This window comes from Oryctolagus cuniculus, chromosome 13, assembly GCF_051225735.1.
Source record: "Oryctolagus cuniculus isolate XC-2025 breed Fujian yellow rabbit chromosome 13, ASM5122573v1, whole genome shotgun sequence".
Lineage (NCBI taxonomy): Eukaryota > Metazoa > Chordata > Mammalia > Lagomorpha > Leporidae > Oryctolagus > Oryctolagus cuniculus.
In genome coordinates, this window is record NC_142879.1 from 86355982 (window position 1) to 86428070 (window position 72089).

The 72089-nt window shown below is 38.5% G+C and overlaps 1 long non-coding RNA gene across 2 annotated transcripts; it reads right to left on the bottom strand.

Moving 5' to 3' along the window:
• Positions 1 to 29199: 29199 nt before the first annotated feature.
• On the bottom strand, positions 29200 to 60202 carry LOC149122715 (uncharacterized). 2 transcript variants are annotated; one of them, XR_016219372.1, is made up of 4 exons: positions 59851 to 60202; positions 42852 to 42909; positions 30056 to 30087; positions 29200 to 29407 (listed from the first exon to the last, which is right to left on the bottom strand). It is a non-coding gene; the product is annotated as an uncharacterized LOC149122715 (long non-coding RNA). The 2 variants fall into 2 exon arrangements; XR_016219373.1 differs by lacking the exon at positions 30056 to 30087.
• Positions 60203 to 72089: the final 11887 nt, after the last annotated feature.

Here is a 72089-nt window from a genome sequence, read left to right on the forward strand (position 1 = left end):
AATGGTATTGGGCTTGATTTAGTCGCAAGGAGACCGCCTGTTCCCAGATTCATCCACCCCTCCAGCTGACTGCCTGTGGAATTCTGACTGAATTAACCTGAAAATCGCAGTGAAACTCAGTTTGGAGGCAATTAATATCTGTCACCTCAGCCAAAGTGTTCCATTTGATTTTCCAAAACACAAAAACTCACCTTGGTCGTGTTATCTGTAGATTTCTAAGCTTCAAATGCCCATTTGCTGTGTTTTTTATTTCATAATGGCTACTCTGTCCAAACTGTTGTTTGTATTGCCTCAGAATACAAAATTTGGGAAGGAAGAAGGCAAAACCAACTCAGACCCAGAAAACATTTAGGAAATTGCCTCTCAACAAACCACAAATCGGCTGAGGCACCCAAAATAATGACAGCACACCTGAATTGGAGCAAGCCAACAGCTGTGCCCTGATTGAAAAAGACCCTTCCTCTTGTTCCCTGAACTCCATATGCCAGCCACAAAACCAAAGCTCACATCAGAAAATTCATTACAAACCATGATAAATAAAAAAAATAAGAAAAAATCCAATGAAATGCAAGAATCCATAATGATATTGGGCTTGATTTACTTGCAAGGAAACCGGCTGCTCAAGAAACCTCAAATTGGCATTCAAATCCTCCACACATTAGTGTTTTCTAGGCAGAAGTCTTCAGAAACCCGTTAAACATGCTATTTGTGTTTGTAAACATGACATGGGATGCATTTGCCGAACAGAAAGATTGTGCTTTTCTCCAAAACCACTTTGACCATGATTTTTTGTTAAATATAGCCCGAAAACCACAACAAATTTTGAGGATTTCCCGGGGTGAAAGCAGAAATATCTGGTGTGTTGTGGCTATCTCATTCCAAGATCTTGCTACAGCTTCTCTGTTTGTTTGTGTTTTCTGGACATTCTCTATGGACTTTACACTGTTGAATGCATTTTAGCATGACACTTTTTGTTTTCTTCTGGCAAACGCTAATTAGTTCCCCTTGGTGTCAAATCCTCCACACAATCGAGGTTTCTAGGCAGAAAGCTTCAGTATCCTGAGGAAACATGATATTTGTTTTTGTAAACATGACATGGGATGCATTTGCTCAACAGAATGATTGTGCTTTTCTCCAAAACCAGTTTCACGGTTATTTTTTGGTTAAATTTCACGCAAAACCCACAACAATTTGTCCAGATACTCCTGGATGAAAACAAAAATATCTGGTGTGTTGTGGCTATCTCTATCCCAGATTGTGCTACAGCCTCTCTGTTTGTTTGTGTTTTCTGGACATTCCTTACAGACTTTGGTTTTGAATGCATTTTAGCATGTAATTTTTTGTTTTCTGCCGGCAAACGCTAATTGCTACCACATGGAGTCAAATCTTAAACACATTCGAGTTTTCTAGGCAGAAAGCGTCAGAAACCCGATTAAACATGATATTTGTGTATGTAAACACGACGTTGGATGCATTTGCCAAACAGAAAGATTGTGCTTTTCTCCAAAACCAGTTTCACGGTTATTTTTTGGTTAAATTTCACCCGAAAAGCACGACAATTTGTCCAGGTACTCCTGCATGAAAACAAAATTTCTGGTGTGTTGTGGCTATCTCAATCCCAGATCGTGCTACAGCCTCTCTGTTTGCTTGTGTTTTCTGGACATTTTCTCGGGACTTTACAGTTTTGAATGCATTTTAACATGTAAGTTTTTGTTTCCTGCCGGCAAAGGATAATTGCTTCCACATGGGGTCAAATCCCACACACATTCGAGTTTTCTAGGCAGAAAGCTTCAGAAACCCAATTAAACATGATATTTGTGTTTGTAAACATGACATGGGATGCATCTGCCGAACAGGAAGATTGTGCTTTTCTCCAAAAGCACTTTGACTGTGATTTTTTGGTTAAATTTCACCCGAAAACCACAACAATATTTCCGCATACTCCTGGATGAAAACAAAAATATCTGGTGTGTTGTGGCTATCTCAATCCCAGATCTTGCTACAGTCTCTGTTTGTTTGTGTTTTCTGGACATTCTCTATGGACTTTACAGTTTTGAATGCATTTTAGCATGACACTTTTTGTTTTCTCCCGGCAAACGATAATTGGTTCCCCTTGGTGTCAAAACCTCCAGACATTCGAATTCTCTAGGCGGAAAGCTTCAGAAACCTGAGAATACATATTTGTGTTTGTGAACATGACATCCAATGCATTAGCCGAACAGGAAGTTTGTGCTTTTCTCCAAAACCACTTTCTTGGTGGTTTTTTGGTTAAATTTCACCCGAAAACCACAACAATTTGTCCAGATACTCCTGGATGAAAACAAAAATATCTGGTGTGTTGTGGCTATCTCAATCCCAGGTCTTGCTACAGCCTCTATGTTTGTTTGTGTTTTCTAGACATTCTCTATGGACTTTACAGTTTTGAATGCATTTTAGCATGTAAGTTTTTGTTTTCTACCGGCAAACGATAATTGGTTCCACCTGGGGTCAAATCCTCCACACATTTGAGTTTTCTAGGTGGAAGGCATCAGAAACAGGATTAAACATGATATTTGCATTTGTAAACATGACATGGGATGCATTTGCCAAACAGGAAGATTGTGTTTTTCTCCAAAACCACTTTCTTGGTGGTTTTTGGTTACATTTCACCCAAATTCCACAACAATTTGTCCAGATACTCCTGGATGAAAACAAAAATATCTGGTGTGTTGTGGCTATCTCAATCCCAGATCTTGCTACAGCCTCTGTCTTTGTTTGTGTTTTCTGGACATTCTCTACGGACTTTACTGTTTTGAATGCATTTTACCATGACACTTTTTGTTTTCTGCTCACAGACAGTAATTGGTTCCACCTGGAGTCAAATCCTCCACACATTTGCATTTTCTTGGTGGAAGGCTTCAGAAACCGGATTAAACATGATATTTGCATTTGTAAACATGACATGGGATGCATTTGCCAAACAGGAAGATTGTGTTTTTCTCCAAAACCACTTTCATGGTGGTTTTTGGTTACATTTCACCCAAATTCCACAACAATTTGTCCAGATACTCCTGGATGAAAACAAAAATATCTGGTGTGTTGTGGCTATCTCAATCCCAGATCTTGCTGCAGCCTCTGTCTTTGTTTGTGTTTTCTGAACATTCTCTACGGACTTTACTGTTTTGAATGCATTTTACCATGACACTTTTTGTTTTCTGCTCACAGACAGTAATTGGTTCCACCTGGAGTCAAATCCTCCACACATTTGCATTTTCTTGGTGGAAGGCTTCAGAAACCCGATTAAACATGATATTTGTGTTTGTAAACATGACATGGGATGCATTTGCGAAAAAGAAAGATTGTGCTTTTCTCCAAAACCACTTTCAATGTGGTTTTTTGGTTAAATTTCACCCAAATTCCACAACAGTTTTTCCGGATATGCTGGGATGAACGCAGAAATATCTGGTGTGTTATCGCTAACTCAATCCCAGGTCTTGTACAGCCTCTGTGTGTGTTTGTGTTTTCTGGACATTCTCTACAGACTTTAAGGTTTTGAGTGCATTTTAGCATGGAAGTTTTTGTTTTCTGCCGGCAAACGATAATTGGTTCCACATGGAGTCAAATCCCACACACATTCTTGTTTTCTAGGCAGAAGAAACCTGAGAAAACATGATATTTGCATTTGTAAACATGACATGGGATGCATTTGCGAAACAGAAAGATTGTGCTTTTCTCCAAAAGCACTTTCACGGTGGCTTTTGGTTACATTTCACCCAAATTCCACAACAATTTGTCCAGATACTCCTGGATGAAAACAAAAATATCTGGTGAGTTCTGACTATCTCAATCACAGATCTTGCTACAGCTTCTGTGTTTGTTTGTGTTTTCTGGAAATTCTCTATGGACTTTACTGTTTTGATTGCATTTTACCATGACACTTTTGTTTTCTGCTCACAGACAGTAATTGGTTCCATCTGGAGTCAAATCCTTCACACATTCGAGTATTCTAGGCAGAAAGCATCAGAAACATGAGAAAACATGATATTTCTGTTTGCAAACATGACTTGGGATGCATTTGCTGAACAGAAAGATTGTGCTTTTCTCCAAAACCACTTTCAATGTGGTTTTTTGGTTAAATTTCACCCGAAAACCACAACAATATTTCCGGATACTCCTGGATGAAAACAAAAATATCTGGTGTGTTGTGGCTATCTCAATCCCAGATCTTGCTACAGCCTCTGTGTTTGTGTTTTTTTGGACATTCTCTAAGGACTTTAAGGTTTTCAATGCATTTTAGCATGCAAGTTTTTGGTTTCTGCTGGCAAACGCTAATTGGTACCCCTTGGTGTCAAATCCTGCACACATTCAAGGTTTCTAGGCAGAAAACATCAGAAACTTGAGAAAAAATGCTATTTGTTTTTGTAAACATGACATCTGATGCATTACCCGAACAGGAAGATTGTGCTTTTCTCCAAAACCACTTTCTTGGTGGTTTTTTGGTTAAATTTCACCTGAAAAGCACAACAATTTGTCCAGATACTCCTGGATGAAAACAAAAATATCTGGTGTGTTGTGGCTATCTCAATCCCAGATCTTGCTACAGCCTCTATGTTTGTTTGTGTTTTCTGGACATTTTCTAGGGACTTTACAGTTTTGAATGCATTTTAGCATGTAAGTTTTTGTTTTCTGCTGGCAAACGATAATTGGTTCCACATGGGGTCAAATCCCCCACACATTCGGTGTTCTAGGCAGAAAGCTTCAGAAACCCGATTAAACATGATATTTGTGTTTGTAAACATGACATGGGATGCATTTGCTCAACAGAAAGATTGTACTTTTCTCCAAAACCACTTTCAATGTGGTTTTTTGGTTAGATTTCACCCGAATTCCACAACAATTTGTCTGGATATACTGGGATGACCGCAGTAATATCTGGTGTGTTGTGGTTATGTCAGTCCCAGATCTTGCTGCAGCCTCTGTATTTGGATAAATTTCACCTGAAAACCACAACAAATCAGGATTTCCTGGGATGAAAGCAGAAATATATAGTGTGTTGTGACTATCTCAATCCCAGATCTTGGAACAGCCTCTGGGTTTGTTTGTGTTTTCTGGACAGTATCTAATGACTTTATGCTTTTGAATGCATTTTAGGAAGTAATGTTTTGTTTTCTGCTGGGAAACGCTAATTGGTTCCACATGGAGTCAAATCCTCCACACATCCGAGTTTTCCTGCAGAAAACTTCAGAAACCAGAGAAAACATGATATTTGTGTTTGTAAACATGACGTTGGATGCATTTGCCAAACAGAATGATTGTGCTTTTCTCCAAAACCACTTTGACGGTTATTTTTTTGGTTAAATTTCAACCGAATTCCACACCAATTTGTCTGGATATGCCTGGAGGAAAGTAGAAATATCTGGTGTGTTGTGGCTATCTCAATCCCAGTTCTTGCTACAGCCTCTAGGTTTGTTTTTTTGATTTTTCTGGACATTATGTAAGGCATTTATGGTTTTGAATGCATTTTGACATGTAACTTATTGTTTTCTGCTGGCAAGCACAAATTGTTTTCACATGGAGTCAAATCCTCCACACATTCAAGTTTTCTAGGCAGAAAACTTCAGAAACCCAAGCAAACATGATAGTTGTGTTTGGAAACATGACATTAGAACCGCTTGTCAAAGAGAAAGATTGTGCTTTTCTCCAAAACCACTTTGACTGTTTTTTTTTTTTTGGATAAATTTCACCCAAATTCCACACTGCTTTGTCCGAATATGCCTGGATGTAAGCAGAAATATCTGGTGTGTTGTGGCTATCGCAATCTCCGGTCTTGCTACACCCTCTGTATTTTAGTTTCCTGGACATTATCTCCTGACTTTGCGGTTTATAGTGAACTTGAGGATGTAACATTTTGTTACATTTAACTGCTGGCAAGCGCTAATTGGTTCCACATGGAGTCAAATCCTCCACACATTCGAGTTTTCCTGGCAGAAAGCTTCAGAAACCCGAGAAAACATGATATTTGTGCTTGTAAACATGACATTGGATCCACTTGCTAAAGGAAAGATAGTGCTTTTCTCCAAAAACACTTTGATGGTGATTTTTTGGTTAAATTCACCTGAATTCCACACCACTTTGTCCGGATATGCCTGGAGAAAAATCAAATATCAGGTGTGTTGTGCTTATCTCAATCCCAGATCTTGCTACAGCCTCTGGTTTTATTTGGGTTTTCTGGACATTATCTACGGGATTCACCGTTTTAATTGAATTTGAGCATGTAGCTTTTTGTTTACACCTGGCAAACGCTAATTGGTTCCACATGGAGTCAAATCCTCGACACATTCAAATTTTCCTGGCAGAAAGCTTCAGAAACCTGAGAAAACATGATATTTTTTCTTGCAAATATCATATTGGATACACTTGCCGAAGAGTAAGATTGTGCATTTCTCCAGAACCACGTTGAAGGTGATTTTTTGGTTAATTTCACCTGAATTCCACACCACTTTTTCTGGATTTGCCTGGAGGAAAGCAGAAATATCTGGTGTGTTGTGGCTATCTCAATCCCAGATCTTGCTACAGCCTATGTTTTTGTTTCTGTTTTCTGGACATTATCTCCTGACTTTGCGGTTTGGAGTGAATTTGAGCATGTAACTTTCTTGCCGAAGAGAAAGATTGTTGTTTTCTCCAAAACTACCTTGAGGGTGATTTTTGGGTTAAATTTCACACATATGACTTTACAATAGATCAATTCTGACATTATATAGAGTTAGTAGCCATAATGGATTAAGATTTTGCGTAAACACATCCCAGGCATAATCCAATGCAAAACATGTATTTGATTTTTGGCTCCAGTCAAAATTATTAAGTCACCCAGAGGTCCCCTCTAAGTTATCTTATTTGCATGAGTTAGCTATGGCCTGAAATTTCTGTATTAGACAGAATCATAGCCACTCATATTGCCCATGGAATATTGAGTGTTAAAATCCAAGGTATAGGAATTGAGGAGAAAAGAATTTTTTTCTTCTACCAGTCACAAATGAACTCTCAAATTTATAAACCATTTTATAGCCAGCAGAATCTGATCTTCTGAGATATTCTCAAATGCTACAAGTTATCATTTGACTAAACCAAATTTCAATGCATAATGCAACTACTGTGTGTTCAACAGTTTATTTGATTCTCAGTTCTCACACCAGTTAGCTTGGGGTTGGGGAGTGAAGAATGATTAGCCTTTACGAAGATTTTACTCTCCACACAAGGGTGTGAAGGCATTTAATCCCAATTAGGAGAGATTAATCATTGGGAACAGGTGGGACCCTAATGAAGTGATTAGGCTAAATCAATTCATGTGATTATTGAGTGACTGCTTATTCCCAGGTGTGTGCTATAGAAACTACTTCATATTTGAACCTCCTGCAATTTCATTATTTGGTCATTTGGTCTCTGTGCCACCCAAACCTCTGCCAACAAGATGACCCTCAACAGATACTGCCCTCCGACCTTTGGCCCAAACCAAGAGACAAATACCATTTCTTTCTAAATGACTGAGTCTGTACCATTCTGTTATTAGCATCAAACAAAACCTGACTCAGAACCTAGGAAGAGCTGTGCTGACAGCACTGAATTGTAAACTAGTGACCTCGTTTCTCAACCAAAGGATATCAGATCCCATGTGGAAGTTCATTTCCCCATGTGGATTCTGTAATCACCATCAATTTGGAAAGCTGTGAGGCCCCAGGGTTCACACAAACCCTTTTCCTTTAGACACAGGACAGGACACCAGGGTCCTGGCTACTGGCCCAGCTCCCCTCCTGTGCCCATAGAATACTGGTCTCTGACACTCACCACTTTCCAGCTTCCAATGAGTCCCAGCATCCTCCTGAGGGCTCCTGAGTGTGGTGAGGGAAGTTCACAGAGCAGCGATGGGTGAAACACCTGAGCCTAACATTGGGATGCCAGAAAAGAAGACGCTGTGTGGTTCAGCAGTGTTGCCTTTGAACACCTGATTTTAAAGTCTGCCCTAACAATGAGCATGCATAACATCAGAGAACACACAGCCCATCCAAATGCTCCTAGCATGAGGGCCATAGCTTGGGGTTGTGGCAGGTGGGGGCAGAGAGGAACTCTGCTTGGTCTCAGGTCTGAAACTGCCTCATCTTTGCAGCTTGATCCTCCCAACAGCAGGGGCCACTCTCACCTCCCTGATGATCATGACATCAGAGCACTGTCCCTCCCTCCTTTTTCCAGGACCCTATTAAAATCTTGTGACCCTTGGACTTTCAATAATGGTCTCGCGTGTAACAGAATGCTGAATCTTTCCGGTATTCTGGGTCTTTATATTATTTATATTCTTGGCTCCTTTTTAAGGTCATTTGACTTTTTTTTAAAAAAATTGACTCCAGGACTATTTTAAGATACTAAAACATACATTACATAGATTGACCTCGCTTTCTCTTGTATCTATTACAGATATTCACTTGTAGTTCTGTATTCTGTAATTTAATATTGTTGCCTGTTTCATTCTTACTGGCACGCATTGGGTTTATATATTGATCTTATACACAGTAATCCTGCATAATTCTCTGGTCAGTTTTTATTTGTTTTGAATTTTATGGGAGTATCTCCGTATATAATAGTTTAATTAACATTTATTGATGGTTTTGCTGCTTAGAAGCATATCCTTATACATAAAATTTTCTGTTTTTTAAATTTCCTAACTGCACATCTGGACATTGTTGAAGACAGAAAATAAAAGGAGAGCGGCTTATACAGCTGTGTTCCAAGGGAAATAGCTTTCAGTGTTCTATGACAATTATGCTTTATATTATAGGTGCATTGCAGCCCATCTTAGTTATAATAAGTAATAACTATTTTTACTGCTTTACTTACAGTTTATGTTTGTGATTAGATGCTTAATTTTATTCAAAATGTTTCATCTTTTAATTGCAATTACCCTGTGATTTTTTTGTGTTTCTCTTCCACATGAATTATTTACATGATTTATTTTGAAATGTTAAACACCTTGGCATCTTTGACTCTATCTTGCTTTTTAATTGATCTCTTGTGATTTCATAGTTTGCTCTATATTAACATGTTGCTTAAAATATTTGTACCTCATTTTATAAAGATATGTTCTTTAAGTTCCTTTTTAGTTCATGTCTTGATCTGACAGTGGCATCAATGTAATACTGCATTCAGAAAAGAAATTAAATCATATTCCATATTTATTACCACTTTTTATGAATCTGGGAAATTGAGGAGTGTTTTACTGCCTTGAATATGAGGGAAATTCTACAAATCTAGGCCAGAAATTTTGCTTTTGAATTTGTTCATCGGTTATTTTGATTTTTCAAACAGAGTCAACTTATTTTGTTTATATAGCAGATTCCTATGTTATTGAAGATTTTTGATAAATTTATTTCATAACGTGGTGGCTCTGGGTTTAAGGTTTTTTTTAAAAAAAACTTATTTCTATGCATTTCAGAATATTCTTTAACTGTGTTGCTAAACTTTATTAATTTGGTCAAGAACAATGCTGTTTGAATTTCTGTCACTGGTTATCTGTGTTGCATATTTTTACTTTATCTTAAGATTATACTAGTCTTTATTAATTCTACTCATTTTATAAAAATATTAATTTATTTGAAAGGAAGTGTTACAGAGAAGCAGAGGCAGAGAGTTAGAGAGATGTATTCCATCAAAGATTTACTCCCCAAATGCCTGAAATGACCAGAGCTGGGCAAACCTAAAACCAGGAGTCAGGAGACTCTTCTGGCACTGACATGTGGGTGCAGGGGCCCAAGGATGTGGGCCATCTTCTACTGCTTTTCCAGGCCATAGAAGAGAGCTGTATTGGAAGTGGAGCAGTTGGGACTTGAACTGGCATGCATATTGGATGCCAACACTGCAGATGGCAGTTTAACCTAATACGCCACAGTTCCAACCATCTGCTCATATGTTTTAAAAACACTTTTCCTTTGTAATTCATTTCTGTTGTACAGTCTTTCTAAACACATTATATTGATGATATTCTTCATTTTCACTATCCTATATTGCTGTATAGTTCATCTTAGATCTTAAGAAGGATGTCACAATGATTAGGTCTCTGTCTTCTCACATAATATCTTGAGCCTATAAATTTATCTGTGCACTGATTTATATGACATCTCCTCTATTTCTTTCTGTGTTTTCCAATCCTCCATCACTCTGCCAACTATTTGCCTCGTGATGTCTCAAGCCCTGTGTGCCTTCCAGGTATGCCAGACTTTATGTATCTCTGATCTTGCTCCTGAAACCATATATTATCAGCAATTTTACCATTTTATTTGGCTGGGTCTGATGTTCATCCTTGTAATCTTGCATTTAAAAATCTTTGACATCCAAGCCTGCTCTTAGTAGCCTATCCTTGTGCCTGCAGCAAGGGCTGGCTTCAGAGTCTCCATCCCTTCTATTTACACCACGTCTTTCCTCAAGTGGCTCCTACTGTGCTTGTATCTCATGCCAATCCTCATGAGTCTCCAGCTCCTCTACATGTAGCCATTATCTTCCCCTCACATGCTGACCTCTCTGATTCATACAGCCCATGTCAGGATACCTGTGTCTCCATTCCTTTATACACAATGACTTCAGTCCTAATTCCTGGTTATTGCTGCATTCCTCTAAAGAAGGCTAAAATTCCCAATTGGTTTGCAATATTTGTCTCACTGTTGCAAATATATTGAGAATTACTGCCTGGCCTGAAAGTTGGTTGGTGGACAATCAGTTGAGAAATCACACAGATATTTGCTATCAGTACAGCTGCAGTGTCCTTTCCGATTTTTCAAAACAAAATGCTAATGTTACACACAAATGGCATAACCATGAACAATGCCTGCCCTGCAACAAGGAACCAGAAACCACTTATTATTGAATGAGACAACTGTGCAGAATAGATATTCAAAATATAACCTATTGAAATACTGGATTTTGAATATAAGTATATATTTGACCCTCAGGTCAAACCAAATCTCCTGGCTCTGATGTCTAATAGCCCCTGAAATTAGGCTCTCACTATCAAACTGCCCTGGAAAATCCCCAAGCACAAGCATCCAAGAAGCGTTCACAGCAGCAGCTTCCTGCCACACTACTGAGTGTACCACCATGTGATGTTCTCCCTGACTTCCCTTTATTCATTATCCACCGGCTGGTACCCAATCTGGCCATCCACAACAAAAGCAGAATACTCTCTACTTGATGCTGTCCTGAAGGGGCTCCTAAGTTGATGGATTTCAGGGAAATCTCATGGGTTCCTCTGGACCTTCCTTGACATTGATGAGGCTCATCCACCCATATAGTACACAAAAAAAGATAGTCACCAGTGATAGGCCCACTGGCATACTGGGTCTGAAACCCCACAGGCACTCCTCTGGATGACAGTCACCTTTTACTGGCTCATGACATAGATAATTGTGGCCTGATTGGAGACTGAATTACAGGGCATGCTCTCTTCAATTTATTATTGCAGTGCATCAGCCCTGCTGGGTCACTGACAGACTTAGGATAATTTCATGGTTAACATTATTAATGCAGGACACATGTTTTCTCATGAAATCTGGCATTGTTCCTCCCCACCTCTCATTTACCATTTCTGATCCTTGGCATGCCTTGAATTTGTGATAGTCTAATATCAACCTCCAGTATCTGTCTGATTTTAACTATCTAAACTGTTGAATTAAATCTGGATATGTTGGTGTTCACAATCTCTGATTCTTGCCTTATTTATTTTTAAGGAAAGAACTTAAACAGATAATGCTCTTTAACACGTAAATCCAGTATCAGTATACCAACTTTCAAAATTGATAATTTAATATTATCTAATATCCATTGTTTCTGAAATGTAACATAGATTCTGACTTAGGTATAGTTGGAAGGATGGTTAGAGGGTATCATTTGTATCTGCTCTTGCATTGTAGGTCACGGAACCAATGTTGTGTCCTTCCCATTACCAAGTATTTTCCCCCCATTTTACAATTTGAGAGCAGAGAGGTTAACCATGTTGGGCTAGAGGAAACAATAGACTCTTTGAAAACTTACCTTGGACTAGAGCACTGTTTTCTACCATAGTCACTATTATTTTGGAATCTTAACATTCAAGTTGCTATCTGAGTTCCCAGTGATTATGACATTCCCTACCATGAGGAATGACCCACAGAAAAGATCCACCTCTGTGGTTCTCAGCAGTAACAGTGCCCTTCGCACCAACACCAATTTTATTGCTTTTGTAAATGGAATGTCTTTGGGCCTCTTGTAGAACATAGTCATTTTATAACTTTTTCAGCTGTATCATTTTAGTAACTGTAGCATAATTCCTGTGAGATTTTGATTGTTTCTTTCTCTATCACAGAAATTCAGCTATTTCTACCTCCCTTAGCATGGACTGTTTTTGGTTTAAGTTTTCAAATGTCATCATAGTATTACCATCATCCTTTGGGATCTTTGACAATGGGTTAAAACCTTTGTTGTTGATGAGTGTTCTCACATTGAGAAACCCTCCCTTTTCTAAATTTTTCCTCCACCCTCAGGACTCAGTCTCATGCACACTCTGCCACTCCTGATAATACATATTGGCTAGGCCTTGCAACTGTTTCTTTTTAGACACAGCAATTTTTCTCACTTAAAAGATTATACTTCTGTAGCTAGGGCCATTAGCATGAAAAGGTTATTTAGCCTTGAAAGCTACTGTTAGGAAGAGTAGATGCAGTGAAATCCCAAAGTGAAATCTATTTCTGGGTGGCAAACTCCTTTCTTTCTCTAAGGCATATGTGATATAATAATATTAAATTGACATAAGTTGATGAAGTCAGAGTGGCCACAATTTGAGTGATTTTAGAAAGTCCATTGTCTGGGGACTAGTTTGGCAAGAGAGTATAGATAAATCTACTAGCCAAAGATCATTTTTCTCAAGAGAAAGGGACATAGCAGATTATACTATCATCAAAATTATGTAAGTATATTATAAGGCTTCATTGGAGTACTATCATAATTTAGACTTTTTTTATAGCCTTTCTTGTTTTACCCCCATAACCACCTGTTCGGTTAATATTATCAGCATTAAAATGATAGGTATGTTAAAATGCTTTATAGCCACAGTTATTAATTTTAGATTAATCAGAGATGGAAACTAATTTTCATGGGTGTAAATTATCATAATTGTAGCTAGTTGAATCACTTGGAAGCTTTCTGCACTTTTAGAACAAATTTTTAAAACCAAAAATTAAAGTTTAATATACAGTTTTGTCTTTATTGCATATAGCAATGTGTATCAAGTGTTTTATGTCCTAGAATCGGGATGATCATAAAAATGTGCTCTCTCTCTCTCTCTCTCTATATATATATATATATATATATATAAATTATAGCTGAAAGTGCTTAACATATACCTTAAACTATAAGTCAGTATTCATTGGTGTAGATGTCTATCTGAATTTCAAGATTCTGGGTTATGCTATATAATTCTAGCAATTCATCTCATTCAGAAGAGAACAAGTCCTAGGCTGCTTACATACTCTGCTGGACTTGTGCTAACAGTGTTAAACTTCCTAAGAAACCTCCACTCTAAACTTATTACTTTTTCCCCCAAATACACTATTTTTAATTGATAGCTGGTGGCAAAGTGCTTCTGCTTAAAACAGAAATAATCTTAAGATGATAAAACAAGCTGTAATTAACATGTTCCAATCATAAACATCACTAGAATGGAGAACTCAATGCTCTGTTAAAGAGTAATGAAGCATCAAGCTATGGATGTATCTCAGTGGATCCCTGGTGGTGGAACATGTTGTGGACAATAAGAGCATTGATAGATGTGCAAGTCTTCAATTAATGACATAAAGTGTTTAATAATTCAACTCAATAGACAATATAGCCAGTTCAAAAACTTCTAATCAAAGTGGGAAAAAAAATTCCTCTTACATTAGTAAGCACCAAATCACAAGGGTACTTCTATCATGCAGGATGCATTTATGAGTAGTAAGCCACTTTTATAATTTAAATCTTACTTTACTAGAAATTATGAACTTTGCATTTGGTTAAACTTAGTTTTTTTAAAAAGATTTATTCATTTATATGGAAGTCAGAGTTACACAGAGAGAGAAGCAGAGGCAGAGGTGGGGGATCTTCCATCTGCTGGTTCACTTCCCAATTGGCTGCAACAGCTGGAGCTGTGCTTATCCAAGGCCAGGAGCCAGGAGCTTCTTCCAGGTCTCCCACATAGATACAGGGGCCCAAGAATTTGGGCTATCCTCTACTGATTTTCCAGGCTATAGCTGTGAACTGGATTGTAAGTGGAGCAGCTAGGACTCAAACTGGTGCCCATATGGGATGCCAGCACTGCAGGCAAAAGCTTTACCTGCTACACCACAGTGCCACCCCATGTTTAAACTTATAATGAACAATTTAGAGATGAAATATAAAACATATAAAGAGTGGGGGCTGACATTTTGGTGTAGCGGGTAAAGACATCTCCTGTATTGCTGACATTTCATATGGGTGCCCCATTTGAGTCCCAGTTATTCCATTTCTGATTTGTCCCCCTGCTAATGTGCCTGGGAAAGTTGCAGAGCATTGCCCAAGTGCTTGGGTCACTGCACCCACATGGGATACCTGGAAGCATCTCTTGGCTTTTGACCAGAAACAGCATCATTTTACCTAGCAGTAGTGCTCAAATAGAATGAAGCACAAGCTATGTATGGATTTCAACATTTTTGCATGAAAATAAGTCCATCTAGTTTTTTCTATGAACTTTTTGAAGCCTCAGTGTAGTATATGGACCAAAAATGGCTTTTCCTTTGCTTACATTCATTATTTTAAAGAAAGTTCTAGGGATAGTGCTGTGGTGTAGTAGTTAATGCCAATGCCTGCAGTGCTGGTATACATTATGAGTGCCCATTTGAGACCCAGGTGCTCTACTTCTGACCCAGCTATTTCTATGGCCTGGGAAAGCAGTAGAAGATGGCCCAAGTGCTTGCAAACATGTACCCATGTGGGAGATCAGCCCAGCTTGAGCTGTTGTGGCCATTTGGGGAGTGAACCAATGGATGGAAGTTCTCTTCCTCTGCCTCTGCCTTTTGAAACTCTGCCTTTCAAATAAACAAACCTTTTAAAAAAAGAAAGTTCTGTAGCTGAATAGTGTAGAAAATTCTAGTGCCCCCTCTCTGTCATTCCAATTGGCTCAGGGATAGAAATTCCTTGCATGACACAAAGATCTTGGTGCAGGTTGCCAAATGTGACATTTGGAGTTCTAATCATCTCTAGTGCTGGGTGGCAATTCTGTCCTTATTCCCTTAGTTGAACTTCAGGAGGGCCAATGTATTCTGTGAGTAAGATGGTTTAAAATTCTGTCTCTTGTCATAATGTCCCAGGCTTCCAGCAGAAGTTCTCCCTTGACAGTAAAGAGATTGTGGCTATGTTCTTCCTGGTGCCAGCAGATGATAAGTTTGGGAAACAATAAAACAATGTGGGCTCATGTTTTATCAAAAAAGAAAAGAATTTCATTACTTGAGCTCTTATTTGGAAGTGGAAATTATCCTAATTTAGTGCTGCCTTTCTCATATAGGATTCATGGAACATGAAAGAGAGACAGACTATCAAACAATAGTGTATATGAGCTGGGAGAAACTATGGCAATTAACGAACCTCTTCCTTTTTTACATGGGAACATGGGACAAGGACTAGAAAATTTTCTTCTGTTCCAAGTGTAGGACTCTGCTTGTGGGTTTCTCATTCCCAGGGCATATTGTTTTCTTATTCCACCAGAATGGAAGCCATTTGCTGAGGGGACAGATATTAATTGCCTCCAAATCGAGTGTGAGTGCGGTTTTCAGGTTAATTCAATCAGAATTCCACAGCCAGTCATCTGGGAGGGGTGGATAAATCAGGAACAGCCAGTTTTCTTGTGACTAAATCAAGCCCAATATCACTGAGGACTCATGGATATCTAGGGCATTTTTCATATTTTTCTTATTTATCATGATTTGTTATGAATTTTCTAATGAGCTTTGAATTTGAGACTGGAAAATGGAGTTCAGGGCACGGGAGAAATGGCCATTTTCAATCAGAACACAACTGTTGGCTTCCTCAAATTCTGGATTTCTGTCATGGTTTTGGGTGCCTCAGCCGATTTTTGGTTTCTTGAGCGGCAATTTCCTAAATGTATTCTGGGTCTGAGTTTGTTTTGCCTTCTTCCTTCCCAAATTTTGTATTCTGATGCAATACAAACAAGAGTTTAGACAGAGTATCCATTTTGAAATAAAACCACAACAAATTGGCATTTAATGATTAGAAATGTATAAGCAGCATGACTTAGAGGAGTTTTGGTGTTGTGGAAAATGAAATGGAACCCTGTTGCTGAGGGGACAGATAGTAATTCCCACCAAATCAAGTTTGAATTAAGTTTTCATGTTAATTGATCAGAATTCCACAGCCAGTCAGCTGGCAGGGGTGATTGAATACAGAAGCAGTCGGTTTACTTGTGACTAAATCAAACCCAATATCACTAAGGACTCTTGGATTTCCTTGTTTTTTTTTTTTTTTTTCAAATTTTTCTTCTTTCTCATTGTTTGCAATGAACCTTCTCACGTGAGCTTTGGTTTTGAGGCCGGAATATGGATTTCAATGTAAGGAGGAATGGTCTTTTTCAATCAGGGCACAGCTGTTTGCTTCCTCCAATTCTGGCTTGCTGTCATTGTTTTGGGTGCCTCAGCCAATTTTTGGTTTCTTGAGCAGCAATTTCCTAAATTTTTTGGGGGTCTGAGTTTGTTTTGCCATCTTCCCTCCCAAATTTTGTGTTCTGACGCAATACAAACAGGAGTTTAGACAGAGTACCTATTAGGAAATTAATAAACACAACAAATTGGCATTTCATGCTTTGAAATCTAGAGGCAACACGACCCAGAGCAGTTTTCGTGTTTTGGAAAATAAATGGAACCCTTTTACTGAGGGGACATATATTAATTCCCTCCAAATAGAGTGTGAGTGCAGTTTTCAGGTAAATTCAATCAAAATTCCACAGTCAGTCAGGTGGGAGGGGTGGATGAATCTGGAAACAGCCGGTTTCCTTGTTACTAAATCAAGCTCAAGATCACTAAGGACTCTTGCGTTTCTTTGGCTGTTTTCACATTTTTCTTATTTATCATGGTTAGTAATTAATTTTCTGATGTGAGCTTTGGTTTTGAGGCTGGCATATTGAGTTCAGGGCATGGGAGGAATGGTCTTTTTCAATCAGGGCACTACTGTTGGCTTGCTCCAATTCTGGCTTTCTGTCGTGGTTTTGGGTACCTCAGCTGATTTTTCGTTTCTTGAGCGGCTATTTCCTAAAGGTATTCTGGGTCTGAGTTGGTTTTGCCTTTTTCCTTCCCAACTTTTGTATTCTGATGCAATATAAACAAGAGTTTAGACAGAGTATCCATGAGGAAAGAGAAAACACAACCAATTCGCATTTCATGCTTAGAAATCTACAGGCAGCACGACCATGAGGAGTTTTTGTGTTTTGGAAAATGAAATGGAACCCTTAGGCTGAGGGGACATGTATCAATTCCCTCCAAATTGAGTGTGAATTCGATTTTCAGGTTAATTTTATCAGAATTTCACAGCCAGTCACCTGGGAGGGGTGAATGAATGCAGGAATAGCCTGTTTCCTTGTGACTAAATGAAGCCCAATATCACTAAGGCTCTTGGATTTCTTTTTGTTTTGTTTTGTTTTGTTTTTCACATTTATCTCATTTCCCATAGTTTGTAATGAACTTTCTGATGTGAGCTTTGGTTTTGAGGCTGGAGTATGGAGTTCAGGGCACAGGAGGTATGGTCTTTTTCAATCAGGGCACAGCTCTTGGCTTCTTCCAATTCTGGTTTTCTCTCATGGTTTTGGGTGCCTCAGCCGATTTTTGGTTTCTTGAGTGGAAATTTCCTAAATGTATTCTCAGTCTGAGTTTCTTTTAAATTCTTGCTTTCCAAATTTTTATTCTGATGCAACACAACAAGAGTTTAGACGGAGTATCCATTATGAAATAAAAACAAAACAAGTTGGCATTTCATGCTTAGAAATCTACAGGCAACAAACCAAGAGGAGTTTTTGTGTTTTGAAAAAAGAAATGGAACCCTTTTGCTGAGGGGACAGATATTAATTCCCCCAAATCGAGTGTGTATGTGATTTTCAAGTAAATTCAATCAGAAATCCACAGCCAGTCAGCTGGGAAAGGTGGATGAATCCGGAAGCAGCCGGTTTCCTTGTGACTAAATCAAGCCCAATATCACAAAGGACTCTTGGATTTCTTTGGCTTTTTTCATGTTTTTCTTATTTCTCATAGTTAGTAATGAATTTTCTGATGTGAGCTTTGATTTTGAGGCTGGAATATGGAGTTCAGGTCAAGGGAGGAATGGTCTTTCTCAAATAGGGCACAACTGTTGGCTTGCTTCAATTCTGGATTTATGTCATAGTTTTGGTAACCTCAGCCAATTTTTGGTTTCTTCAGTGGCAATTTCATAAATTGTTTCTGGGTCTGAGTTTGCTTTGCCTTCTTCCTTCCCAAATTTGGTATTCTGATGCAATACAAACAAGAGTTTATACTGAGTATCCATTATGAGAAAAAAAAAAAAACACAACAAGTTGGCATTTCAAATCTACAGGCAACATGACCAAGAGGAGTTTTTGTGATATGGAAAATGAAATGGAACCCTTTGGCTGAGGGGACTGCTATTAATTCCCTCCAAATCGAGTGTGAGTGCAGTTTTCAGGTTAATTCAATCAGAATTCCACAGCCAGTCAGCTGGGAGGGGTGGATGAATCCAGAAACAGCCAGTTTCCTTGTGACTAAATCAAGCCCAGTATCACTGAGGACTCTTGGATTTCTTTGGCTTTTTTCACATTTTTCTTATTTCTCAGGGTTTGTAATGAACTTTCTGATGTAAGCTTTGGTTTTGAGGCTGGAATATGGAGTTCAGGGCATGGGAGGAATGGTCATTTCCAACCAGGGAACAGCTGTTGGCTTGCTCCAATTCTGGCTTTCTGTCATTGTTGTGGGTGCCTCAGCTGGTTTTTGGTTTCTTGAGCAGCGATTTCCTAAATTTTCTGGATCTGAGTTTGTTTTGCCTTCTTCCTTCCCAAATTTTGTATTCTGATACAATACAAACAAGAGTTAAGACAGAGTATCCATTTGGTAATAAAAAGAAAAACACCAAATTGGTGTCTCATGCCTAATAATCTACAGACAACAAGACCAACATGAGTTTTGTGTTTTGGAAAATGAAATGCAACACTTTTGCTGGGGGGACACATATTAATTCCCTCCAAATCGAGTATGAGTGCAATATTCAGGTTTATTCAATCAGAATTCCACAGCAGGTCAGCTGGGAGGTGTGGCTGAATCTGGCACCTGCCGGTTTCATTGTAACTAAATCAAGCCCAATATGACTAAGGACTCTGGGATTTCTTTGGCTTTTTTTGCATTTTACTTATTTATTATGGTTTGTAATGTATTTTCTGATGTGAGCTTTGGATTTGAGGCTGGAATATGGAATTCAGGGCATGGCAAGAATGGTCTATTTCAGTCAGGGCACAACTCTTGGCTTCCTCCAATTCTGACTTTCTGTCATGGTTTTGGTTGCCTCAGCCAATTTTTGGTTTCTTGAGCGACAATTTCCTCAACTGTTTCTGGGTCTGAGTTTGTTTTGCCTTCTTCCTTCCCATAATTTGTATTCTGAAGCAATACAAACAAGAGTTTAGACAGACTAGCCAATACAAAATAAAAAGCACCTCAAATTGGCGTTTCATGCTTAGAAAATTACAGGCAACACGACCAACATAAGTTTTTGTATTTTGGAAAAAGAAATAGAACGCTTCAAATTAGTGGACAGATATTAATTACCTCCAATTGGAATGTGAGTGCAATTTTCAGGTTAATTCAATCAGAATTCCACAGCCTGTCAGCTGGGAGGGGTGGATGAATCCAGGAACAGCCAGTTTCCATGTGAATAAATCAAGCCCAATATCACTAAGGACTCTTGGATTTATTTGGCTTTTTTCATGTTTTTCTTATTTATCAAGGTTTGTAATGAATTTTCTGATGTGTACTTTGGATTTGAGGCTGGAATATGGATTTCAGGTCACAGGAAGAATGGTCTTTTTCAATCAGGGCACAGCTGTTGGCTTCATCCAATTCTGGCTCTCTGTCATTGTTTTTGGGTGCCTCAGCCGATTTTTGTTTTCTTGAGCAGCAATTTCCTAAATTTTCTGGGTCTGAGTTGGTTTTGCCTTCTTCTTTCCCATATTTTATATTCTGATACAATACAAACAAGAGTTTACACAGAGTATCCATTAGGAAATAAAAAAAAAGGAATTGGCGTCTCATGCTCAATAATCTACAGGCAACACGACCAAGGTGAGTTTTTGTGCTTTGGAAAATGAAATGGAACCCTGTGGCTGAGGGGACAGATATTAATTCCCTCCAAATCGAGTGTGAATTCAATTTTCAGGTTAATTCAATCAGAATTCCACAGCCAGTCAGCTGGGAGGGGTGGATGAATCCAGAAGTAGTCAGTTTCCATGTGACTAAATTAAGTCCAATATCACCAAGGACTCTTGGATTTCTTTGGCTTTTTTCATATTTTTCTTATTTATCATGGTGTGTAATAAATTTTCTGATGCGAGCTTTGGATTTGAGGCTGGATTGTGGAGTTCAGGGCAGGGGAGGAGTGGTCTTTTTCAATCAGGGCATAGATGTTGGCTTGCTCTAATTCTGGCTTTCTTTCATTGTTTTGGTTGTCTCAGCTGATTTTTGCTTTCTTGATTGCAATTTCCTAATTTTTTCTGGGTCTGAGTTTGTTTTGCCTTCTTCCTTCCCAAATTTGGTAGTCTGACGCAATACAAACAAGAGTTTAGAAAGAGTTTCCCTTATGAAATAAAGAAATCCCAACAAATTGGCCTTTCATGCTTAGAAATCTGTGGGCAACACGACCAAGAGGAGTTTTCTGTTTTGGAAAATGAAATGGAACCCTTTTTATGAGGGGACAGGTATTAATTCCCTCCAAATTGAGTGTGAGTGCAATTTTCTGGTGAATTCAATCAGAATTCCACAGCCAGTCAGCTGGGAGGGGTGGATGAATCTTAAACAGCCGGATTCCTTGTGAGTAAATCAAGCCCAATATCACCAACTCCTGGATTTATTTGGCTTTCTCAACATTTTTCTTATTTCTCATGGTTTGTAATGAACTTTCTGATGTGAGCTTTGGTTTCGACGCTGGAATATGCAGTTCAGGACACAGGAGATATGGTCTTTTTCAATCAGGGCACAACTGTTGGTTTGCTCCAATTCTGGCTTTCTGTCATGGTTTTGAGTCCCTCAGCCAATATTTGGTTTCCTGAGCATCAATTTCCTAAATTGTTTCTGGCTCTGAGTTTGTTTTGCCTTCTTCCTTCCCAAATTTTGTATTCTGACACATTACAGAAAATTGTTTAACAGAATATGCATTAGGAAAGAAAAAAAAACAACAAGTTGGCGTCTCATGCTTAATAATCTACAGGCAAGATGACCAGAAGGATTTTATGTGTTTTGGAAATTGAAATGGAATCCTTTTGCTTGGGGACAGATATTAATTCCCTCCATTCAAGTGTGAGTGCGATATTCAGGATAATTCAATCAGAATTCCACAGCCAGTCAGCTGGGAGGGGTGGATGAATCTTAAACAGCCAGATTCCTTGTGACTATATCAACCCCAGTATCACTAAGGACTCTTGGATTTATTTGGCTTTTTCCACATTTTTCTTATTTATCATGGTTTGTAATGCATTTTCTGATGTGAGCTTTGTATTTGAGACTGGAATATGGAGTTCAGGGCATGGGAGGAATGGTCTTTTTCAATCAGGGCACAGCTGTTGGTTTGCTCCAATTCTGGCTTTCTGTCATGGTTTTGGGTGCCTCAGCTGAGTTTTGGGTTCATGCGTGACAATTTCCTAAATTGTTTCTGGCTCTGAGTTTGTTTTGCCTTCTTCCATCCCAAATTTTGTATTCTGATGCAATACAAACAAGAGTTAAGACAGAGTATCCATTATGAAATAAAAACACAACAAACTGGCATTTCACGCTTAGACATTTACAGGTAACACGAACAACATGGGTTTTGTGTTTTGGAAAATAAAATGGAACGCTTCCAATTAGTGGACAGATATTTATTCCCTCTAAATTGAGTGTGAGTGCAATTTTCATGTTAAATCAATCAGAATTCAACAGCCAGTTAGCTGGGAGGTGTAGATGAATCTGGAAGCAGCCAGTTTCCTTGTGACTGAATCAAGCCCAAGATCACTAAGGACTCTTGGATTTCTTTGGCTTTTCCCACATTTTTCTTATTTATCATTGTTTGTAATGCATTTTCTGATGTAAGCTTTGGTATTGAGGCTGGCATATTGAGTTCAGGGCATGGGAGGAAGGTTCTTTTTCAATCAGGCACAGCTGTTGGCTTGCTCCAATTCTGGATTTCTGTCATTGTTTTGGGGACCTCAGCTGATTTTTGGTTTCTTGAGCGTCAATTTCCTAAATGTATTCTGGGTCTGAGTTTGCCTTCTTCCTTCCCAAATTATGTATTCTGACACAATACAAACAAGAGTTTACACAGAGTATCCATTTTGAAATACATAACACAACCAATTCATATTTCATGCTTAGAAATCTACAGGCAACACGACCAAGAGGAGTTTTTGTGTTTTGAAAAATGAAATGTTACCCTTTTGCTGAGGGGACAGGTATTAATTCCCTCCAAATCGAGTGTAAATTCAATCTGAATTCCACAGCCAGTCAGGTGAGAGGGGTGGATGAATCCAGAAACAGTTGGTTTCCTTGTGAGTAATTCAAGCCCAATATGACTAAGGACTCTTGGATTTCTTTGGTTTTTTTTCACATTTTTCTTATGTATTATGCTTTGTAATGTATTTTCTCATGTTACCTTTAGTTTTGTGGCAGGAGTATGGAGTTCAGGGCACGGTAGGAATGGTGTTTTGCAATCAGGGCACAGCTGTTGGCTTGCTCCAAGTCTTGCTTTCTGTTGTGGTTTTGGGTGCCTCAGCCGATTTTTATAAGTGTGGTTTTCAGGTTAATTAAATCAGAATTCCACAGCCAGTCAGCAGGGCGTGTGGATGAATCATAAACACCTGGTTTCCTTGTGACTAAATCAAGCCAAATATCACCAAGGACTCATGGATTTATTTGGCTTTTTCCACATTTTTCTTATTTCTCATGGTTTGTAATGAACTTTCTGATGTGAGCTTTGGTTTTGAGGCTGCAATATGGAGTTCAGGACACGGCAGATATGGTCTTTTTCAATCAGGGAGCAGCTGTTTGTTCGCTCCAATTCTGGCTTTCTGTCATGGTTTTGGGTTCCTCAGCTGATTTTTGCTTTCTTGAGTGGAAATTTCCTAAATGTTTTCTGGGTCTGAGTTTGTTTTGCCTTCTTCCTTCCCAAATTTGATATTCTGACACAATACAAACAAGAGTTTAGACAGAGTAGCCATTATGAAATAAAAAACACAACACTTTGATGTTTCATGCTTGAAATCTACAGGCAACACAATCAACATGAATTTTTGTGTTTTGGAAAAAGAAATGGAACCCTTCTAATGAGGGGACAGATGTTAATTCCCTCCCAATCGAGTGTGAGTTTGATGCTCAGGTTAATTCTATCAGAATTCCACAGCCAGTCAGGTGGGAGGTGTGGATGAATCTGGAAGTATCCGGTTTCCATTGACTAAATCAAGCCCAATATCACTAAGGACTCTTCGATTTCTTGGTCTTTTTTCACATTTTTTCTCATTTATCATGGTTTGTAATGAATTTTCTGATGTGTACTTTGGATTTGAGGCTAAAATATGGAGTTCAGGGCACAGGAGGAATGGTCTTTTTCAATCAGGGCATAGATGTTGGCTTGCTCCAATTCTGGCTTTCTGTCATGATTTTGGTTGCCTCAGCTGATTTTTCATTTCTGGAGCGGCAATTTCCTATACTTTTTCTGGGTCTGAGTTTGTTTTGCCTTCTTCCTTCCCAAATTTTGTGTTCTGACACAATACAAACAAGAGTTTAGACAGAGTAGCCATTAGGAAATAAAAAACACAACAAATTGGCGTTTCATGCTTAGAAATCTACAGGCAACACGACCAACATGAATTTTTATGTTTTGGAATAAGAAATGGAACCCTTATACTGAGGGGACAGATATTAATTCCCTCCAAATCGAGTGTGAGTGTGATTTTCAGGTTAATTCAATCAGAAAAATTTACGGGATAAGCAAAAGCAGTGTTAAGAGGAACATTTATATCAATAGGTGCCTACATCAAGAAATTGGAAATCCACTAAATAGATGAGCTTTCAATTCATCTCAAGCATCTAGAAAAACTGCAGCAAACCAGACCCAAATCTAGTAGGAGAAATGAAAAAATTAAAATCAGAGAAGAAATCAACAGGATTGAATCCAAAAAAAAATTACAAAAAATCAGCCAAACGAGAAGCTGTTTTTTTTTTGAAAAAATAAACAAAATTGACACCCCACTGGCCCAACTCACTAAAAAAAGAAGAGAAATACCCAGATCAATAAAATCAGAGATCATAAGGAAACATAAAACAGACACCACGGAAATAAAGAGAATCATCAAAATTACTACAAGGAATTGTATGCCAGCAAATATGGAAACCTATCAGAAATGGATAGATTCCTGGACACATGCAACCTATCTACATTGAAGCAGGAAGACATAGAAAACCTAAACAGACCCATAACTGAGACAGAAATTGAAATGATCATAAAGGCCCTCCAAAAAAAAAACAAAAAAAAAAGCTCAGGACCAGATGGATTCACTGCTGAATTCTACCAGACATTTAAAGAAGAACTGACTCCAATTCTTCCCAAACTATTCAGAACAATCAAAAAAGAGGGAATCCTCCCAAATTCTTTCTATGAAGCCAGCATCTCCTTAATTCCTAAGCCAGGAAAAGATGCAGCATGCAGCATTGAAAGAGTATTACAGGTCGGCGCTTCAGCTCACTAGGCTAATCCTCCGCCTTGCTGCGCCAGCACACCAGATTCTAGTCCCGGTCGGGGCTCCAGATTCTGTCCCGGTTGCCCCTCTTCCAGGCCAGCTCTCTGCTGTGGCCAGGGAGTGCAGTGGAGGTTGGCCCAAGTGCTTGCACCCTGCAACCCATGGGAGACCAGGATAAGACCTGGCTCCTGCCTTCAGATCAGTGCGGTGCACTGGCTGCAGTGTGCTGGCTGTGGCGGCCTTTGGAAGGTGAACCAACAGCAAAAGGAAGACCTTTCTCTATGTCTCTCTGTCTATCTCACTGTCCACTATGCCTGTCAAAAAAAAAAAAAGAAAAAGAAGAAAGAGAATTACAGACCAATATCCCTGATGAACATAGATGCAAAAATCCTCAATAAAATTCTGGCCAATAGAATGCAACAACACATCAGAAAGATCATCCACCCAGACCAAGTGGGATTTATCCCTGGCATACAGGGATGGTTCAATGTGTGCAAAACAATCAACGTGATACACCACATTAACAGACTGAAGAAGAAAAACCATATGATTACCTCAATAGATGCTGAGAAAGCATTTGATAAAATATAACACACTTTCATGATGAAAACTTTAAGCAAACTGGGTATGGAAGGAACATTCCTTAATACAATCAAAGCAATTTATGAAAAAAACACGGTCACCATCCTATTGAATGGGGAAAAGTTGTAAGCATTTCCACTGAGATCTGGTACCAGACATGGATGCCCACTCTCACCACTGCTATTCAATAGAGTTCTGGAAGTTTTAGCCAGAGCTATTAGGCAAGAAAAAGAAATTAAAGGGATACAAATTGGGAAGGAAGAAGTCAAACTATCCCTCTTTGCAGATGATATGATTCTTTATTTAGGGGACCCAAAGAACTCTACTAAGAGACTAGTGCAACTCATAGAATAGTTTGGCAAAGTTTCAGGATATAAAATCAATGCACAAAAATCAACAGCCTTTGTATACCCAGGCAATGCCACAGCTGAGAAAGAACTTCTAAGATCAATCCCATTCACAATAGCTACAAAAACAATCAAATACCTTGGAATAAACTTAACCAAGGACGTTAGGATCTCTACAATGAAAATTAAAAAACCTTAAAGAAAGATATAGAAAAGGCTACCAAAAAATGGAAAAATCTTCCATGCTCATGGATTGGAAGAATCAATATCATCAAAATGTCCATTCTCCCAAAAGCAATTTATACATTCAATGCAATTCCAATCAAGATACCAAAGACCTGCTTCTAGATCTGGAAAAATGATGCTGAAATTCATATGGAGGCACAAGAGACCTCGAATAGCTAAAGCAATCTTCTACAACAAAAACAAAGCCAGAGGCATCACAATAGCAGATTTCAGGACATACTACAGGGCAGTTGTTATCAAAACAGCATTGTACTGGTACAGAACAGATGGATAGACCAATGGAACACAATAGAAACACCAGAAATCAATCCAAACTTCTACAGTCACCTTATATTTATCAAGAATCCAAAACCAATCCCTGGAGTAAGGACAGTCTAGTCAATAAATTGTGCTGGGAAAATTGGATTTCCACATGCAAAAGCATGAAGCAAGATGCCGACCTTTCACCTTACACAAACATTCACTCAACAAGGATTAAAGACTTAAATCTAAGATCCGACACCATCAAATTATTAGAGAGCATTGGAGAAACCCTGCAAGATAAAGGTACTGCCAAAGACTTCTTGGAAAATACCCCAGAAGCACAAGCAGTCAAAGTCAAAATTAACATTTGGGATTGCATCAAATTGAGAAGTTTCTGTACTGCAAAAGAAACAGTCAGGAAAGTGAAGAGGCAACTGACAGAATGGGAAAAATATTTGCAAACTATGCAACAGATAAAGGGTTGATAACAAGAATCTACAAAGAAATCAAGAAACTCCACAACATCAAAACAAACAACCCACTTAAGAGATGGGCCAAGGACCTCAACAGACATTTTTCAAAAGAGGAAATCCAAATGGCCAACAGGCACATGAAAAAATGTTCAAGATCACTAGCAATCAGGGAGATGCAAATCAAAACCACAATGAGGTTTCACCTCACCCCGGTTAGAATGGCTCACATTCAGAAATCTACCAACAATAGATGCTGGAGAGGAGGTAGGGAAAAAGGGACACTAACGCACTGTTGGTGGGAATGCAAACTGGTGAAGCCACTGTGGAAGTCAGTCTGGAGATTCCTCAGAAACCTGAAGATAACCCTACCATTCAACCCAGCCATCCCACTCCTTGGAATTTACCCAAAGGAAATGAAATTGGGAAACAAACAAGCTGTCTGCATATTAATGTTTATTGCAGCTCAATTCACAATAGCTAAGAGCTGGAACCAACCCAAATGCCCATCAACAGTAGACTGGATAAAGAAATTATGGGACGTGCACTCTATCAAATACTATCCAGAGGTGAAAAACAACGAAATCCAGTCATTTGCAACAAGAATGAGCAATCTGGAAAAATTATGCTGAGTGAATTAAGCCAGGCCAAAAGGGAAAAATTTCATATGTTCTCCCTGATCAGCGACAACTATCTGAGCACCAAAGGGGAAACCTGTTGAAGTAAAATGGACACTATGAGAAACAGTGACTTGATAAGCTCGTGTCCTGACTGTTGATGTACAATGTAATACTTTATCCATTCTAGTATTTTCTCATTGTTTTGTTCTAGTACTATTGGTTGAACTCTGTGATTAACACACAACTATTCTTAGGTGTTTAAATTTTAACTGAAAAGTGATACCTGTTAAATATAAGAGTGGGAATAAGAGAGGGAGGAGATGTACAATTTGGGACATGCTCAATTGGACTTGTCCCAAATGGTGGAGTTAGAATCATGCCAGGGGATCCCAATACAATCCCATCAAGGTGGCATGTACAATGCCATCTCACTAGTCCAAGTGGTCAAATTCAGTTCACAATTGATCACACTGATAGGTCTAAGAGTCAAAGGGACCACACAAACAAGACTAGTGTCTGCTAATACTAGCTGATAGAATCAAAAAGGGACAGAACGATCCATCATGGGAAGCGGGATACACAGCAGACTCATAGAATGGCAGATGTCGTAAATAGTACTCTGGCCTCAGAATCAGCCCTTAAGGCAATCGGACCTGGCTGAAGAGCCTATGAGAGTATTTTAGGCATGGAAAGCCAAAACACCCTGGAAAAAAAAGACCTAAATGGAAGATCTCTGCGAGTGAGATCCCAGTGGAAAGAACGGGGCCATCAAAGAAGGAGGTACCTTTCTCTGAAGGGAGGAGAGAACTTCCACTTTGACTATGACCCTGTCAGAATAAGATCGAAACTGGCGAACTCAAAAGGCTTCCATAGCCTTGGCAACTCATGACTAGAGCCTAGCGAGATTACTGACGCCATAAACAAAAGTGTCAAATTGTTAAGTCAACAACAGGAGTCACTGTGTACTTACTTCTCATGTGGGATCTGTGCTTAGTGTGTTTTCCAATGTGAAGTAATGCTATAACTAGTACTGAAACAGTATTTTACACTTTCTGTTTCTGTGTGGGTGCAAACTGATGAAATCTTTACTTAATATATATTGAATCGATCTTCTGTATATAAAGATAATTGAAGATGAATCTTGATGTGAATGCAATGTGAGAGGGAGGAGGAGATGGGAGGGGTATCAGTGGGAGGGAAATTATGGGGGGAGGAAGCCATTGTAATCCATTAACTGTACTATGGATTTCTATATTTACTAAATAAAAATAAATTTAAAATAACAAGTGCCCATAATATCAGAGAAATGAAATTATCATGCAGTACTGATGCAAATGTAAAGTGATGCAGATGATATGGCCCACAGTACTGAAGACCTGCTGATGCTGTTCACTTTCTCACTCAGAAAGTTCAGAAGCAGTGCAGTACATCAGAAAGAAAGAGTGTGGGATTGTTTTGATGGCCTCCATCTTCTTTTAAAAATGTCCGTATCCAAGCAATTCTGAGACCTAACAGGATTACCCCCAATTAATCCTTACTCATCTAGGTAAGGCTCTAACTCTTAACACTATTGTAAGATTAAAATTCCACCTTCTTCATGTCTCAAGTTGGATTTATTCACAGTAAATCATATTCAAACCATTTCAGCATACAGTAAAGTATAATATGGTACAATATAGTACAATATGGACTGACTGTAAAGGCATACCGGTACATGAAATAAGCCATTACAAAATGATAATTATTTTGTGATTCACCTTCTATGAGGTAACTAGAGGAGACAAATTAATAGATATATAACGTAGAGAATTGACTTCCATGGTCTGTGGTGGAGGGGCATAGGGATTTGGTTTCTGAGGCACAAAGTTTTACCTGGGGAGATTAAAGAAAGATAGATGGATGGTGTTGATTATTGCAGAAGAATGTGTATAGGCTTACTGACATAGACATTCACAATTTAAAATGCCAAATGATAGGTTATACTTTTATCATATATAATACTGGATTTTAACAAATTAATAACCAAGTCCTCTTCCATAATCATTTGCAATTATACATACATACATCTATTTTAATGCTAATTTAGATGTAAATTTAGGTGTAACCAATGAAATATGATGATATAACATTTAACAGTACTTGAAAACATGACAAGCTATTTTATCAGGAGAGGGTAGAAATATACAATTTTGTATTATATCAAATTACAGAAAGAATCATATATATACATGTGTGTATGCAAAATGTACAAGACATATCTGAAAGTGTATCCTTATTCATTTACTTTTATTTGAAACACACACATGCACAGAGAGAGATAGATAGAGAGAGAGAGAGAGAAAGAGAAAGAGGAAGGGAGAGATAAAGAAAGAGAAAGAGAGGAGAGAGAGAGAGAGAGAGAGAGAGAGAGAGAAATAGACACAGAAGCATAGAAATCCCATAATCTTCTTTACTCCACAAATGCCTAAATAATGAAGGCTGTGTCAGGCTGGGTATCTTCGGGTGATGACAGAGACTCACCTGCAGTCTCCTAACTCTGTATTAGCAGGAAGCTGGAATTAGGAGCAGATTCAGGACATAAACACACACAATCTATATGGAATTCAGGTGATGACAGAGGTATATTTTCTAAAATTTTATTGATTTGTTTTCATTTTGATTCAAATGGAGAGAGAGATGAGGGAGAGTGGGAATATTTCATTTTCCAATTAATTCCACCCAAAATCACTTCATCCAAAAATATACCAGGATACTGAAATTTAATTTGGTCACCCATTTGGGAGGTAGGGAGTCAAATATTTTAGCCATCAACTACTGCCTCCGAGGACACATATTCACAGGAAATGGAGAAAGAGGAGAGTAGTGAGACTCAAAATGAAGCAATCTGATAGGGTATGTGGGTATTCAAAATGGCAACTTAAGCTAGTGACAAACACTCACCATCTTAGTAACCAGGAAATTGTTCATGTTCTATGTCTCCTTTATTTACATTCTTGATTTTGAGTCTGGTTCACTTGCATGTCCTAACTACTGATTGCATTCCCCTACTGACTCCTAAGCCTGTCATCCCATCTGAGGAGAGATAAAAGCTCAGCACTGAGCTAATACATTCTTCAAGATGTTTGCCAAATTAATAATTCTCAATTTTTAAACTGAAAGCAGTAGTTATTATTTATATTCTATTTTACAAATATCAAGAGAATAGATTTACTGTAATTCAAAAACAATTCTAAGCATATAAGGATATATATATGATTACTTCCATTTTTAGAGAGTATATTTAGATATAAAATAAATATTTCAAAACAAAAAAGCAAAAGTACTAGGATTTTAAACCAGATGACTTTAAAAATGAGAAAGTGGGAGGAGTTTAGAAAAAAAAAACATTTTGATGTTTTGGCCAAGGCTAGCTCATAGTAATACCTTATACAAGTAAATGGAGAAATGAATAACGAGGCTTTCATTTTAGATATGTTCAGCATAAATTCACATTGGATAGCTACAAATAAGTATTCAATGGGGAATAGCAACTATGTTCTGAAACCTGTGGGAGAGGCTACCCTGGGAAGGAAGCAGGAATGTCATATCCAAGAGGGTCAAATCTGTAAAGAACTACAAGGTGTTGTGAATGGGAGAGTGTATGGAATACTTGGATGTGTAATACTGAGAAGAAAGTAGAATTATATTAGCAAGGAACTGGTTTGGAAGCAAAGCAGAAAGAACTTGAACCAGCCTAAATATGGAGTGTCCACATTGTAGGCAGTGGTAGAACACATTATACCACAGTTTTGTCCCCACTATTGTCTTTCTTAGCTTACTTCACTCACTTTGTGTCTTTCTACCTGCCAAATACATAATTTACTTTATTGCATAAAAAATTCAAGTACAGGGGCCAGCAATGAGGCTCACTTGGTTAATCCTCCACCTGCAGCACTGGCATCCCATATGGGCACTGGGTTCTAATCCCAGTTGCCCCTCTTCCAATTCAGCTCCCTGCTCTGGCCCAGGAGGGCAGTGGAGGGTTGACCAAATGCTTTGGCCCCTGCACCTGCATGGGAGACCAGGAGGAAGTACCTGGCACCTGGCTGCAGATGGGTGCAGTGTTGGCCGTGGCAGCCATGTGGGGAGTGAACCAAGGGAAGGAAGACCTTTCTCTCTGTCTCTCTCTCTCTCACTGTCTAACTCTATCTATCAAATAAATAATAAAACAAAACAAAACAAATTCAACTACAGAAAACACTTTCAGTAGCATAAAGTAATAATGAAGAAAGGAATGATTTGCCTTAAGATATTATTTTGGAAAGGCAGCAATGCAACATGAATCTATAGACAGGCTGGGAGAATTGTATGGAGAGCTCTTTAAGGACTTGCCATGGGAGCTGGCATTGAGAAATAACAGGTTTAGCTACCACCTGCAAGGGCTGGCATCTCATATCGATGGAGCTTTCAGTCCTAGCAACTCAACTTACAATCCAAGCCTTTGAAAATGTGCCAGGGAAAGCATTGGGAGATGGGCCATTGCATTGGGTGGGAGACCCAGATGAATCTCTTGCTTCCTGGCTTTAATATTGCTTAACCTTCACCATTGTGACTCTTAGGGGAGTGAACCACCAGATGTAAGATTCTAAGATTCTCAGATTCATTCTCCCCTTCTTTTATTTTTGTAACTCTGCCCCCTTGAAAATAAAGCAATAAATCCTAAAAAAAAAAGCTAAATGCTGCAGATTCTGTTCCCTACACATTCCTATTCCTGCCCATGAATTCCATTCAGCCTCCAAGAAACTATTAGGAACCACACTATGCAAGAAATTCAACCACAAAAAATAATATTCAGTAATTTGTTTTCTTAACACTAGGTAACTTTTTCCTAGTTTTTTTTTTAAATATTTATTTATTTGAAAGTCAGAGTTATACAGAGTGAGGAGAGGTAGAGAGAGAGAGAGAAAGGTCTTCCATCTGATGGTTCACTTCCCAATTGGCCACAGTGGCTGGAGCTGTGCCAATACCAAGCCAAGAGCCAGGAGATTTTTCCAGGTCTCCCACACAGGTGCAGGGGCCCTAGAACTTGGGCCATACTCTACTGATTTCCCAGCACAAAGTAGAGAACTGGATCAGAAGTGGAACAGCCAAGGCTGGTGCCACAACTCAATAGGCTAATCCTCTGCCTGCAGCGCTGGCACCCTGGGTGCTAGTCCCGGTCAGGGTGCTGGATTTTGTTCAGCTCTCTTCTGTGGCTCGGGAGTTCAGTGGAGGATGGCCCATGCCCCTGGGCCCTGTACCCACATGGGAGACCAGGAGAGGCACTTGGCTCCTAGCTTTGGAGCAGCCATTCTCAATGTCTAACTCTGCCTGTCAAAAAAAAACAAACAAGCAGAGCCAAGATGGTGGAATAGTGAAGGTGCGCACCGATAGTCTGGGAAAAGATAGTTTAATAAAAGTGGAGCTACCATAGCCACAGGAAAAGGCTCAGGAAAAAATTGCAGAGGAAAGTCTCCTGGATCTATTGGAGGTGACACGGAGGACCTACGAAGAGAGCAATGTTGCCCACCATGTGGAAGCCGAGCCATGGGAGCCACGCCACCACAGAAGCAGAAGCCGAGCCCCACAAGCTGCGCCGCCGCAGAAGCCGTGCTGCAGAGTTTGTGCACCAGCGCTGGAAGGGGAGGTGAAATAAAAACCTCGGTAACCCAAGACATTGGTGGGGAAAGGCAGAAAGAGCCTACAGGGAATGAAAGCCTCACTGGGGAAAGCTCACCAGGCAGACTGGTGGAGAGAAAAAATGAACAAATAAGGGGAACTGGCACAGACATTAATGTCTCTCTCCACTCACCTTACAAAGCCAAGCAAGACAATGAGCCAGTGCCATTTTATGTATGTAAAGAGGTGCCGGCCATTAGCCAAGCAGAAAAACCTGACTCTGGTGGGGAGAAATAATAGAAGGTTAAGACCTAGTTAGTGAAAGTGAGGAGCTAACGAACTGACACTGTGAAAATCTGAGGGGAGGGCGAGAGAACTCACCGAGTACACAAACTCGGTAACTTGGGGAAACTGGGGAGAGACTATTGAGAAATTTGAGACCACACTGAGGGCTGCATGGACTCTTTGTGTGGTCCCAGGGGTAACCAGACAAATACCCACAGGGGCCAGATTTCATACCTCAACTACCCTCAATTCCACTCAGTTGTGTGGAATTACTTCCCAACTGAGTCAGAAAAAAAAGAGAGAGTGAGAGAGAGAGCAAGCAAGTGGGAGAACAATCTGGGTGAGTCACCTTTGGCACACCCTTATCCCCAAAGAACCAAACAGAGCTCTCTGTCCACACCCATCACAGCCTTTAAGGATCCATGAAAAGCAGACAGTCCACTTAATATAGAGTCACAGTATAATGAGGAGAAATCAAATATCTCCAATATGCCAAACAACAAACGCAGAAAATGAGGTAACAAGAACAAGGAAGACAGTATGACACCCCCAAATGAAATACACATCCCAAATCAAGATTATGAAGATGATGAGATAGAAGAAATGCAAGAAGTGGATCTCAAAAAATTGATAAGAACACTAAGAAGTTCTCAAAAAAAATTCTTGAACTACAGAAATCTTTAATGGACAAGATAGAAAATCTCTCTCACGAAAATGAAATATTAAGGAGGAATCAAAATGAAATTAAAGAACCAGTAGAACATGAAACAGCGATAGTGATGAGAAATCATAAGGAAATGAAGAATTCAATTGATCAAATGACAAACACATTAGAGAGCCTTAAAAACAGAATGGGTGATGCAGAAGAGAGAATATTGGACTTAGAAGACCGAGCACAGGAAAATATACAGTCAAACTAAAGAAAAGAAGAGGAAATTAGAGATCTAAAAAATATTGTCAGGAATCTTCAAGATACTATTAAAAAACCCAACATTAGAACTCTAGGAGTTCCTGAAGGCATGGAGAGGGAGAAAGGATTAGAAGGCCTTTTTTAGTGAGATACTAGCAGAAAATTTCCCAGGTTTAAAGAAGAACAGAGACATCCTGTACAGGAAGCTCATAGAACCCCTAATATACATGACCAAAAGAGATCCTCACCACGTCACATTGTAATTAAACTCACTGCAGTGAAACATAAAGAAAAGATCCTAAAATGTGCAAGAGAGAAACGTCAGATTACTCTCAGAGGATCTCCAATCAGATTCACAGCTGACTTCTCATGAGAAATCCTACAAGCTGGGAGGGAATGGTGACATATAGCCCAGGTACTAAGAGAGAAAAACTTCCAGCCCAGAATATTATACCCTGCAAAGCTCTCATTCGTGAATGAAGGTGAAATAAAGACCTTTCACAGCAAACAGAAGTTGAAAGAATTTGTTGCCACTTGTCCAGCCCTGCAAAAGATGCTTAAAGATGTGTTACACACAGAAACACAGAAATATGGTCATCAATATGAAAGAAGGTAAATGAAGGAAACCTCACAGCAAAAGATCACAGGAAGTTCAAAACCTATATTAGAAAATATCTTTGGCAAATGGCAGGGCAAAGTTACTATGCAGCAATCGTCACATTGAATGTTAATGGCCTGAACTGTCCAGTTAAAAGACACCGATTGGCTGACTGGGTAAAGAAACAAAACCCATCTATTTGCTGCTTACAAGAAACACATCTTTCCAGCAAAGATGCATACAGACTGAAGGTGAAAGGCTGGAAAAAGATATACCACACCAGCAGAAATGAAAAATGGGCGGGCATAGCCATATTAATATCAGACAACATAAACTTTACCACAAAAACTGTTTAGAGAGAAAAAGAGGGGCACTATATAATGATCAAGGGATCAATTCAACAGGAAGATATGACGATTATCAATGTATATACACCTAATTACAGGGCACCAGTTTATTTAAAAGATTTGTTAATGTACTTAAAGGGAGACTTAGACCACAATACAATAGTTCTGGGGGACTTCAATACTCCACTCTCAGAAATAGACAGATCAACAGGACAGAAAATAAACAAGGAGACAGTAGATTTAAATGACACTATAGCCCAAATGGAGCTAACAGATATATACAGAACTTTTCATCCTACACAGAAAGCATTTACTTTCTTCTCAGCAGTACATGGAAACTTCTCTAGGATTGACCAAATACTAGGCCATAAAGCAAGTCTCAGCAAATTCAAAAGAATTAGAATCATACCATTTGGAATTAGAATCATACCATGCAGCTGCTCAGACCATAAAGGAATGAAGTTGGAAATTAGCAACTCAGGAATCCCTAGAGCATATGCAAACACATGGAGATTGAACAACATGCTCCTGAATGAACAATGGGTCATAGAAGAAATTAAAAGAGAAATCAAAAATTTTCTGGAAGTAAATGAGGATAACAGCACAACATACCAAAACTTATGGGATACAGCAAAAGCAGTGTTAAGAGAAATGTTTATATCAATAGGTGCCTACATCAAGAAATTGGAAATGCACTAAATAGATGAGCTTTCAATTCATCTCAAGCATCTAGAAAATCTTCAGCAAAGCAGACCCAAATCTAGTAGGAGAAGAGAAATAAATAAATTCAGAGAAGAAATCAACAGGATTAATAAAAAAAAATTTTAAAAAATCAGCCAAACGAGAAGCTGTTTTTTTCAAAAAATTAAAAAATTGACACCCCATTGGCCCAACTAACTAAAAAAAGAAGAGAAATACCCAGATCAATAAAATCAGAGATCATAAGGAAACATAAAACAGACACCACGGAAATAAAGAGAATCATCAAAATTACTACAAGGTCTTGTATGCCAGCAAATATGGAAACCTATCAGAAATGGATAGATTCCTGGACACATGCAACCTATCTACATTGAAGCAGGAAGACATAGAAAACCTAAACAGACCCATAACTGAGACAGAAATTGAAATGATCATAAAGGCCCTCGCAAAAAAGAAAAGCTCAGGACCAAATGGATTCACTGCTGAATTCTACCAGACATTTAAAGAAGAACTGACTCCAATTCTTCCCAAACTATTCAGAACAATCAAAAAAGAGGGAATCCTCCCAAATTCTCTCTATGAAGCCAGCATCTCCTTAATTCCTAAGCCAAGGAAAGATGCAGCATTGACAGAGAATTACAGACCAATATCCCTGATGAACATAGATGCAAAAATCCTCAATAAAATTCTGGCCAATAGAAACACATCAGAAAGATCATCCACCCAGACCAAGTGGGATTTATCCCTGGTATGCAAGGATGGTTCAATGTGCATGAAACAATCAATGTGATACACCACATTAACAGACTGAAGAAGAAAACAATATGATTATTTCAATCGATGCCGAGAAAGCATTTGATAAAATACAACAGCCTTTCATGATGAAAAATTTAAGCAAACTGGGTATGGAAGGAACATTCCTTAATACAATCAAAACAATTTATGAAAAACCCATGGCCAACATCCTATTGAATGGGGAAAAGTTGTAAGCATTTCCACTGAGATCTGGTACCAGACATGGATGCCCACTCTCACCACTGATATTCAATAGAGTTCTGGAAGTTTTAGCCAGAGCTATTGGGCAAGAAAAAGAAATTAAAGGGATACAAATTGGGAAGGAAGAAGTCAAATTATCCCTCTTTGCAGATGATATGATTCTTTATTTAGGGGACCCAAAGAACTCTACTAAGAGACTATTGCAACTCATAGAAGAGTTTGGCAAAGTTTCAGGATATAAAATCAATGCACAAAAATCAACAGCCTTTGTATACACAGGATATGCCATGGCTGAGGAAGAACTTCTAAGATCAATCCCATTCACAATAGCTACAAAAACAAATACATTGGAATAACATAACCAAGGACACTAAGGTCTCTACGATGAAAATTAAAAAACCTTAAAGAAAGATATAGAAGAGGCTACCAAAAAATAGAAAAATCTTCCATGCTCATGGATTGGAAGAATCAACATCATCAAAATGTCCCTTCACCTAAAAGCAATTTATAGATTCAATGCAATTCAAATCAAAATACCAAAGACATTCTTCTCAGATCTAGAAAAAACTATGCTGAAATTCATATGGAGGCACAAGAGACCTTGAATGGCTAAAGCAATCTTCTACAACAAAAACAAAGCTGGAGGCATCACAATACCAGATTTCAGGACATACTAAAGGGCAGTTGTAATCAAAACAGCATGGTACTGGTACAGAAACAGATGGATAGAGCAATGGAACAGAATAGAAATGCCAGAAATCAACCCAAACAACTACAGCCAACTTATATTTGACCAAGGATCTAAAACTAATTCCTGGAGCAAGGACAGTCTATTCAATAAATGGTGCTGGAAAACTGAATTTCCACATGCAGAATCATGAAGCAAGACCCATATCTTACACCTTACACAAAAATCCACTCAATATGGATTAAAAACCTAAATCTATGACCTGACACCATCAAGTTATTACAGAACATTGGAGAAACCCTTCAAGATATTGGCACAGGCAAAGAGTTTCAGGAAAAGACCCAGGAGGCACAGGCAGTCAAAGCCAAAATCAGCTATTGGGATTTCATCAAATTGAGAAGTTTCTGTACTGCAAAAGAAACAGGAGAGTGAAGAGACAACCAACAGAATGGGAAAAAATATTTGCAAACTATGCAACAGATAAAGGGTTAATAGCCAGAATCTACAAAGAGATCAAGACACTCCACACAAAAGAAAACAAAAACCAGATTGGCTAAGGACCTCAAAGATATTTTCAAAAGAGGAAATCCAAATGGCCAACAGGCACATGAAAATATGTTCAAGATCACTAGCAATCAGGGAAATGCAAATCAAAACCACAATGAGGTTTCACCTCACCCCGGTTAGAATGGCTCACATTCAGAAATCTACCAACAATAGATGCTGGAGAGGAGGTAGGAAAAAAGGGACACTAACCCACTGTTGGTGGGAATGCAAACTGGTGAAGCCACTATGGAAGTCAGTCTGGAGATTCCTCAGAAACCTGAAGATAACCATAACGTTCGACCTAGCCATCCCACTCCTTGGAATTTACCCAAAGGAAATGAAATTGGGAAACAAACAAGCGGTCTGCACCCTAATGTTTATTGCAGCTCAAATCACAATACCCAAGACCTGGAACCAACGTAAATGCCCATCAGTGGTAGGCTGGATAAAGAAATTATGGGATATGTACTCTTTAGAATACTATACTGCAGTCAAAAACAATGAAATCCAGTCATTTGCAACAAAATGGAGGAATCTCGAACAAGTCATGCTGAGTGAAATAAGCCAGTCCCAAAGGGACTAATATTATATGGTATCCCTGATTGGCGACAAATAACTGAACACCAAATGGGAAATCTGTTGAAGTAAAATGGACACTATGAGAAACAGTGACTTGATCAGCTCTTGTCCTGACTGTTGATATACAATGTAATACTTTATCCATGTTAGTAGTTTTTTTTGTTCTAGTACAATTGGTTGAACTCTGTAATTAACACACAATTATTCTTAGGTGTTTAAATTTCAGCTGAAAAGTGACCCCTGTTAGGAATTTGGAAAACATTATGCTGACTGAAATAAGCCAGTCCCAATGGGACAAATATCATATATTCTCCCTGATCAGTGACAACTAACCGAGCACCAAAAATGAAATCTGTTAAAGAGAAATGAACACTATGAGAAACGGTGACTTGATCAGCCCTTGCCATGACTGTTGATCAACAACTTAATACGTTATCCCTCTTAGTAATTGTTTTGTTTGTGTTACTTAATACTTTTGGTTGAATACTGTAATCAATACACAGTTATTCTTTCTTTTATTATTTTCTTTTTTTTAACTTTTATTTAATGAATATAAATTTCCAAAGTACGATTTATGGATTACAATGGCTTCCCCCCCATACCGTCCCTCCCACCCACAACCCTCCCCTTCCCACTCCCTCTCCCCTTCCATTCACATCAAGATTCATTTTCGATTATCTTAATATACAGAAGATCAGCTTAGTATACATTAAGTAAGGATTTCAACAGTTTGCTCCCACACAGAAACATAAAGTGAAAAATAATAGATGATTTTTTTAAATGATGATGAAATCAGATCAGAACTATTGTCATGTTTAATCCCAGTAAGAGTCAAGTTGGGAATTGATAATTTCTTTTCTTTTTTTTTTTTACATAAGGTCAGTTTAATATACATTAAGTAAAGATTTCAACAGTTTGCACCCACATAGAAACACAAAGTGAAATATATTGTTTGAGTACTCATTATATCATTAAATCTCAATGTACAGCACATTAAGGACAGAGATCCTACATGAGGAGTAAGTGCACAGTGACTCCTGTTGTTGACTTTACCAATTGACACTCCTGTCTATGGCATCAGTAATCTCCCTATGCTCCAGTCATGAGTTTCCAAGGCTATGGAAGCCCTCTGAGTTCTCTGACTCTTATCTTGTTTAGACAAGGTCATAGTCAAAGTGGAGGTTCTCTCCTCCCTTCAGAGAAAGGTACCTCCTTCTTTGAAGACCTGTTCTTTCCACTGGGATCTCACTCACAGAGAACTTTTGCCAGAGTGTCTTGGCTTTCCATGCCTGAAATACTCTCATGGGCTTTTCAGCCAGATCCGAAAGCCTTTAGGGCTGATTCTGAGGCCAGAGTGCTGTTTAGGACATCTGCCATTCTATGAGTCTGCTGAGTATCGCACTTCCCATGTTGGATCACTCTCCCCTTTATTTATTCTATCAGTTAGTGTTAGCAGGTACTAGACTTGTTTATGTGCTGCCTTTGACTCTTAGTCCTTTCATTATGATCAATTGTGAACTGAAATTGATCACTTGGAATAGTGAGATGGCATTGGTATATGCCACCTTGATGGGATTGAATTGGAATCCCCTGGTATGTTTTTAACTCTACCATTTGGGGCAAGTCAGCTTGAGCATGTCCCAAATTATACATCTCTTCCCTCTCTTATTCCCACTCTTATGTTTAACAGGGATCACATTTCAGTTAAATTTCAACACTTAAGAATAACTGTGTATTAATTACAGAATTAAACCAGTCATATTAAGTAGAACAGACAAAAAAACTACTAAGAGGGATAATATATTAAGTTGTTCACAGTTATTCTTAAGTGTTGAAACTTAACTGAAAAGTGATTGCTGTTAAATATAAGAGTGGGAATAAGAGAGGGAATAGATGTGCAATTCGGGACATGCTCAAGCTGACATACCTCAAACGGTCGAGTTAGAAACATACCAGGGGATTCCAATTCAATCCCATCAAGGTGGCATGTGCCAATGCCATCTCACTAGTCCCAGTGATCAATTTCTGTTCACAATTGATCATAATGATGGGACTAAGAGCCAAAGGGATCACATAAACAAGACTGGTGTCTGCAGATACTAGCTGATAGAATAAAAAAGGGACAGAATCATCCAACATGGGAAGCGAGATACACAGCAGACCCATAGAATGGCAGATGTCCTAAACAGCACTATGACCTCAGAATCAGCCCTTAAAGCACATGAATCTGGCTGAAAAGCCCATGAGAGTATTTCAAGCATTGAAAGCCAAGACACTCTGGCAAAAAAAAAGACATAAATGAAAGATCTCCGTGAGATCCCAGTGGAAAGAACAGGTCATTAAAGAAGGAAGTACCTTTCTCTGAAGGGAAGAGAGAAAGAACTTCCTTTCTGAATACGACTTTGCCAAATATGATCAAAGTCAGTGATCTCAAAAGGCTGCCATAGCCTTGGGAACTCATGACAAGAGCCTAACCTGATTACTGATGTCATAAATAAGAGTGTCAATTTGTTAAGTCAATAACAGGAGTCACTGTGCACTTACTCCTCATGTAGGATCTCTGTCCTTAATGTGCTGTACAGTGTGACTTAATGCTATAACTAGTACTCAAACAGTATTTTTCACTTTGTGTTTCTATGTGGGTGCAAACTGTTGAAACATTTACTTAATATATGCTAAACTGACATTCTGTATATAAAGAGAATTGAAAGTGAATCTTGTGAATGGAAGGGGAGAGGGAGCGGGAGATGGGAGGGTTACGGGTGGGAGGGAAGTTATGAGGGGAAGCCATTGTACTCCATAAGCTGTAGTTTGGAAATTTATATTTATTAAATAAAAGTTTAAAAAAAGACTAATGTTGGCTAATACAAACTGACAGAATAAAAAAAGGGAAGAACGATCCAAGATGGGAAACTGGATACAGAGCAGACTCATAGAATGGCAGATGTCCTAAACAACACTCTGGCCTCAGAATCAGCCCGTAAGGCATTTGGATCTGGCTGAAGATCACTTGAGAGTATTTTAGGCATGGAATGCCAAGACACTCTAGCAAAAAAAAAAAAAAAAGGACCTAAATGAGAGATCTCTGTGAGTGAGATCCCAGTAGAGAGAACAGGCCATCAAAGAAGAGGTGCCTTTCTCTTAAGGGAGGAGTGAACTTCCACTTTGACTATGACCTTGTCTAAATAAGATAGGAGTTGACGAACTCAAAAGGCATCCATAGCCTTGGCAACTCATGACAAGAGCCTAGGGAGATTACTGACGCCATAAACAAGAGTGTCAATTTTTTAAGTCAACAACAGGAATCACTGTGCACTTACTCCCCATGTAGGATCTCTGTCCTTAATGGGCTGTACGTTGTGACTTAATGCTATAACTAGTACTCCAAAAGTATTTTTCACTTTGTGTTTCTATGTGGGTGCAAACTGTTGAAATCTTTACTTAATATATACTAAATTGATCTCCTGTATATAAAGAGAATTGAAAATGAATCTTGATGTGAATGGAAGGGGAGAGGGAGCGGGAGATGGGAGGGTAGTGGGTGGGAGGGAAATTATGGGGGGGAAAAGCCCTTTTAACCCATAAGCTGTACTTTTTTACTAAATAAAAGTTTAAACAAACAAACAAACAAAAAGTGGAACAGCCGGGTCTCAAACCGGTACCCATTTGATGCCAGCACTTCAGGCCAGGGAATTAACCCACTGTGCCACAGTGCTGGCCACAACTTTTTACTAGTTCAGTGTAACTACCTCTACTATATCATTGATAAGACCGATAAATACAAATTCAGGCTTTATATTTTACAATAATTTAGGAGATTCTGTGTTCCAATTTGAATAACATGATAAACATGTTACCATTATAGCATCACAGAGACTAGAAACAAATTTGATATCAGGTTTGATATTTCTAATGCTTTATAATCATGACAATTTTATGTTGTCAAATATTTATTTCACGATTTTAATGAAATATACTCATAAAGCTGTTATATCACAATATAATGCAAACAAAAATAAACAACTTACTGGTGGTGTGTTCATTTTCTTTGGCCTTGGAAACATGTAGTGGGAATTAGGACTGTACCTGGATGAGAAGATAAATGGAAATATGAGAGAACTGGTGTTATTTGCTCCTAGACTCAGAGCAATATCATGATAGAAGTGAATACAAAATACCAAATACATTAGCTGTAGAAAAGAACACCAATCAGCTTCCCTCAGTAGTAACAGTGCTTTACACATGACAAGGACCAAAGAAGATGTCCTTGAAAGAGCACCAACAGTGACTTGATTAGCTCTTGTCCTGACTGTTGATGTACAATGTAATACTTTATCCATGTTAGTATTTTTTTGTTCTAGTACTATTGGTTGAACTCTGTAATTAACACAATTATTCCTGGTGTTTAAATTTCAACTGAAAAGTGATCCCTGTTAGGAATTTGGAAAACATTATGCTGACTGAAATAAGCCAGTCCCAAAGGGACAAATATCATATGTTCTCCCTGATCGGTGACAACTAACTGAGCACCAAAAAGGAAACCTGTTAAAGAGAAATGAACACTACGAGAAACCGTGACTTGATCAGCCCTTGCCCTGACTGTTGGTGAACAACTTAATACGTTATCCCTCTTAGTAATTGTTTTGTTTGTGTTACTTAATACTTTTAGTTGAATACTGTAATCAATACACAGATATTCTTAAGTGTTGAAACTTAACTGAAAAGTGATCGTTGTTAAATATAAGAGTGTGAATAAGAGAGGGAAGTGATGTGCAATTCGGGACATGCTCAAGCTGACATACCTCAAACGGTCGAGTTAGAAACATACCAGGGGATTCCAATTCAATCCCATCGAGGCGGCATGTGCCAATGCCATCTCACTAGTCCCAGTGATCAATTTCTGTTCACAATTGTTCATAATGATGGGACTAAGAGCCAAAGGGATCACATAAACAAGACTAGTGTCTGCGAATAGTAGCTGATAGAATTAAAAGGGAGAGAATGGTCCAACATGGGAAGCGAGATACACAGCAGACCCATAGAATGGCAGATGTCCTAAACAGCACTCTGGCCTCAGAATCATCCTTTAAAACACATGAATCTGGCTTTAAAGCCCATGAGAATATTTCAGGCATGGAAAGCCAAGACACTCTGGCAAAAAAAAAAAAAAAGACATAAATGAAAGATCTCCGTGATTGAGATCCCAGTGGAAAGAACAGGTCATTAAAGAAGGAAGTACCTTTCTCTGAAGGGAGGAGAGAAGTTCCACTTTGAATATGACCTTGTCTAAATATGATCAGAGCCGGTGAACTCAAAGGAATTCCATAGCCTTGGCAGCTCATGACAAGAGCCTAGGGTGATTACTGATGCCATACACAAGAGTGTTAATTTGTTAAGTGAACAACAGGAGTCACTGTGCACTTACCTTCATGTAGGATCTCTGTCCTTAATGTGCTGTACATTGTAATTTAATGCTATAACTAGTACTCAAACAGTGCTTTTCACTTTGTGTTTCTGTGTGGGTGCAAATTGTTGAAATCTTTACTTAATATATGCTAAACTGATCTTCTGTATAAAAAGAGAATTGAAAATGAATCTTGATGTGAATGGAAGGGGAGAGGGAGTAGGAAAGGGGAGGGTTGCAGGTGGGAGGGAAGTTATGGGGGAAAGCCATTGTACTCCATCAGCTCTACTTTGGAAATTTATATTCATTAAATAAAAGTTAAAATAAAGAAAGATCACCAACAATTATACTGATTGGCAGTGATAAGGCACACGTAATCTTTATGTCAAAAGAAACATGTACTTGCTACTTAATTTGTTTAAAATGTTACTGCCAAGAAGCAATTTTTTATTTTAAGAATGCTTGTGAGTCAAGTGGCAAAATACCACAGAAAGAAACAAATGCTGCCACTAAAATCTACCCTATAGAAAAATACTTGGGTGATGTTAACTATTGTTTTGTTGCTACAAATACACTTCATGGTACTTCATATTGTTAGTTTCACTAGAACATATTTTGATGTTACACACTGAAAATTCTATAGAATATATTCTGCTTGTAACCACGATATTTTTGTCCACAGCTGTGTAGAAAAATGAATATAATACACATTTATTATGCTATATCTTTATAGTAATTATTGCAAAAGACACCTCCCAGTTTCCAAATATTCATGTAGTTCTTCCCTAAAATGCTTCTTGGCATTCAGTGAATATAACACCAACATGATTTGAAAAGTTATATTATGAAGAAGCCTCAGAACTTCCTGTTGGAGATACAGGACCCAGGCAAAATTTCATAGCAAACCATCAGACTTGGGAATGTTAAATGTTGTGATGCAAGTTAGTCTGCTGCTTGGGAAATACTATATCTAATACCAACATGCCCAGATGCGTGATTGATATTCTGCATATTCAAGGCAGCACCCTGCTAAGATGTCTATGAGGCAGTAGTTGGCGCATAAGCACTTGGATTCCTACCACCCACACATTATTAAAGGATGGAGTCCTGTACCTGAACACATATGTTAATTTCTTCTGATTTAACTTTGCATGGAATTAAATTCTTCCCTTCTCATCAAGGTTATTAATATTTGATGTTGAACAAATCCAGATACGTGTAAGCTCTCCTCCATTAGAAAACAATAATAGGGATCAGGGGCAAGATTGCAGAGTAGGGAAGGAGCTTGCTGCTCTATTCTTGGGGAAGATAGTTTTTAAAAAATGGAAAGAGTGCAGATTCAGGCAAGAGTTTTGGGTTAAAAAGCAGAGGAAGCTCTACATATTGGAGGGACAAAGTGGACCTACATGGAGGGATTCACAACTCAGAACTCCAGCAGCCAAGAGCCTCCACATCAGAGAGGAGAGTGTGGTGAGACCAGACTGCATAAGCCAACTCCATGGGTGAAAAAGCTGCAGGAAGAGCCTAGAGAGAATCTGACTTGGAGCCAATTGGGGGATAATGTACCTGCCAAACTAGAGGAGAAAAAAAAGAGGGGGCACATTTTCTCTGTCCATAGCACCCTGCAACTGCAACATGTAAGCAAGTGATATAGAACAAGTGCCATTTTGACACATATGACAGCTGCGCTAGCTTGTGTAAGCATCTTGAAAGCAGCCAAGCAGAGAATCCTGATCTGGTGGGGAGATCTGGCAGGGGGGTATGCTGCTTGAGACTGTGTGAGGCTTCTGTGCTAGGACTGTGTAAATACTGAGGTTGTGTGGGAGCAAAAAGGGAGTCACCGGGACTTTGAGCAGTCAGTGTGGGAGGCTCCACACAATCAGCATTCCCTGGTTACCAGGCAAGGGTCATTGCTGGAGAATCCAAACTTATACTGAAAACTGCACAGATCCTTTGTGTGGTCCTTGTGGCAGTGCCAATAAATAATATACCCTCTGGGGCTAGCACCCAGGCACTGGTCTCATTTGAGGAGAGGAGCTCAGATGAATCTACACCAACAGACAAGAAGAAACCTCCCCTCTAATAAAAAAAAGAGATTTAAGATGCCAAAATTGGTGTGTCACTTCAGACACACCCTTCACTCTGAAGCAATGAACAGAGCTCCCTGGCTACAATCACCACATGCCTTTAGGTATTTCCTGAAAGCAGACAATCTGATAATGAACACAGACATAGTCCACAGATAAAAGCTGCAACAGCAAAAATAAAATGACTATGTCCACAAATACTAAATAACAAATGCACCAAACAAGAATACGGAAGACAAAATGATGCCCCCCGAAGAACACAACACTACAATAATAGATTGTGAAGATGATGAGATTAAAAATATCCAGAAGTAGAATTCAAAATATTGATCACAGGATTGCTTAAAAGTAATCAGAAGAAAATGCATGAACTAATAAAATCTATACATGACATGAAAGAAATTTTCTCCCATGAAATTGAGAACTTAAGGAGAAATCAAAATGAAATCTTGGAAATGAAGAAGTCAATAGAGCAAATTAGAAAATGCAGTGGAAAGCCTTAACAAAATAATCTGTGAATCAAAAGAAAGAATATCTGACTTAGAAGACAAAAAAAAGGAAATCATTCAGAGAGATCAAACATAAGAAGAAATTAGAAAGTTAAAATACACTGTTGGTAAATTATAGATACTATCAAATGACCCAAAATAAAAGTTCTAGGAATTTATGAAGTTTTGGAAAGATGGGATGGATGAGAAGGCCTTTTTAGTGAAATAATTCCAGAAAACTTCCCTAATTTGGAGAAATAAAGGGACATTTAAGTCCGAGGAGCATATAGAACTCCTAAAAGAAATGACCAGAAAATATATTCACCATGATAGATTATAAGCAAACTTTCCACAGTAAATAAATAAAGAAAAGATTCTAAAATCTTCACAAGAGAAACACTAGATTTATTTCAGGGATCTCCAGTTAGACTCAGAGTGGACTTCTCATCAGAAATCCTACACGCTAGGAGGGTATATCACTATTATAAATGCATATGCACCTAATTACAGGGCACCTGACTATTTAAAACAAACATTAAAGGAAGCAAAGGGAGACATAAATTCAAACATAATAGTAATGGAGGGCTTCAATACCCCACATTCAGGAATGGACAGATCCACAAGACAGAAATTCAGCAAGGAAACAGCAGAGGTAATCAACACTATAGACCAAATGGATCTAATAAATATCCACAGAAATTTTCACCTTACAGTTCCAGAATACATATTATTCTCAGGAGTGTATGGAACTTTTTCTAGGATTGACCACATACTAGACCATAAAGCAAACATCAGCAAATTCCAAAACCAAAAAAAAAAAAAAAATCAGAATCATACTACGCTTCTTCTCACACCACAATGGAATGATGCTGGAAATCAGCAACTTAACAATCTCTGAAACATATGCAAACATATGGAGACTGAACAATATGCTTCAGAATAAAGAGTGGGTCATAGAAGAAATAAAAGTTGAAATAAAAAATTTTGGGAAACAAATGAAGCAACAACAAAATATCAAACTTACGGTGTACAGCAAAAGCAATGTTAAGAGGAAAGTTTGTAACAATTGGTGCCTATATCAAGAAACTGGAAATACACCAAATAAATGAGCTATCAATGCATCTCAAGGATCTAGAAAATGAGCAAACCAAACCAAAACTAATAGGAGAAAAGAAATATCAAAATTAGAGAGGAAATTTAAAAAATGAATCCAAAAAACAATATAAAAGATCAGCAAAATAAAGAGCTGTGGCCGGCGCCGCGGCTCAATAGGCTAATCCTCTGCCTGGTGGCGCCAGCACACCGGGTTCTAGTCTCGGGCGGGGTGCCGGATTCTGTCCTGGTTACCCCTCTTCCAGGCCAGCTCTCTGCTGTGGCCAGGGAGTGCAGTGGAGGATAGACCAAGTGCTTGGGTCCTGCACCCCATGGGAGACCAGGATAAGCACCTGGCTCCTGCCTTCAGATCAGCATGGTGCGCCAGCTGCAGTGTGCCGGCCATGGCAGCCATTGGAGGGCGAACCAATGGCAAAGGAAGACCTTTCTCTCTGTCTCTCTCTCTCTCACTGTCCACTCTGCCTGTAAAAAAAGAGATTTTTTTTAAATAAAATTGACACATAATTGGGCAACTAACCCAAAAAAAGATGCAAATGAATAAAACTAGAGATGAAAAAGAAAATGTAACAACAGACACCATGAAGTGAATTACAAGAAATTAATACAAAGAGCTGCATGTCAACAAGCTGGAAACATAAATGAAATGGACAGGTTCCTGGAAACAAACAACCTAGCTACATGGAGCAATGAATACATAGAAAACCTAAACAGACAAATTTCCAAGATGAAAATTGAATCAGTAATAAAGACCCTCTCGACAAACAAAAGCTGAGGTCCCGATGTCTTCACTGCTGAATTTTAACAGAAATTTAAAAGAGAACTAATATCAATTCTTCTCAAGTTATTCAAAACAATTGAAAGAGAGGGAATTTTCACAAATCTTTCCCTGAAGCCAGCATCACCTTAATTTCTAAACACGGAAAAAGACACAATAGAGAAAGAGAACTACACACCAATTTCCCTAAATCAAGTAGCGGCAAAATTCCTTAATAAAATTCTAGTCAATGGAATCCAACAACACATCTAAAGATCATTCACGCAGACCAAGTGGAATTTATCCTTGGAATGCATGGATGGTTCAATACTTGCAAATCAATCAATGTGATACATCACATTAACAAATTTAAGAACGAAACCAAATGATTATCTCTATATGCAGAGAAAGCATTTGATAAAATACAACACCCTTTCATGATGAAAACTGAGCAAATTGAGTATAGAGGAAAATCTCTTGACACAATCAAGGAAATTTATGACAAATATAGTCAGCATCCCATTGAATGAGGAAAAGTTAGAAGCATTCTCACTGAGATCTGGAACTAGACAAGGATGCCCACGCTCAACATTGCTATTCAGTATAATCCTGGAAGATTTAACCAGAGCCATTAGCCAGAAAAAGAAATCAAGGGACACAAATTGGTAAAGAGAAAGTCAAACTATCTCTATGTGCAGATGACATCTCTATTTGCAGATGGATCCAAAAGACTCCTCCAAGAGATTATGTGAACTCATGGAAGAGTTTGGTAATGTAGGAGGATATACAACCAATACACAGACATTAAAACAGCCTTTGTATACACAGATTGTATACACAATGGCATGTTTCAGAAAGAATTTCTCAGATCATTCCCATTCACAATAGCATGGAGTAAATTTAACCAACAATGCCAAAGATCTTTATGATGTGAATTATAAAATATTAAAAAAGAAACAGAAGATAAAAATGAAAAAAAAATCCATGTTCATGAATTATAAGAAGCAATATCATCAAAATGCCCGTTATTCTAAAAGCAATTTACGAATTCAATGTGATACCAATCAAAATAGCAAAGACATTCTTCTAAGATCTAGAAAAATGATGAAGAAACACAGGAGACCTTGCATAGCTAAAGCAATATTATAGAACAAAAACAAAGCCAGAGGCATCACAATACAAGGTCTCAAGACATGCTTCAAGGCAGTTATAATAAAAGCAGCCTAGTAATTGTGAAAAAAAAAGATGGATGGACAAAATGAACAAACAAACAAACAAACAAACCACCAGAAGTCAATCCAAGCATCTTCAACCAACTTATATTCAACCAAAGAGCATAAACACACCCCTGGAGTAAGGACAGTCTCTTCAGCAAGTGGTGCTGGGAAAACTGGATTCCCACATGCAAAAATATGAAGCAAAACCCCTGCTTTACACCATACACAAAAATCCATTCAAAATGATCAAAGACATAAATCTATGAGCTGATAACACCATATTATTAAAGAACATTGGGGAAAGCCAGGAAGATAATTGGCTCAGGCAAAGAGTTCTTCGAAAAGAAACCAGAGGCACTGGCAATCAAAGCCATAATTAAGAAATGGGATTACACTCAGAAAGTGAAGAGGCTACTGATAGAATGGGAGAAATTATTTGTAAACTATGCAGCTGATGAAAGATTTATAACCAGGATATATAAAGAGATCAAGAAACTCCAGAACCATGAAACAAACAACCCAGTGAAGAAATGGGCCAAGCATTTAAATAGATGTTTTTCAAAATAGGAAATCCAGATGGCAAAGAGACAAATAAAAAATGTCTAGAATCACTAGCCATCAAGGAAATGCAATTTAAAACCACAGTGATGTGGTTGGCACTGTGGTGCAGTGGGTTAAATCCCTGGCCTGAAGTGCAGGCATCCCATATGGGTGCCAGTTCTAGTCCCAGCTGCTCCTCTTCCTATACAGCTCTCTGCTATGGCCTGGGAAAAAATAGAATATGTCCTAAGTCCTTGGGAACCTGCACCCATGTGGGAGACCCTGGAGAAGTTCCTGGCTTTGGATCAGCACTGCTGTAGGCATTGCAGCCATCTGGGGAGTGAACCATCAGGTGGAAGACCTCTATCTCTGTCTCTACCTCTCTCTGTAACTCTGTCTTTCAAATAAATTCAATAAATCTTTAAAAAGAACACAGTGAGGTTTCACCTCATTCCAGTTAGAATTGCTTTCATACAGAAATCAACAAGCAGCAAATGCTGATGAGAATGTGAGGCAAAAGGTACCCCAACCCATTGCTGGTGGGAATGTAAACTTGTAAAGCCACTATGAAAGACCATTTGGAAATACCTCAGAAATCTGAATATAGACCTACCATAGGACCCAGCCATTTCACTCCTGGGAATTTACCCAATGGAAATGAAATCAGCAAATGAAAAATGTTATCTGTACCTCGATGTTTATGAAAGCTGCATTCACAATAGCTAAGACATGGAATTGACCTAAATGCCCTTCAACTAAAGACTGGATAAGGAAATTATGGGATATATACTCTATTGTATACTACACAATGGATAAAAACAATGAAATCCATTCATTTGCAACAAAATGAATGAATCTGGAAAACATACTGAGTGAAATAAGACAGTCCCAATATACTAATACCATAATAGTTAGTGACAACTAAGAGAGCACCTAAAAGAAAATCCATAAAACTAAGATTGTCATTTTGAGAAGCAATGACTTGAACAGCTTTGGTCTTGACTGTTGAGAAACAGTTTTTTTTTTTTTTCTGTACGTCATACTATTTGTAGAACTCTTTCTTAACATTGAGTTAATCATGTGTTTATCTTTTTATTTAATAAATGTGAATTTACAAAGCGCAACTTTTGTATTGTGGCTCCCCCCCAAACTCCCTCCCTCCTGTGACCCTTCCCTCTCCCACTCCCTCTCCCATCCTGCTCTTCATCGAGTTTCATTTTCAATTACCTTCATATACAGAAAGCAACTTAGTATATACTAAGCAATGATTTCAACAGGCTGCCTTCACACAACCGCACAAGGTATAGGGTATTGTTCAACTAGTAATGTTGTCTTTAAGTTTCATAGTAAAGCACATTAAGGACAGAGATCCTACATGGGGAGCATGTACCCAGTGACTCCTGTTGTTGATTTAACAATTGGCACTCTTATTTATGATGTCAGCAATCACCCGAGGGAGCCCCTTGAGTTCACCAACTCTGAACTTGTTTAGTCAAGGCTGTATCACAGTGGAGGTTTATAAAGTCAATTGAAAATAAATCTCATTAAGCATAATGTTTGGAATAACACAGGAAGGAGGGATTTTGTAACTGTGAAGCTCTATTGTCCTGCATACTTTCCTACAGATTACTTCTAAAGGTACAATTTAAAATCTTGGTATGGGACCTCAAATCCCATCAAACTGGATAGTAAAAAATGCCATCTTAATTGTTAGAGTGAACATATTAAGTGTTAAATTGATAATATAGATAGGATTACATGTTAAATGGATCATATAAATAATATGAAATGTCTGGTAAAAATAAACAGAATTAAAAAGGAGAGAATATTCCAACATGGGAAGCAGTACACAGAGCAGACACATAGAATGAGAATCACATTAAAAAACACTCTGTCCTCAGAATCAGCCCATAAGGCATTCTGGTCAGGTTAAAGTCACATGAGAGCAAGTCAAGCATCAAAAGCCAAGACAATGTGGTACAAAATGTTCTACATAAAGGATCTCTGTGAGAGAGACCCCAGTGGAAAGAAGTGGCCATAAAAGAAGGATGTACTTTGGTCTGACAGGTGGAGAGTACTTCAACTTTGCTTGTGGACTTGTCTAGATACTGATGCAGATTTTGGATACAAAGGCTACTATAGCCTTTGTAGCTTCCATAACCTAGGCAGCTCATGATAAGAGTTTTGGGTGATCACTGATATCATACATAAGACTGTTATTTGTTACATTAACAACAGGAGTCACTGTGCGCATACTCTCCATAAAGGACTTCTGTCTGCAATGAATTGTATTATGAGAATTAACTGTAAAACTAGTTCTCGGTTTGTGTGTGTGTTTGTCTGTGTGTGTTTGTTCGTATGTGTAAATTGTTGAAATCTACTTTGTAAAAGTTGGTCTTCTATGTATAAAGTTAAATAAAAATGTATCTTAAAGGATAATGGGACTTGGAATGAGCAAGGAAGGAGGAGTGGGGTGAGAGTGGAGGAGGGAGGGCAGCATAGTGAGAAGAATCACTATATTCCTAAAGTTGTACTGATGAGATCTGTACTCAATAAATAAAATGTTTCTTTGAAATATAAAAAGAAACAAGAAGAATGATTTGTATGTTTCCTGAGTAATCGCTTCACTCTCAACACAAAATGCATGATGCAAAAGAATTCATCTTCAACCACACACTAATGAAGTGGAACTCCAGTGGTTAAATTTTAGGGTTTCAAACTCATATTTGAAAGGCATGTGTCAAAAATAGATGAATTCTTATTTCAGCTCAATTCACAATAGCTAGAACCTGGAATCAACCCAAATGCCCATCAACAGTAGACTGGATAAAGAAATTATGGGTCATGTACTCCATAGAATACGATACAGCAGAAAAAAAAAAAAAACAACGAAATCCTGTCATTTGCAACAAAATGGAGCAATCTGGAAAACATCATGCTGAGTGAATTAAGCCAGTCCCAAAGGGACAAATATCATATGTTCTACCTGATTGGTGACAACTAACCGAGCACCAAAAAGGAAACATGGTGAAGTGAAATGGATACTATAAGAAACAGTGACTTGATCAGCCCTTGTCCTGACTGTTGATCTACAAGTTAAAACTTTATCACTTTTAGTATTTTTTGTTCTACTTAAAACTGTTGGTTGAACTCTTTAATTAACACACAATTATTCTTAGGTATTTAAATTCAACTGAAAAGTGATCTCTGTTAAATGTAAGAGTGGGAATAAGAGAGGGAGGAGACGTACAATTTGGGACATGCTCAATTGGACTTGCCCCAAATGGTGGAGTTAGAAACATGCCATGGGATTCCAATTCAATCCCATCAAGGTGACATGTACCCATGCCATCTCACTAGTCCAAGTGATCAACTTCAGTTTACAATTGATCATACTGATAGACCTACGAGTCAAAGGGATCACATAAACAAGACGAGTGTCTGCTAATACTAGCTGACAGAATCAAAAAGGGAGAGAACGATCCAACATGAGAAGCGGGATACACAGCAGACTCATAGAAAGGCAGATGTCCTAAACAGCACCCTGGCCTCAGAATCAGCCCTTAAGGCATTCGGACCTGGCTGAAGAGCCCATGAGAGTATTTTAGGCATGGAAAGCCAAGACACTCTGGCAAAAAAAAAAAAAAAACCCTAAAGGAAAGATCTCTGCGAGTGAGATCCCAGTGGAAAGAATGGGGCCATCAAAGAAGGAGGTACCTTTCTCTGAAGGGAGGAGAAAACTTCCACTTTGACTATGACCTTGTTGACATAAGATCAATGTCAGTGAACTCAAAATGCTTCCATAGCCTTGGCAACTCATGACTAGAGCCTAGGGAGATTACTGATGCCTTAAACAAGAGTGCCATTTTTTAAGTTAACAACAGGAGTCACTGTGCACTTACTCCTCATGTAGGATCTCTGACCTTTATGTGTTGTTCAATGTGAACTAATGCTATAATTAGTACTCAAACAGTATTTTACACTTAATCGTTCTGTATGGGTGCAAACTGTTGAAATCTTTACTTAATATACACTAAAGTGATCTGTACATAAAGATAATTGAAAATGAATCTTGATGTGAATGGAATGGGAGAGGCAGCAGGAGATGGGAGGGTTGTGGGCGGGCGGGAATTTATGGGGGAAGCCATTGTAATGCATAAACTGTACTTTAGAAATTTATATTTACTAAATAAAAGTTAAAAATGGATAAATTCAAATGTGGGAACAGGTTTTATGATGCTTATTATTTGTTTTCCCTTTGTTTTCAATTCTGATAATTATACTGTATTTCTAAACACACATCTGCTTATTACAGATACATGTATAAAATATGGAAAACATGATGCTATTCTACTTCAAGATACTTAAACAAGAAGCCAATATTCCTATGGCAACTTATATCTAATCCATCAAAAGATATTTGCTGTGACCTAATCAAATAATTAGTGTGTTATTCATGGGTAATATTCCAGAATTCAGAAAACTACTATAGTACATTTACTAGAATAAAATAATGAGCTTTACTGTGGGTGCATTTAAATTCATTGCACAAAACAAAAGTTCCAGTCTCTGGGAATTAATTCAAAACTCTTGAAATCCATTTCTCTATACATTCATCTGATGATCTATCAAATCTTTATTTATAGCTCTGAGAGTCAGATCTTAACTTTCTCTGTTCGCTAGTTTCTTCTATAAATCATGCAAGATGTCAACACAAGAATTACATAGAGCCTCTACTGCCACGTTGTTCTTCTCTAACAGGGAATGGCTATGGCTAATATGAACTTCAGTGGGAGTAAGACAGTGTACTGGTTTTAGGCCCACAACCTCTCCCTGGTTTCCTTTATTGCACAGATATGATTTTCCCTGTTCAAATTCCTGTGTTTTCTCTATACTACCATTGTCCTAAGTGATATTGTACAAATGTGGGAACCTTAAACTTGAGCTTCCAAGCCTAAGTTCCCTCATCTCAGAGCTCAGAAACTAGTACATGATGAAAAAAATAGGTCTTGGCTGGCACCGCCGCTCACTAGGCTAATCCTCTGCCTTGCAGTGCTGGCACACTGGGTTCTATTCCCGGTCTGGGCACCAGATTCCGTCCCGGTTGCCCCTCTTCCAGGCCAGCTCTCTGCGGTGGCCAGGGAGTGCAGTGGAGGATGGCCCAAGTGCTTGGGCCCTGCACCCCATGGGAGACCAGGATAAGTACCTGTCTCCTGCCTTCAGATCAGCGAGGTGCTCCAGCCACAGTGTGCCGGCCATGGCGGCCATTGGAAGGTGAACAAATGGGAAAAGGAAGACCTTTCTCTCTGTCTCTCTCTCTCTCACTGTCCACTCTGCCTGTCAAAAAAATTTAAAAAAGAAAAAATAGGTCTCAATTTCATATTACTTGAGATAAAAATGAAATTTCAGGGATTAATGAGCTAGCTCAGCACCATGGGCTTTGTGAGTTTATATGTCCTTTCCAGGAATTTGCTCTCTTTGTTCATCACACACCTCTGCCAACAGGAGTTGTTCCTTCTGGGAATGGAGATATAGTTTCCAAGGGAAACTCCAATATGAGAAAAATTGTGAACATCATACTCACCAAAAATTGGCTAATCACAAGCCACTCCTTTGTCTGACTCTTCTGAGTCAATAAGGAAGCTATAGTGATTAATTTGTCCTGAATACAGAAGATTATATAGTCCAAGTGGTACAAATAAAGGGAGTGATGAGCAAAGAGTGAGTCTAGCGAATTAAAATAACCTCAAGGATTATTAACTGAATTTAGCCTTTTCTTTTTAAATATTTAATTATTTGCAAGGCAGAGAAATGAAAGACAAAAACAGAGACACTGACACATGAAGCATCTTTTTTCCTGGCTCACTTCCCAAGATGCTAAAATAAACAGGTTTTGGCGAGGACAGAGCCAGGAGCAAGTAATTTTATTTACATCTGCTATATGGGCACATTCCAAAGCATTTGGGTCATGTTCCATTGCCTTCCCAGGTTCATTAATAGAATATACACAAAGTAACACTACAATATAGGAGGCCAGCATTGCAAGCAGTGGCCAATCCCATTGCAAACTAATGTGTGCCACAAACACTAGTCATTTCAGATCCATCATTAAAATATTTAGTCATATACCTCTGTTGCCTCATCATGTATTTTTCTATTAATTTAGTTCATAATTTTATTGTTTAAAAAGACAAACAATATACACCTTGAAGTTTTAGACATAACCATTTGATAAGAAGAGGAAATCAAAGGGATACAAATTAAAAAGTGGGAATTCAGATTATTTCTATTTGAAAATGACATGGTTCTCAATATAGGGAAGCCAAAAGAGTCCACTTGTAAATGATTAGAATTCATAAAAAACTTTGTTAAAGTAGCATAATATAATAGTAACACGTAAAAGTCAATAGCCTTTCTATACCCAGACATTGCCATGGCCAAACATCTAAACAGAAAGATTTCCAATAAACAACCTAAGTATCCATCTCAAGAGTCCTAGAAAACAAGAATAAGCCAAATACAAGATGAAATGAATAGCATAGGTCATAAATGGAATGTTAACATTAAAGATAAGCAAAATAAAATTTTATTTTTAATAGAAGAAACAATCCTTTCGCTAGGTTATAAAAACTAGGTTCAAGTAAATAAAATCAAAGAAGGGGAAACTATAATGCATATCACAGATATAATAGGCATCACTAATTTATATTAAAAAGGATAAATGAAAAATTTTAAAAAAATTGTTTATTTGTGGATACATATAACCTACCAAAACTGAGCCAAGTAGATATAACATATCTGAGAATCCAGGTCTCCCATGGGGCTGCGGCTTTGGGTGATGATCATTGTGAATGTTGTTCTTTAGCTACAGCCAACATGCTCTCGATGCAGGATGTTGGTCATAGAGGAAGCCACCTGCTAGCAAGAGGTAGGAAGTACACAGTGACCTTACTTTCTGCTTGCTGTCGCTGCCAATCTATAAATGCCCTTTAGAAGAAGCCTATTGGCAGCCAGTGGTGGTTACAAGATAGCAGAATAGGGAGGGAGCGTATTTCTCTAGCCCAGGGGAAAATGGTTTTAAAAAAGTGGTAGTCTTGGGGAAGAGTTATGAAAAAAAGGCAGAGGAAACTCTATTACATGGAGGGCATGGGCTCGCATGGCTCAGGACTCCAATATCCAAGAGCCTATGCACCATTGCTGCAAAGTGAGGTGAGACAAGACGGCAGTAGCCTGAGACTCTGGTGAAAAAGCAGAAGGAAGACCCTAGAGGAAGTGAGGTTTGAAGCTATATGAGGGAAAGTGCACCAGCCTAACTGGAGGAGAGAGAAAAAAAAAGAGGGTATGAACACATTTCTCTCTGATCACCTTACAAAGCCATACAAGCCAATAGAGCAGGCACCAATTTGGACATACATAAAAGCTGCACCAACTCATTTCTGTGCCCAGCAATCAGCCGACTGGAGATTACTGACTCCAGTGGGGAGAAATAACAGAAGGTTAGGAGCTTGTGAATGTGTGAAGCTTCAGAACTGTGACTGTGGAAAAAAATGAGTGTGTGTGGAAGAACTCATGGTGTGCATGAGACTTTGAGCAGTCTCAGTGGGACACCACAAGCTCCAGAAGTCCTGGGCACCTGGTTAGAGACATTGCTGGAAAATCTTAACTTATACTGAGGATTGCACAGATCCTTTGTGCGATCCTTGGGACAGAGCAGAGGAATATTATATCCACTTTGGCTGGTGCTCAGGCACTGGACTCCATCAAGAAGAAGAGCTCAGCTGAGCAGAAATAATTCCATTCTGATTAAAAAAAGAGAGTGACGATTTACCATGTCAAACCTGAGAGTATCAACTTAGGCATGCCCTTAACTCTAGAGAACTGAACAGAGCTCTCTGGCTACATCCACTGCAAGCCTCTAGACATTCACTGAAAGCAGACATTCCACTTATCTATAGAGTCATAGTACAAGGATAAAAGACGCCAAAGTGGGGGGAAAAAAAAAGAAGAAACCAACGAGTACCTCCACAAATGCTGAACAACAAATGCAACAACCCAAAGGACAAGAATAAGGAAGACAACATCATGCTCCCAAAAGAACAGAACACTTCATTACAAGATTATGAAGATGATGAGATAGAAGAAATGCAAGAAATAGAATTCCAAAAATTAATGATAAGATTATACAGAAGTAATCAAAAGCAAAAGCATGGACTACTAAAATCCATGGAGAACATGAAAGAAAATCTCTCATGAAATTAAAATCCTTTTTTTATTTTTTTATTTAGTAAATATAAATTACCAAAGTACAGATTTTGGATTACATGTGCTCACCCCTTAACTTCCCTCCCATATGCACACCTCCCATCCCCCACTCCCTCTCCCATTCCATTCACATCAAGATTCATTTTTAATTATCTTTACATAAGAAGATCAATTCAGTATATATTAAGTAAAGGTTTCATCAGTTTACACCCACACAGAAACACAAAGTGTAAAAATACAGTTTCAATACTAGTTATAGCATTACTTCACATTGGACAACACACTAAGGACAGATCCCACATGAGAAGTAAGTACACAGTGACTCCTGTTGTTGACTTAACAATTTGACACTCACAAATGAACTCTCAAATTTATAAACCATTTTATAGCCAGCAGAATCTGATCTTCTGAGATATTCTCAAATGCTACAAGTTATCATTTGACTAAACCACATTTGGATGCATAATGCAACTACTGTGTGTTCAACAGTTTATTTGATTCTCAGTTCTCACACCAGTTAGCTTGGGGTTGGGGAGTGAATGATTGGCTTTGACAAAGATTTTACTCTCCACACAAGGGTGTGAAGGCATTTAATCCCAATTAGGAGAGATTAATCATTGGGAACAGGTGGGACCCTAATGAAGTGATTAGGCTAAATCAATTCATGTGATTATTGAGTGACTGCTTATTCCCAGGTGTGTGCTATAGAAACTACTTCATATTTGAAGCTCCTGCAATTTCATTATTTTTCATTTGGTCTCTGTGCCACCCAAACCTCTGCCAACAAGATGACCCTCAACAGATACTGCCCTCCGACCTTTGGACCAAACCAAGAGACAAATACCACTTCTTTCTAAATGACTGAGTCTGTACCATTCTGTTATTAGCATCAAACAAAACCTGACTCAGAACCTAGGAAGAGCTGTGCTGACAGCACTGAATTGTAAACTAGTGACCTCGTTTCTCAACCAAAGGATATCAGATCCCATGTGGAAGTTCATTTCCCCATGTGGATTCTGTAATCACCATCAATTTGGAAAGCTGTGAGGCCCCAGGGTTCACACAAACCCTTTTCCTTTAGACACAGGACAGGACATCAGGGTCCTGGCTACTGGCCCAGCTCCCCTCCTGTGCCCATAGAATACTGGTCTCTGACACTCACCACTTTCCAGCTTCCAATGAGTCCCAGCATCCTCCTGAGGGCTCCTGAGTGTGGTGAGGGAAGTTCACAGAGCAGCAATGGGTGAAACACCCGAGACCTCTCTCAGGAACTAACCCAGAATGCCTAACATTGGGATGCCAGAAAAGAAGACGCTGTGTGGTTCAGCAGTGTTGCCTTTGAACACCTGATTTTAAAGTCTGCCCTAACAATGCATAACATCAGAGAACACACAGCCCATCCAAATGCTCCTAGCATGAGGGCCATAGCTTGGGGTTGTGGCAGGTGGGGGCAGAGAGGAACTCTGCTTGGTCTCAGGTCTGAAACTGCCTCATCTTTGCAGCTTGATCCTCCCAACAGCAGGGGCCACTCTCACCTCCCTGATGATCATGACATCAGAGCACTGTCCCTCCCTCCTTTTTCCAGGACCCTATTAAAATCTTGTGACCCTTGGACTTTCAATAATGGTCTCGCGTGTAACAGAATGCTGAATCTTTCCGGTATTCTGGGTCTTTATATTATTTATATTCTTGGCTCCTTTTTAAGGTCATTTGACTTTTTTTTAAAAAAAATTGACTCCAGGACTATTTTAAGATACTAAAACATACATTACATAGATTGACCTCGCTTTCTCTTGTATCTATTACAGATATTCACTTGTAGTTCTGTATTCTGTAATTTAATATTGTTGTCTGTTTCATTCTTACTGGCATGCATTGGGTTTATATATTGATCTTATACACAGTAATCCTGCATAATTCTCTGGTCAGTTTTTATTTGTTTTGAATTTTATGGGAGTATCTCCGTATATAATAGTTTAATTAACATTTATTGATGGTTTTGCTGCTTAGAAGCATATCCTTATACATAAAATTTTCTGTTTTTTAAATTTCCTAACTGCACATCTGGACATTGTTGAAGACAGAAAATAAAAGGAGAGCAGCTTATACAGCTGTGTTCTGAGGGAGATAGCTTTCAGTGTTCTATGACAATTATGCTTTATATTATAGGTGCATTGCAGCCCATCTTAGTTATAGTAAGTAGTAACTATTTTTACTGCTTTACTTACAGTTTATGTTTGTGATTAGATGCTTAATTTTATTCAAAACGTTTCATCTTTTAATTGCAGTTACCGTGTGATTTTTTTGTGTTTCTCTTCCACATGAATTATTTACATGATTTATTTTGAAATGTTAAACACCTTGGCATCTTTGACTCTATCTTGCTTTTTTATCGATCTCTTGTGATTTCATAGTTTGCTCTATATTAACATGTTGCTTAAAATATTTGTACCTCATTTTATAAAGATATGTTTATAAAGATATGTTCTTTAAGTTCCTTTTTAGTTCATGTCTTGATCTGACAGTGGCATCAATGTAATACTGCATTCAGAAAAGAAATTAAATCATATCTTTATTTATAATTGTCATAGAACACTGAAAGCTATCTCCCTCAGAACACAGCTGTATAAGCTGCTCTCCTTTTATTTTCTGTCTTCAACAATGTCCAGATGTGCAGTTAGGAAATTTAAAAAACAGAAAATTTTATGTATAAGGATATGCTTCTAAGCAGCAAAACCATCAATAAATGTTAATTAAACTATTATATACGGAGATACTCCCATAAAATTCAAAACAAATAAAAACTGACCAGAGAATTATGCAGGATTACTGTGTATAAGATCAATATATAAACCCAATGCGTGCCAGTAAGAATGAAACAGGCAACAATATTAAATTACAGAATACAGAACTACAAGTGAATATCTGTAATAGATACAAGAGAAAGCGAGGTCAATCTATGTAATGTATGTTTTAGTATCTTAAAATAGTCCTGGAGTCAATTTTTTTAAAAAAAAGTCAAATGACCTTAAAAAGGAGCCAAGAATATAAATAATATAAAGACCCAGAATACCGGAAAGATTCAGCATTCTGTTACACGCGAGACCATTATTGAAAGTCCAAGGGTCACAAGATTTTAATAGGGTCCTGGAAAAAGGAGGGAGGGACAGTGCTCTGATGTCATGATCATCAGGGAGGTGAGAGTGGCCCCTGCTGTTGGGAGGATCAAGCTGCAAAGATGAGGCAGTTTCAGACCTGAGACCAAGCAGAGTTCCTCTCTGCCCCCACCTGCCACAACCCCAAGCTATGGCCCTCATGCTAGGAGCATTTGGATGGGCTGTGTGTTCTCTGATGTTATGCATTGTTAGGGCAGACTTTAAAATCAGGTGTTCAAAGGCAACACTGCTGAACCACACAGCGTCTTCTTTTCTGGCATCCCAATGTTAGGCATTCTGGGTTAGTTCCTGAGAGAGGTCTCGGGTGTTTCACCCATTGCTGCTCTGTGAACTTCCCTCACCACACTCAGGAGCCCTCAGGAGGATGCTGGGACTCATTGGAAGCTGGAAAGTGGTGAGTGTCAGAGACCAGTATTCTATGGGCACAGGAGGGGAGCTGGGCCAGTAGCCAGGACCCTGGTGTCCTGTCCTGTGTCTAAAGGAAAAGGGTTTGTGTGAACCCTGGGGCCTCACAGCTTTCCAAATTGATGGTGATTACAGAATCCACATGGGGAAATGAACTTCCACATGGGATCTGATATCCTTTGGTTGAGAAACGAGGTCACTAGTTTACAATTCAGTGCTGTCAGCACAGCTCTTCCTAGGTTCTGAGTCAGGTTTTGTTTGATGCTAATAACAGAATGGTACAGACTCAGTCATTTAGAAAGAAATGGTATTTGTCTCTTGGTTTGGTCCAAAGGTCGGAGGGCAGTATCTGTTGAGGGTCATCTTGTTGGCAGAGGTTTGGGTGGCACAGAGACCAAATGAAAAATAATGAAATTGCAGGAGCTTCAAATATGAAGTAGTTTCTATAGCACACACCTGGGAATAAGCAGTCACTCAATAATCACATGAATTGATTTAGCCTAATCACTTCATTAGGGTCCCACCTGTTCCCAATGATTAATCTCTCCTAATTGGGATTAAATGCCTTCACACCCTTGTGTGGAGAGTAAAATCTTTGTCAAAGCCAATCATTCACTCCCCAACCCCAAGCTAACTGGTGTGAGAACTGAGAATCAAATAAACTGTTGAACACACAGTAGTTGCATTATGCATCCAAATGTGGTTTAGTCAAATGATAACTTGTAGCATTTGAGAATATCTCAGAAGATCAGATTCTGCTGGCTATAAAATGGTTTATAAATTTGAGAGTTCATTTGTGAGTGTCAAATTGTTAAGTCAACAACAGGAGTCACTGTGTACTTACTTCTCATGTGGGATCTGTCCTTAGTGTGTTGTCCAATGTGAAGTAATGCTATAACTAGTATTGAAACTGTATTTTTACACTTTGTGTTTCTGTATGGGTGTAAACTGATGAAACCTTTACTTAATATATACTGAATTGATCTTCTTATGTAAAGATAATTAAAAATGAATCTTGATGTGAATGGAATGGGAGAGGGAGTGGGGGATGGGAGGTGTGCATATGGGAGGGAAGTTAAGGGGTGAGCACATGTAATCCAAAATCTGTACTTTGGTAATTTATATTTACTAAATAAAAAAATAAAAAAAAGGATTTTAATTTCATGAGAGATTTTCTTTCATGTTCTCCATGGATTTTAGTAGTCCATGCTTTTGCTTTTGATTACTTCTGTATAATCTTATCATTAATTTTTGGAATTCTATTTCTTGCATTTCTTCTATCTCATCATCTTCATAATCTTGTAATGAAGTGTTCTGTTCTTTTGGGAGCATGATGTTGTCTTCCTTATTCTTGTCCTTTGGGTTGTTGCATTTGTTGTTCAGCATTTGTGGAGGTACTCGTTGGTTTCTTCTTTTTTTTCCCCCCACTTTGGCGTCTTTTATCCTTGTACTATGACTCTATAGATAAGTGGAATGTCTGCTTTCAGTGAATGTCTAGAGGCTTGCAGTGGATGTAGCCAGAGAGCTCTGTTCAGTTCTCTAGAGTTAAGGGCATGCCTAAGTTGATACTCTCAGGTTTGACATGGTAAATCGTCACTCTCTTTTTTTAATCAGAATGGAATTATTTCTGCTCAGCTGAGCTCTTCTTCTTGATGGAGTCCAGTGCCTGAGCACCAGCCAAAGTGGATATAATATTCCTCTGCTCTGTCCCAAGGATCGCACAAAGGATCTGTGCAATCCTCAGTATAAGTTAAGATTTTCCAGCAATGTCTCTAACCAGGTGCCCAGGACTTCTGGAGCTTGTGGTGTCCCACTGAGACTGCTCAAAGTCTCATGCACACCATGAGTTCTTCCACACACACTCATTTTTTTCCACAGTCACAGTTCTGAAGCTTCACACATTCACAAGCTCCTAACCTTCTGTTATTTCTCCCCACTGGAGTCAGTAATCTCCAGTCGGCTGATTGCTGGGCACAGAAATGAGTTGGTGCAGCTTTTATGTATGTCCAAATTGGTGCCTGCTCTATTGGCTTGTATGGCTTTGTAAGGTGATCAGAGAGAAATGTGTTCATACCCTCTTTTTTTTTCTCTCTCCTCCAGTTAGGCTGGTGCACTTTCCCTCATATAGCTTCAAACCTCACTTCCTCTAGGGTCTTCCTTCTGCTTTTTCACCAGAGTCTCAGGCTACTGCCGTCTTGTCTCACCTCACTTTGCAGCAATGGTGCATAGGCTCTTGGATATTGGAGTCCTGAGCCATGCGAGCCCATGCCCTCCATGTAATAGAGTTTCCTCTGCCTTTTTTTCATAACTCTTCCCCAAGACTACCACTTTTTTAAAACCATTTTCCCCTGGGCTAGAGAAATACGCTCCCTCCCTATTCTGCCATCTTGTAACCACCACTGGCTGCCAATAGGCTTCTTCTAAAGGGCATTTATAGATTGGCAGCGACAGCAAGCAGAAAGTAAGGTCACTGTGTACTTCCTACCTCTTGCTAGCAGGTGGCTTCCTCTATGACCAACATCCTGCATCGAGAGCATGTTGGCTGTAGCTAAAGAACAACATTCACAATGATCATCACCCAAAGCCGCAGCCCCATGGGAGACCTGGATTCTCAGATATGTTATATCTACTTGGCTCAGTTTTGGTAGGTTATATGTATCCACAAATAAACAATTTTTTTAAAATTTTTCATTTATCCTTTTTAATATAAATTAGTGATGCCTATTATATCTGTGATATGCATTATAGTTTCCCCTTCTTTGATTTTATTTACTTGAACCTAGTTTTTATAACCTAGCGAAAGGATTGTTTCTTCTATTAAAAATAAAATTTTATTTTGCTTATCTTTAATGTTAACATTCCATTTATGACCTATGCTATTCATTTCATCTTGTATTTGGCTTATTCTTGTTTTCTAGGACTCTTGAGATGGATACTTAGGTTGTTTATTGGAAATCTTTCTGTTTAGATGTTTGGCCATGGCAATGTCTGGGTATAGAAAGGCTATTGACTTTTACGTGTTACTATTATATTATGCTACTTTAACAAAGTTTTTTATGAATTCTAATCATTTACAAGTGGACTCTTTTGGCTTCCCTATATTGAGAACCATGTCATTTTCAAATAGAAATAATCTGAATTCCCACTTTTTAATTTGTATCCCTTTGATTTCCTCTTCTTATCAAATGGTTATGTCTAAAACTTCAAGGTGTATATTGTTTGTCTTTTTAAACAATAAAATTATGAACTAAATTAATAGAAAAATACATGATGAGGCAACAGAGGTATATGACTAAATATTTTAATGATGGATCTGAAATGACTAGTGTTTGTGGCACACATTAGTTTGCAATGGGATTGGCCACTGCTTGCAATGCTGGCCTCCTATATTGTAGTGTTACTTTGTGTATATTCTATTAATGAACCTGGGAAGGCAATGGAACATGACCCAAATGCTTTGGAATGTGCCCATATAGCAGATGTAAATAAAATTACTTGCTCCTGGCTCTGTCCTCGCCAAAACCTGTTTATTTTAGCATCTTGGGAAGTGAGCCAGGAAAAAAGATGCTTCATGTGTCAGTGTCTCTGTTTTTGTCTTTCATTTCTCTGCCTTGCAAATAATTAAATATTTAAAAAGAAAAGGCTAAATTCAGTTAATAATCCTTGAGGTTATTTTAATTCGCTAGACTCACTCTTTGCTCATCACTCCCTTTATTTGTACCACTTGGACTATATAATCTTCTGTATTCAGGACAAATTAATCACTATAGCTTCCTTATTGACTCAGAAGAGTCAGACAAAGGAGTGGCTTGTGATTAGCCAATTTTTGGTGAGTATGATGTTCACAATTTTTCTCATATTGGAGTTTCCCTTGGAAACTATATCTCCATTCCCAGAAGGAACAACTCCTGTTGGCAGAGGTGTGTGATGAACAAAGAGAGCAAATTCCTGGAAAGGACATATAAACTCACAAAGCCCATGGTGCTGAGCTAGCTCATTAATCCCTGAAATTTCATTTTTATCTCAAGTAATATGAAATTGAGACCTATTTTTTCTTTTTTAAATTTTTTTGACAGGCAGAGTGGACAGTGAGAGAGAGAGAGACAGAGAGAAAGGTCTTCCTTTTCCCATTTGTTCACCCTCCAATGGCCGCCATGGCCGGCACACTGTGGCTGGAGCACCTCGCTGATCTGAAGGCAGGAGACAGGTACTTATCCTGGTCTCCCATGGGGTGCAGGGCCCAAGCACTTGGGCCATCCTCCACTGCACTCCCTGGCCACCGCAGAGAGCTGGCCTGGAAGAGGGGCAACCAGGACGGAATCTGGTGCCCAGACCGGGAATAGAACCCAGTGTGCCAGCACTGCAAGGCAGAGGATTAGCCTAGTGAGCGGCGGTGCCAGCCAAGACCTATTTTTTTCATCATGTACTAGTTTCTGAGCTCTGAGATGAGGGAACTTAGGCTTGGAAGCTCAAGTTTAAGGTTCCCACATTTGTACAATATCACTTAGGACAATGGTAGTATAGAGAAAACACAGGAATTTGAACAGGGAAAATCATATCTGTGCAATAAAGGAAACCAGGGAGAGGTTGTGGGCCTAAAACCAGTACACTGTCTTACTCCCACTGAAGTTCATATTAGCCATAGCCATTCCCTGTTAGAGAAGAACAACGTGGCAGTAGAGGCTCTATGTAATTCTTGTGTTGACATCTTGCATGATTTATAGAAGAAACTAGCGAACAGAGAAAGTTAAGATCTGACTCTCAGAGCTATAAATAAAGATTTGATAGATCATCAGATGAATGTATAGAGAAATGGATTTCAAGAGTTTTGAATTAATTCCCAGAGACTGGAACTTTTGTTTTGTGCAATGAATTTAAATGCACCCACAGTAAAGCTCATTATTTTATTCTAGTAAATGTACTATAGTAGTTTTCTGAATTCTGGAATATTACCCATGAATAACACACTAATTATTTGATTAGGTCACAGCAAATATCTTTTGATGGATTAGATATAAGTTGCCATAGGAATATTGGCTTCTTGTTTAAGTATCTTGAAGTAGAATAGCATCATGTTTTCCATATTTTATACATGTATCTGTAATAAGCAGATGTGTGTTTAGAAATACAGTATAATTATCAGAATTGAAAACAAAGGGAAAACAAATAATAAGCATCATAAAACCTGTTCCCACATTTGAATTTATCCATTTTTAACTTTTATTTAGTAAATATAAATTTCTAAAGTACAGTTTATGCATTACAATGGCTTCCCCCATAAATTCCCGCCCGCCCACAACCCTCCCATCTCCTGCTGCCTCTCCCAATCCATTCACATCAAGATTCATTTTCAATTATCTTTATGTACAGATCACTTTAGTGTATATTAAGTAAAGATTTCAACAGTTTGCACCCATACAGAACGATTAAGTGTAAAATACTGTTTGAGTACTAATTATAGCATTAGTTCACATTGAACAACACATAAAGGTCAGAGATCCTACATGAGGAGTAAGTGCACAGTGACTCCTGTTGTTAACTTAAAAAATTGGCACTCTTGTTTAAGGCATCAGTAATCTCCCTAGGCTCTAGTCATGAGTTGCCAAGGCTATGGAAGCATTTTGAGTTCACTGACATTGATCTTATGTCAACAAGGTCATAGTCAAAGTGGAAGTTTTCTCCTCCCTTCAGAGAAAGGTACCTCCTTCTTTGATGGCCCCATTCTTTCCACTGGGATCTCACTCGCAGAGATCTTTCCTTTAGGGTTTTTTTTTTTTTTTTGCCAGAGTGTCTTGGCTTTCCATGCCTAAAATACTCTCATGGGCTCTTCAGCCAGGTCCGAATGCCTTAAGGGCTGATTCTGAGGCCAGGGTGCTGTTTAGGACATCTGCCTTTCTATGAGTCTGCTGTGTATCCCGCTTCTCATGTTGGATCATTCTCTCCCTTTTTGATTCTGTCAGCTAGTATTAGCAGACACTCATCTTGTTTATGTGATCCCTTTGACTCGTAGGTCTATCAGTATGATCAATTGTAAACTGAAGTTGATCACTTGGACTAGTGAGATGGCATGGGTACATGTCACCTTGATGGGATTGAATTGGAATCCCGTGGCATGTTTCTAACTCCACCATTTGGGGCAAGTCCAATTGAGCATGTCCCAAATTGTACGTCTCCTCCCTCTCTTATTCCCACTCTTACATTTAACAGAGATCACTTTTCAGTTGAATTTAAATACCTAAGAATAATTGTGTGTTAATTAAAGAGTTCAACCAACAGTTTTAAGTAGAACAAAAAATACTAAAAGTGATAAAGTTTTAACTTGTAGATCAACAGTCAGGACAAGGGCTGATCAAGTCACTGTTTCTTATAGTATCCATTTCACTTCACCATGTTTCCTTTTTGGTGCTCGGTTAGTTGTCACCAATCAGGTAGAACATATGATATTTGTCCCTTTGGGACTGGCTTAATTCACTCAGCATGATGTTTTCCAGATTGCTCCATTTTGTTGCAAATGACAGGATTTCGTTGTTTTTTTTTTTTCTGCTGTATCGTATTCTATGGAGTACATGACCCATAATTTCTTTATCCAGTCTACTGTTGATGGGCATTTGGGTTGATTCCAGGTTCTAGCTATTGTGAATTGAGCTGAAATAAGAATTCATCTATTTTTGACACATGCCTTTCAAATATGAGTTTGAAACCCTAAAATTTAACCACTGGAGTTCCACTTCATTAGTGTGTGGTTGAAGATGAATTCTTTTGCATCATGCATTTTGTGTTGAGAGTGAAGCGATTACTCAGGAAACATACAAATCATTCTTCTTGTTTCTTTTTATATTTCAAAGAAACATTTTATTTATTGAGTACAGATCTCATCAGTACAACTTTAGGAATATAGTGATTCTTCTCACTATGCTGCCCTCCCTCCTCCACTCTCACCCCACTCCTCCTTCCTTGCTCATTCCAAGTCCCATTATCCTTTAAGATACATTTTTATTTAACTTTATACATAGAAGACCAACTTTTACAAAGTAGATTTCAACAATTTACACATACGAACAAACACACACAGACAAACACACACACAAACCGAGAACTAGTTTTACAGTTAATTCTCATAATACAATTCATTGCAGACAGAAGTCCTTTATGGAGAGTATGCGCACAGTGACTCCTGTTGTTAATGTAACAAATAACAGTCTTATGTATGATATCAGTGATCACCCAAAACTCTTATCATGAGCTGCCTAGGTTATGGAAGCTACAAAGGCTATAGTAGCCTTTGTATCCAAAATCTGCATCAGTATCTAGACAAGTCCACAAGCAAAGTTGAAGTACTCTCCACCTGTCAGACCAAAGTACATCCTTCTTTTATGGCCACTTCTTTCCACTGGGGTCTCTCTCACAGAGATCCTTTATGTAGAACATTTTGTACCACATTGTCTTGGCTTTTGATGCTTGACTTGCTCTCATGTGACTTTAACCTGACCAGAATGCCTTATGGGCTGATTCTGAGGACAGAGTGTTTTTTAATGTGATTCTCATTCTATGTGTCTGCTCTGTGTACTGCTTCCCATGTTGGAATATTCTCTCCTTTTTAATTCTGTTTATTTTTACCAGACATTTCATATTATTTATATGATCCATTTAACATGTAATCCTATCTATATTATCAATTTAACACTTAATATGTTCACTCTAACAATTAAGATGGCATTTTTTACTATCCAGTTTGATGGGATTTGAGGTCCCATACCAAGATTTTAAATTGTACCTTTAGAAGTAATCTGTAGGAAAGTATGCAGGACAATAGAGCTTCACAGTTACAAAATCCCTCCTTCCTGTGTTATTCCAAACATTATGCTTAATGAGATTTATTTTCAATTGACTTTATAAACCTCCACTGTGATACAGCCTTGACTAAACAAGTTCAGAGTTGGTGAACTCAAGGGGCTCCCTCGGGTGATTGCTGACATCATAAATAAGAGTGCCAATTGTTAAATCAACAACAGGAGTCACTGGGTACATGCTCCCCATGTAGGATCTCTGTCCTTAATGTGCTTTACTATGAAACTTAAAGACAACATTACTAGTTGAACAATACCCTATACCTTGTGCGGTTGTGTGAAGGCAGCCTGTTGAAATCATTGCTTAGTATATACTAAGTTGCTTTCTGTATATGAAGGTAATTGAAAATGAAACTCGATGAAGAGCAGGATGGGAGAGGGAGTGGGAGAGGGAAGGGTCACAGGAGGGAGGGAGTTTGGGGGGGAGCCACAATACAAAAGTTGCGCTTTGTAAATTCACATTTATTAAATAAAAAGATAAACACATGATTAACTCAATGTTAAGAAAGAGTTCTACAAATAGTATGACGTACAGAAAAAAAAAAAAAAACTGTTTCTCAACAGTCAAGACCAAAGCTGTTCAAGTCATTGCTTCTCAAAATGACAATCTTAGTTTTATGGATTTTCTTTTAGGTGCTCTCTTAGTTGTCACTAACTATTATGGTATTAGTATATTGGGACTGTCTTATTTCACTCAGTATGTTTTCCAGATTCATTCATTTTGTTGCAAATGAATGGATTTCATTGTTTTTATCCATTGTGTAGTATACAATAGAGTATATATCCCATAATTTCCTTATCCAGTCTTTAGTTGAAGGGCATTTAGGTCAATTCCATGTCTTAGCTATTGTGAATGCAGCTTTCATAAACATCGAGGTACAGATAACATTTTTCATTTGCTGATTTCATTTCCATTGGGTAAATTCCCAGGAGTGAAATGGCTGGGTCCTATGGTAGGTCTATATTCAGATTTCTGAGGTATTTCCAAATGGTCTTTCATAGTGGCTTTACAAGTTTACATTCCCACCAGCAATGGGTTGGGGTACCTTTTGCCTCACATTCTCATCAGCATTTGCTGCTTGTTGATTTCTGTATGAAAGCAATTCTAACTGGAATGAGGTGAAACCTCACTGTGTTCTTTTTAAAGATTTATTGAATTTATTTGAAAGACAGAGTTACAGAGAGAGGTAGAGACAGAGATAGAGGTCTTCCACCTGATGGTTCACTCCCCAGATGGCTGCAATGCCTACAGCAGTGCTGATCCAAAGCCAGGAACTTCTCCAGGGTCTCCCACATGGGTGCAGGTTCCCAAGGACTTAGGACATATTCTATTTTTTCCCAGGCCATAGCAGAGAGCTGTATAGGAAGAGGAGCAGCTGGGACTAGAACTGGCACCCATATGGGATGCCTGCACTTCAGGCCAGGGATTTAACCCACTGCACCACAGTGCCAACCACATCACTGTGGTTTTAAATTGCATTTCCTTGATGGCTAGTGATTCTAGACATTTTTTATTTGTCTCTTTGCCATCTGGATTTCCTATTTTGAAAAACATCTATTTAAATGCTTGGCCCATTTCTTCACTGGGTTGTTTGTTTCATGGTTCTGGAGTTTCTTGATCTCTTTATATATCCTGGTTATAAATCTTTCATCAGCTGCATAGTTTACAAATAATTTCTCCCATTCTATCAGTAGCCTCTTCACTTTCTGAGTGTAATCCCATTTCTTAATTATGGCTTTGATTGCCAGTGCCTCTGGTTTCTTTTCGAAGAACTCTTTGCCTGAGCCAATTATCTTCCTGGCTTTCCCCAATGTTCTTTAATAATATGGTGTTATCAGCTCATAGATTTATGTCTTTGATCATTTTGAATGGATTTTTGTGTATGGTGTAAAGCAGGGGTTTTGCTTCATATTTTTGCATGTGGGAATCCAGTTTTCCCAGCACCACTTGCTGAAGAGACTGTCCTTACTCC